The 72,089-nt window shown below is 32.3% G+C and overlaps 3 protein-coding genes across 5 annotated transcripts; 1 reads left to right on the top strand and 2 right to left on the bottom strand.

The window, feature by feature from the left end:
* Positions 1-5,454: 5,454 nt before the first annotated feature.
* LOC139480915 (cell adhesion molecule 1-like) lies at positions 5,455-10,506 on the bottom strand. The gene is made up of 4 exons (XM_071263861.1): positions 10,194-10,506; positions 8,632-8,907; positions 6,696-6,809; positions 5,455-5,788 (listed from the first exon to the last, which is right to left on the bottom strand). Exons 1-4 carry the CDS (start codon positions 10,504-10,506, stop codon positions 5,757-5,759), a joined length of 735 nt encoding a protein of 244 aa, XP_071119962.1. The 3' UTR covers positions 5,455-5,756.
* A 14,878-nt stretch (positions 10,507-25,384) lies between these two features.
* LOC139482996 (uncharacterized) lies at positions 25,385-25,900 on the bottom strand. Its single transcript, XM_071267026.1, has one exon. It carries the CDS (start codon positions 25,898-25,900, stop codon positions 25,385-25,387), a length of 516 nt encoding a protein of 171 aa, XP_071123127.1.
* Positions 25,901-27,671: 1,771 nt separating this feature from the next.
* Positions 27,672-58,001, top strand: LOC139480913 (uncharacterized). 3 transcript variants are annotated; one of them, XM_071263859.1, is made up of 8 exons: positions 27,672-27,742; positions 40,167-40,271; positions 42,504-42,584; positions 43,141-43,431; positions 44,118-44,438; positions 50,042-50,170; positions 55,505-55,567; positions 57,198-58,001. In XM_071263859.1, the coding sequence occupies exons 2-8, from the start codon at positions 40,235-40,237 to the stop codon at positions 57,227-57,229; spliced, it is 954 nt and encodes a 317-aa protein (XP_071119960.1). In that variant the 5' UTR covers positions 27,672-27,742; positions 40,167-40,234; the 3' UTR covers positions 57,230-58,001. The 3 variants fall into 3 exon arrangements, with proteins under 3 accessions (XP_071119960.1, XP_071119961.1, XP_071119959.1); XM_071263860.1 differs by having other exon boundaries at positions 43,141-43,275; positions 57,461-57,656; XM_071263858.1 differs by having other exon boundaries at positions 57,461-57,656.
* Positions 58,002-72,089: the final 14,088 nt, after the last annotated feature.

Here is a 72,089-nt window from a genome sequence, read left to right as displayed (position 1 = left end):
GAGAACATTCTCACTTTGAAATATAAAGCCCAGATTTAGTTGTTTTTCTAAAAAAAAATCTAATGAAAGAGGGACGAAAGATACCAAAGGGACAGTCAAACTCATAAATCTAAAACAAACTGACAACGCCATGGCTAAAGATGAAAAAGACAAACAGAAAAACAATAGTACACATGACACAACATAGAAAACTAAAGAATAAACAACACGAACCCCACCAAAAACTAGGGGTGATCTCAGGTGCTCCGGAAGGGTAAGCAGATCCTGCTGCACATGTGGCACCCGTCGTGTTGCTTATGTGATTACGAATCCGGTAAATAGTCTAATTCGGAAAAGGTCACTTGAAATAAGAGGGAGCTTAACGAACCTACAATGTTAACCAAATCATTCTTGGGACAGCTGTACATTTGATGAGTTTATTTGACGATACAAATACGAGTACTGATACAACTTTGGATAAAACCATACCATAGCTAAATGAAGTGAATAATGGTTGAACCAGTCATGAAAACCTTTAACGCAAAATAAACCGCAAAGATGTTGAATCATGTTTGATAAAAAGTCATCATCGGACAGAAGATCAAGAAATATACAATGCTATAAGCAATTCGTAAGGGGATATAACTTTTAAAAAAAAATTTATTTTCACGATATCATGGTTAATTCGATTGATGATGAATAAACATGTTGCTTTGTACGTTCAAAATGCTTTGTACTCATAAATTTAATGATTCAACACAGTCACGATATATATTACCACGGAAAATAACTTCGCCGACCACTTTCACAAACTATACATGTCTATGAACATCATTTGCATATGCTCAATGTTTTTTTACAGATGATATTAATAATTAATACTTTAAGTAAAGTTAAAAATTCTACTTTAATATATTTTCAGTAGTTTACCACACACAGTTGTTGTTGGTTGTCCGTTACGCTATAACAACTCACAAGAGACTAAATGATTGATTGCTTGTTGGTGTTTAAACGCCACTTTTGGATTATTTCGTTGCGGTCAGTTTTTATTGGTGGAGGAAGTCGGAGTGCCCGGAGCAAAGCACCGATCTTAACTAGGCTACATGACAATCTTAGTCAATTAAGATTAGAGTCGAGTGAACCAGTACGAGCTTGTTTCGAACTCACAACTCGAAATTTAAAAAAGTTGATAGAGATGCCACTTGATTTTCAATCGAGATAATTCTATTCTGTTGTTATGATCTAGTATTTGCATTTTATTTTACTGAGGTGATTGATCTGGCAGTTACATGCAGTCGTGTTTGATGAGGTTTCGAAATGCAATTTTCCTTAAGTTGAGTCGGTTGAGTAGATAGCTGTTTACATCAACTGTTTTTGTATCAATCAATCGATTTTCGAATACTGTACCAGTTTTTGGTGGGGTTCGTGTTGCTTAGTCTTTAGTTTTCTATGTTGTGTCTTGTGTACTATGATTTGTCTGTTTGTCTTTTTTCATTTTTAGCCATAGCGATCTCAGTTTATTTTCGATCTATGAGTGTGACTGTCCCTCTGGTACCTTTCGTCACTCTTTTAAAGGGTACTTTAAGAATATGAAATCAAACTAATCAGAAGCTGTTTAAACTCATAGACAAGAGGCTATCAGAGCGACAGCAAACCGGAATTATTAATATTTATTCGTGTCCTGGCATTTTTCAATATCACAAGAACCATAACTGATTCACGGTTAAAGTGGAAATCATCAATATCAAACTTGACCTTCATTTTGTAATCAGTATTAAAATTTGAAAAGCTTTGGTTGAAGGTTCATGAGTAAATGCAACAACATGACTGGTAACACATTTTTTCAATCTTTCAAGAACTTTAACTCCTCAATAGAAAAAGTGAAAATCCCCATTATTGAACTTGACCTCAATTTTGTCATCAGTAACAACATATTTGAAATTTTAAAAGCTTTTGCTGAACAGTTCATGAGTAAATACAAGGACAGGACTGGAAACACCATTTTTCAATCTTTCAAGAACCATAACTCGAGAACCGTTAAAGTCAAAATCGTCAGTATCTAACTTGACCTCAGTTTTGTTGTCAGTAACAACATATTAAAATTTTAAAAGCTTTGGTTGAACGGTTCACGAGTTAATGCACGGGCAGGACTGGAAACGCCATTTTTCTATCTTTCAAGAACCATAACTCCAGAACCGTTTAAGTCAAAATCGTCATTATTTAACTTGACCTCCGTTTTGTTGTCAGTAACAACATATTAAAATTTTAAAAGCTTTGGTTGAACGGTTCACGAGTTAATGCACGGGCAGGACTGGAAACGCCATTTTTCTATCTTTCAAGAACCATAACTCCAGAACCGTTTAAGTCAAAATCGTCATTATTTAACTTGACCTCCGTTTTGTTGTCAGTAACAACATATTAAAATTTTAAAAGCTTTAGTTGAACGGTTCGCGAGTTAATGCACGGGCAGGACTGGAAACGCCATTTTTCTATCTTTCAAGAATCTTAACTCCAGAATCGTATAAGTCAAAATTGTCATTATTGAACTTTTTTTAAAATTCTTTATTTTGTATTTCTTCATCACAATATTTATATGCATTTTTACTATCAAAGAAAAATATAATACATGTTTATTCATTTTGACCTGTCAGTGTCAGTGCTTATACTAGCACCCCTTCCCTATACAAAAAAAAACAAAAAAAACAAAAAAAACCAAACATAAACATAAACAAAACTAAAAAAAAGCAAAAAACATAAAACAAAAACAAAACAAAAAATACAAAAGACAAACAAAAAAGATATTAAAATAAAAAATAATAAAAAAAATAAAAAATCATTGACTTATATTCATATACGATTAAATTGATATTAAAAGATTATAATTAATATGAGGCAGGTATTACCTGTAAATGGGGACGAAGTCTGTATGAATTATTTTTTTGTAACTTAAGTATTTGTTAAAAAAAAAGAAACGGAAATACCGTAACGTTTCCGATTTTGGTTCTGTTGTTAGGAATTTTAGTTGTGACGTTATTTAAATTATGACGTCATATGCAATGTAAACAAAGAAACGCTATCATCAGGTAACGTTTTTTCATATCAAGGAATTATTAAAAATGAAATTGGTATTGCGCGTTCCTTCCTATTTTATACTAGACTGATAAATATATATTTTACTCAAAGTTTCATACAAACGAGACCGGAAAAAGGAAGTACATTGTACATTTCTGCGCCGGTCCGGGATTTCAAAACACGACAAAAAAAAATTGAACGATTTTGAGTTCATTAGTATACAATGAAAAATTCGGGAAATTTTCCCGAATTTTTTTTTATTGAATTTTCTACTGTTATTGGGGACTTCGTCCCCATATTATTTATACAACATGGTTATTCTATTCGTACATGTACTCATAAAGAAAATTATATACATAGTGAAATACATTTTCTGTATTTTGTTATACAACAGTATTTTAACTCAAATTATCATAACATAGTAACACACGTTTAATTCTTAAATACATATATATATATATATATATATATATATATATATATATATATATATATATATATATATATATATATATATATATATATATATATATTATCTATAGGATGCACACTACCCCTGTCCTATTGTGATGCGCATCCAGTTGTGTTACACATTCACATTAAGTATGAGTTATCTTTTTTGTATCATATAATTAATTGTTGAAATGGTTCCATTTTTTTTCACCTTTTGCAGGAGAACTGTGAAAGGTGGAAGATAGTTTTTTCAATAATATAACAATTTTTCAATTTCTTTAGTGCAATCTTAACACAAGGTAAAAGTGAGTTCAATCTACACGAATAAATATAGTACTTCATGAAAACTCATTATTGAACTTGACAGCCGTTTTGTTGTCAGTAAAAACATATTAAAATTTTAAAAGCTTTGGTTGAACGGTTTATGAGTTAATGCACGGACAACATTTATGTGACCCGCCCGACCGCCGTGCATCCCCTTATCAATAACCGATATTTTTGTCACAAAAATCCGGTTAAAAATGAGCAAATCCTTATAATACACTTGAACAAACAAATGATGTTATTTGATGACAGATGAATTACTTCAACGCTGGACTTGATTTGTCATAGAACTACGAATGTCATATATGTTGAAGGCCATTGCTTTTAGCTGTAATGGTTGACTTTTCATAAACATTATGACTATTTAACCAAGAGTTTCAAATGGTGAGGTTGAAATCATCCCTTCGTAAATTTTACGGACGCCATCACGAGTCGGTTGACAGTTATGGAATACCGTTTCACAGATGATATCGCATTTGTTTCTTATGTTGCAACCAGGGGTCGAATTTAAGCGTTTGTGTGTACTGGCCAGCCGGACCAGTGGACTGAAAACTCTACTGGCCCGGCTCCAAATCTACTGGTCCTGCAAAAATGACATTAATTTGACAAACACTTATATAAATGACAGATGTTTAATTTTATTTTGATGCTTTCGTTTACATAAGTTAATTAGACAAAGGAATAGTCTTTATTCTGATTTTGATAAAGGCTTTGGTAATCTCAATGATTTTCTTTATCAAAATCAGGATCAAGGACAGAAAAATATCAACATTGTCTTCCACGTCATCGCAATCCTCACGACGACCATAGGGTGCCTGACTAGGTCGTCTGGAGCGCTGTCCAGAAATATTCGATCTACTATATAATGCAACCATTCACGATCTTTTTCCCATGATTTTTGGTATAATTTGCGTTTCCTTTAGTCACTTTCGTATACTTTATTTCGATCTTCCTTTTGATTTTCAGTTATCTTAATTTTTTTGTCCGGCGGTTTAACTCCTTCCAAAAATTTCCACATTTTATATTGTTGTGAAGGACGCTCACCCGAGATATGAATTAACTTGATCATTTGTAATACCCCCCAGTACCGTGTAATTGATTTCACAGGTAAATTGTTCTGTAAACAAACGGAGATTGCGATGCAATCAGTGATTTTTATCGACAAATTTCTACTGGTCCGCCGGACCACCAGCTGACAAAATCTACTGGTCCGACGCAAATTTTACTAGTCCCGGACTACCGGACTAGCGCTAATTTCGACCCCTGGTTGCAACTACAATCCACTTCCTTTTTCACCACGATTAGACTATTTACCGGGTTTGTAATAATTTGTGCAACGCGACGGGTGCCACATACGGAGCAGGATCTGCTTACCCTTTCGGAACACTTGAGATCACCCCCATTTTTTTTTGGGATTCGTGTTGCTCAGTCTTTAGTTTTCTACGTTGTTTCTTGTGTACTATTATTTGTCTGTTTGTCTTTTTTCATTTTAAGCCATGGCGTTGTCAGTTTATTCATTTTATGAGTTTGACTGTTCCTCTGGTATCTTTCCCCCTCTTTGTGGATAGATAGTTATCTCATTCTCACTCATACCATATCTTTTTTTATAATGTATTTTATAATGCATGCACATCTAATAAAAAAGGAAGTCGACCTTCCTATCTATGTTGTTGCTAGAAAGGAAAAGATTAAAGTGTCACTCAAATATGAGGAAACTAGGAAACAGCTTTCCGGAAGACACTTCTTTGTATAATTCACACGTACTGCGTCAGTAATAACAGGTAGGCTACTTTTCTCTCTCACTTTGTAACTTGTTATCTCCAACTCAAGTTCGCTAGACGCAAATTTAATGATGACACTATTATATTTTTTTTTCACTTTTGAGCAGGCTGTTCAATGTTTGCCTTTTTGATTTAGCCATTTTTAGTTCATTTATCAAGCACAGTTGGTTTCTTCCTAACTGAAACAACAACATATTACAAATTACTTTCTTTTGTGAAGACAACCAACTTATTATATTATCAATAAATACAAGTCAGTTACTTTATATATTTGCCTCGGTGACGCAGTCCCTTGATAACTGACCGGGGTGTAAAGCTTGACCTAGGTAAAAGAAGATGTTATTTTCATATTTACTTATTTGATTTGTTCACACGTCGTTGTCAATATAATGGAGTTTTATGCTACAGTCATACAAGTTTAGCTAGCTATAAACAGGTTTAATACCCCTTTTTATACATAAGAAAATTCCTGTACTGTCAGGAATTTGACAGCTTTTATAAATTCGTTTGAAATTCTGGTGAGGACATTGTCAATGTCAGACATCTGTCCCTTTTAGAGGCACAATCAGTTTCTAGTAATAAATGATATCAGCATCAAATTTAATGCACATACTACGAGGCATTTAAAATCCAACCTTTATCGCCACACAACCGTTAGTGATTGGCAATCCTATTGAAGGCATTGAACATTTCTGACACAGACAAATTAACAGAAAGTAATATCTTTTTGATTCCCTGAACGTCTTTTGGGGGATAGCAACACTGATATGCGGACTTGTATGATTTTTCCTGATTTTCTATATAGCAATAAAATGTAAGCTTTAAGGATATAACAGCTTATTTCTAATGAATAATGATCAAATAAGATGTTGCAATGTTTAAATGAGACTATGTGATCTTCAATGATCTGATGCCAAGTCATAAAATAAGCGCAAACTATATGTGACTGAAAACAATATTTTGCATAGTTTGATAAAGATGACGGAAATGAATGTAAAATACGAATCGTCCACTTGTGCACTGTTTAGAACACCGAAAATATAGGACTAATTTTAAATTTTAAATCCAAAGATATTTGTACTGTACCTCTCCTACGTTTGGGAAGAACAAATGCTGCTAAACAAAATGAAAGCGTTCCACAGAAGCATACACACACATATATCATGACTACCTCTAATGGTCCGATTCCAGTTGACGAATCTGGCAAAGAATGAAATACGATAATTGCTGTGATCAATCAATGCGAAAATATTAATAACAATTGGATAAAACAGTGAACAGTTTTATATATTAATATGACAAAAGAAATCACTTCAAATTCATTTTTTTTCAGTTTGAGAGTTTGAGATATAAATTTAGATAAAAAATAAAAGGTATAAGGTTTAATGTTGTCTACGTTTACATGTCTTAAGGATTTATAAGAAGGTGTGTTTCCACAAATCTAGGTCTTACATAACATGGTCTAGACAAGTAAAATGTTGGAACTACAAACAGACGCTGACAGGATGATCATAGAAAAAGAAAAAAAGGCCAAAATCAATTGGCTATTTTCTCCCTCCCACACCTTTCATTTGTTTTACTTTCATGTGAAAATCCGCTTGCCATCTTTGTACAAATTATTGTACATTTGCTTTTTATCTTTAGTAACGGTATTCCAACCTTTGACAAATTGACCCTAAACCCGAAAGTCTTCTTCCTTTCTTTTTCTTTATAAGTATTGCTCTCATTAAGCAAGGGAATCTCTGGTAGCTACCTCGGAACCATTGTTCATCTGTTTTTCTTCTATCTTTGGTTAGGTTACACCTAACTTTCAACCCTTAAATCAATAGTCTTCTCTCCATCCCCTATACATTCAATCCGTATACGTATAAGTTTCATTTCAATTAATTTACAGAAATGTAAGACAAGCGGAAGGATGGAAATACGCACAAACAGACACAACTATTACTGTATCCAAATAAAGTTTATAATTATTTCATCATTACTATATTCAAAGTCATTGTGGTACTAGTTAACAAATTTGCCACACAGATTTGTAAACTAATAGTACTAGTTTTGTTTTTAAGAAATTATAGTCGACTCTAGAATACTAGTATTTTGTAATCTATTTAAAATTTACTAATGAACCTAAAATCTCGAATGTGCCTGTAAATCTTATGTACTGACTATTGCAGTCAGTTTTTTTACAACCCTGCTCCTTTGTCAAAGTACATCCTCGTTAATGAAGAATATATTTTGCCTTGTTAACATGAATCAAATAAGATTTTTAAATGCCTAACGATGTGGCATATGAAGGTATGTTACTGCTGATAAATGGGAACCCTGAAATAGTCGTGTTTATCAAAGATCATTGTTTGAATCATCTACATGTGTTCATTTCATGAAAACATGCAGAGATGGAGAAAAAAATAAAAATCAGGTTGTTTTTGTATCACAGACCATCATTAAAAAATAAGGAAGTGAATTTTTTGAAAAGGGTGTTTTCTTTTTCCTGTAGAAGGTTTTACAAGACCTCAGTAAGTGGGAGCTTAAACATGGAATTTATTTTAGTAAACAATGAATGTAGCCTTTTTCTAATACACCCTTCATGTATATTTCTTGTGTTGATGTTGTTTGTATTTGTAAAAAATATAGAATAGCAGCTCCCCATCAGATGAAAAGGTGATTTATGTAAAATCCACCCTATTCATGGAACTATAACTTTTTACATGGAAATTTAATTCTTCTACCATCAGAAAACAATATGAGTAAAAATATATAATTACACCAAATATCAATAAAAATGGTTAAGTTAAACCTTCAAATTTTTATTCAATTACTGTTTTTGTATGACAGCGTCAACAAAACACCCGCATTTACAAAAGAGCACACATAGATAAGAAAAGTTTAACTTGTATAGTATTACAACAAATTTTACATCAGTTAAAACATAAATAAAGCAACATGGACGGGTTGTTGTCTATTTGACACATTCCCCATTTCCATTCTCAATTTTATTAGTATACCGCTGTTCAAAACTTACCGCTATTGTTTGTGTCATTACGTGTGTTGACCAATATAGATATATTCTCTTGCTCATGTCCTAAACTGTTAAAAACGATACAAGTATAAATACCACTGTCGTTTGTATCTATGTTATTTTTCTCGTAAATTGGATTCGACGACAATATTATATCATTTTGTTCCCATGTTATATTTGTCTTTGAGGGATTGCTTGTATATAGACATTCCAATTTAATTCGTTGGCCTTCTGTTAATTCATTAACTGTATGTCTTTTAATTGATATCTTCGGTCTGTCTGCAAAGTAAAATGTTAATCATTATGTCGTTGATAAATAAACATTACATTCGGCAGCGTTATACGTATGCGAAAATAAAAGAAAACCATTATTGTCAATAACATTGAAATGATCCAACTATCGAAACGACAATCCCATCCATTTTTGTCGATATTGACACCACTGTATTCGACTTACCATCAGATTACTACTTGCATGAGAAACACAAGTGCAACAAATAAATCAAGAAGAGCCTATTTCATGTTTTTCAATAAAGATAGGAAGGGATTTGATTTATCAAAATTATGGTGACATAATATTAGCTAAAGGACACAATTCAACTCTGAATGCACTTGTAAGATTTTCATTTGTTCATTTCTATACCTGGTTTATTTTTTTAATGTTTTTAAATAAGTTTTGCATTTGGATTTTGGCTTCCAAAAATCTGGTCGTAAACATACTAAGTGGAATTATTTTCGACAAATGTGTACGTCCAGCACTGGCGGTATTTTATATGTTTATATTAACATGTGCTTTGTTCACGTTTAACACAAATAATTAATCATTGTTGTATTATTTTATTGGGTAAACTTACTTTCCCTTTTGAATACTTTGAGCATTTTTCAAGATCATTTCTTCTTACATGTTACCCTGTTCGAAAAATTTATGTGTGAAATCTTTTCCGAAATGACATCGCCGATATATTAACAATGTGTTAGCAACTGCAGGACTTTTCTTACCTTGTACGATTTAAAATTATTTTCTTCAGATACATATGTTAATACCATAGAGTAAACTGTGTTTTACCGGTAACGATTGTAAATACTCGTTATTACACATACTTGAATGTTACTTATGTTATCCCACTGATCGTTAGTTAAAACTGGGGTTGAATGAGGAAATTACAATGTGCAAAGTCGACTATTGGTTGTCTTCAGTAACATTTTTATCTTTTAATCCTTGGATTATTGCATTACTTTGATTTTCTGTCTCAGTTAAATGAATAGGCAATTAAAAATCCGAAAGACCTGATAAGTTAATATATTCAAATAAAGTACAAAATGATGTATAAATTATATTGAACACTAATTGCATAACACATGCCTGAAAACTGCTACTAAGTGTAAAAATTGATAACATACATACCTGCCTGCCTACAAATGTTATAATTCGAATTTGGATTTTGTTAATAATTGAAAATTGATTTAAAATGGTAAATTTCACCAATACCTGAAAGGATTTGATATTTCTTGAACTTTCTTGAAATCCTAACAGTATAGGACATGTATGACTAGCTGTTACTTACATAGTAAATTTAATATTACTGATTCTTCCATGTGCCCACTAAGCAAAGCATGTGCCACACCACATGTTAATTTCTTTCGATGATGCTTATAATCTGTTGTAAAACTTAAGTATACAAACGGCCATTTAATAAGTTCGATAAAGTTTGATGAAATATCTGAAACATTAATCCAGGAAATGTTTCCCTTTGTGTTTCCTCCTATTGCTTGACATGTTATGTTTAACATTTGACCCTCCGTTTGACTTATGATTCCATCTGTATGTTGGTTTAAAATGATAAGCTCCTTCGGTGCATCTAAAAGTAAATAAAACATATGTAATATATGACCATTTTTTTTTTACCTTTAAAAAGTCATCTGGTCCCATGATTATTATTGAAGTTCAAACTTTATCACTTATACTCAAGTAATTAATCATTTTAATAAGTAAATTATGTAAGGTTTAATAACAGACGCAAGCTCTTTAAAACCAATCCAAAATATACTTAAAAACCCCAACCTGAAAGATTGAACCTTGACTTGAACCCATATTTTATGCACCACATTCCCTTTCAAATATGTTTGTCTACTATCAATAATTCTTATTGTGTGACGTATTTATAGTAATCTGCTAATTCTTACAGAAAAACATATTTTATAGTTTGATACAGACAGAAACATACCTTCTATTTCGAAGTTTATTTCGACTATAGAAATACCGTTTCCTTGTTGATAGCATCGGTACGTTCCTTCGTCTAGACTTGAAACATTGATGATTTTAAGACAATATTCACCTAGAGATTTGTTTCCAGTCAACTGAAATCTAGTTATATATAATGGGTTGACCTCTCCATCATCAGTGACGGTAATTTCGGCATCTTTGTTATTCTTTTGATATATCCATAGCATGTTAACATTTTTATCGGTAAAACATTCCAGTGTAATTGTAGACCCTGGTTTAGCGATTTTGGATGGATTCTTTAATGAAACTTAAATATATAGAATGTTAGGTTAAACAGGTGGATGCAATTACCTCTGCAAGGTGACACAGACAAATTTAACTACCCCACATTAAAACTGATAGTGCTCACAGTAAATATCTTTATTAAACTTTCTGTTCTATAATATAAAAAAAATATAGAATATTTGTCAAAATAGATTGCTTTAAATAAACTGTTATCTTGATTGTTTTGTTCCAATTATTTAATTTATGAATAATTATTCTTTAATCACTGAAACCGCTGAAAAATTCGTTACCTGAAGACTTCTTTGACAGCAATAAAGGCAACAGCAGTGCTAATATGTTCATTGTAATGTTATTTCTGAAAAGGATTGAGGATAATATTAATTGTCCACCAGTTCAAAAACATAGCAGATGCAGAGATTAATACGTATGGCCCAGAGGATATTATCAGTTACAAAAAGTAAAATAACAAAAATATCAAACGAAGAGAAATTGAAAACGGAAAGTCCTTTATAAAATGGCAAATTGTAAACCTGAAACACATCTTCTGAGTCTTAAGTAGACGAAACGCGCGTCTGGCGTATAAAATTATAATCCTGGTACTTTTGATAACTAATTACGAACAGAAAATAGCTGTCATATTCCTGACTTTCTACAGGTATTTCCTTTTGTAGAAAATAGTGGATTAAACCTGGATGTATAGATAATTAAACCTATTACTTGTATGACAGTCGCCTTGAATTGCGTTATATATTGACTCCAACGTGTGAGAAAAACAAACATACATAATTCTTTAAAACATAAACCACTGGAATACAGCAGTCAACATTGTCATATAGTTTTAATCACTATAAAAACAAATTACTCTTTCAATAAAGAAAAGCAAAATGGTATATAACAAATTATAGAAGCAAAAATAAAAGACAAGAATTCAAAATTGACCATAGCACAATGGATGAATGAACAAATACCAAGCCACATCATAAGTATATAATTAAAAATGATATAAATAGTAAAGTTTAAAAGAATATACAATAGAAACTTTCACACGTGATTAAGATGATAATCAATGTCAGTACCTAGAATCTATACTCAAAGACCATCATGAATAAAATTGAGAATGGAAATGGGGAATGTGTCAAAGAGACAACAACCTGACCATAGAATAGACAACAACAGAAGGTCACAAATAAGTCTTCAATGCAGCGAGAAACTCCTGCACCCGGAGGCGTCCTTCAGCTGGCCCCTAAACAAATATATATACTAGTTCAGTGATAATGAACGCCATACTAAACTCCAAATTGTACACAAGAAACTAAAAGTTAAAATAATACCAGACTAGCAAAGGCCTGAGGCTCCTGACTTGGGACAGGCGCAAAAATGCGGCGGGGTTGAACATGTTAGTGAGATCTTAACCCCCCCTATACCTCTAGCCAATGCAGAAAAGTAAACGCATAACAATATATACATTAAAATTCAGTTCAAGAGAAGTCCGAGTCTGATGTCAGAAGATGTAACCAAAAAAAATAAACAAAATGACATCAGACTTCTAGCAGTTAACTGACATGCCCGCTCCAGACTTCAATTAAACTGATTGAAAAATTACGTCTTCATCATATGAATATCAGGCACAATCCTCCCCGTTAGGGGTTTAGTATCATACCATCATAACATATATGAAAAGAACATAACCCGTGTCATGCCAACAACTGGTTTTTAAATAAAGGAGTTTAGTTCCGATGCAAAGACCCTATAAGTGAATCAATATTAACACCAAAATATGCAATCTTTAATGACCTGACAACAGTATCGTAACTATATCCCTTCTGAATAAGTCTATTTAAAGGTTTTGTTAGTTTCTGAGGTGAATACTGACATTTTTGTGCTTTATAAAGAATATTTCCATAAAATATTGGATGCGAAATACCTGAACGTATAAGAAGTCTGCATGTTGGGCTATATTTACGAATGATGTCCTTATACCGATGATAAAATTTGTAAATGTTTTGACTAGTTTGTGATATCGAAAACCCTGGTGTAATAATTTTTCAGTAATACATAAATTTCTCTCGTTAAAATCTAAAACATTGTTACATACACGAGCGAATCGTACAAGTTGAGATATATAAACACCGTAAGATGGTGACAAGGGAACGTCACCATCTTACGGTGTTTATATACAATATAACTTCACAAATGCCTTATTTGTTAAGTTGATCCGGAATATGTATGTTCAAGGTCTTTGTATCTTCCAATGATATTCTAGAAACAAGACGACACGTTCTTTGAGCCTTTTTTACTCAGACACCGATGGTGTTTAATAAAGTCTGAGTAGCAGTTGCAATCTCTTGAATACCGAATGATTTAGAAAATGTATATCACATATGCAGGTGAAGATGGTATATTCTGCAAAGGTATTTTATAATTTCAAAAAATAAGTGATCTCTTTTGTCATGGATTCTTGTATTGAGATGACGCTTACTTCAAATTCGTTGGATAAAGGTAAAAAAATGAGTCATGGACAGCCGTATCTGTTGTTTCTTTAACTTTAATTCTGGAGCATATATTAATGGAACCCAATCAGAAAAGTTTGGATTGTTAATTGAAAGAACATTGTCAATGAATGTGAAATTAAATAATCGGGCTTCTTTGATTGTTTTTGTTTTTGACAAGTGTCTAATGGAAATACGACTCATCTTAAAAGGAGAAGTAGTCGACAAGGAGAGGCGCACAGTTTGTTCTCATATGACTGCCGATTACTTGCTGAAAAGTCTACCTATAAATTCAACCAATATATTTTCAATGAGAAACTCCGGCATACTGATCACGTGTAGGATTTTAACCTTTTTGATCACTTTTAACAAAATATGCCTTGTGTTATCCCAAATCAATACGTTAATGCGTATGCTGTCATTTTATATTCAAATGCAATGGGAATTATTTCGTTTAAGAGTATTTTTCAATTGTATATGAGGACTGGTAGGATACAGGGTTGAAAAATTAAATTTTGAAAAAAAAAGTTCAGTTCAAAAGAAATCGAGATTAAAGATTATCAAGAAGATCTTTCCATTTTTTTTTTAAACATATGCTTAATATAAGTTTGCGATCAATAGGTTGAATTTTTCGAAAAACTAAGGATTTTATTATCCCAGTCATAGATTACCTTAGCCGTATTTGGCACAACCTTTTTGGAACATTGGGTCCTCAATGCTCTTTAACTTTGTACTTGTTTGGCTTTATAACTATTTTGATCTGAGCGTCACAGATGAGTGACGAAACGCGCGTCTGATGTATGAAATTGTAATCAAGTTACCTTTGATAACTAAATTCACAGTTTTTTTAAATTTTATATGAAGCTTAGTCATCTAAAACAAACAAGATAAGTCCTCTTGCTGTTCAATGTAAATTGTTCATGAAAACCATGAAGGACCTATGATTCGCCAAAATGTCAATTTTGTCAAATGATATGTTAATTATAATCCTGGTACCTTTGATAACTATTTGTATGTGGGATTACCTGAGTTCTCATTAATTCCCAATTCATTTACTAGACACTCATAGTAATACGATATACATACGAAAACAATATTTTTTGAAGCTTTGTCCAATGGAACAACAACATATGTATCGTATAGAGATGATAGATACTTCAAAGCTTCTTTTTTTTTATTTAAACTACTTTTCAATCATTCACACAGATTTCAACTGATGAACTTGCCGTTTTATCAGAGTCCTGATTGTTGAGCCCCATTCTGACAATGCTTCTAGATCAGCTTCTTCTCGTTTAGATCATGTTCTGGCGTAGTACTCAATGAGAAAGTCATTTTGAAGTTATTTTTCAAATTAATGTATTGGAGTTTTCTGAACTAAGGACCACGAACATGTTTATATGATTTTATCAAAAAATGTTGTAAAAGGAATAAACACAAAATTGTATATAGATCACCGAGCTCGTTTGCGATATACACGAATTTAAAAATGGCAATTTGAAGCTTATTTTATAAATACAATGTAACAATTTTCATTCAATTTTGTACTGCAATGAAAACCTTAATATCACTGTGAGAACCAATAAAGAAAGGACAATTTGAAAATTTGCAAAGCAAAAACAAATTCGCGTTAAAAAGACCGGTTTGGTAAACGTTAGCATTACTTTGCTGTTTTTTTTAATTATTCTACGCTGATAATAAGTGATAACTACCAATGCTTTTTGTTGGCGTCTTTGCTAGATTTATTTGTGTGTTTACTTGAATATTTCAATCTTTAGTTCCGTTGGTAGATAAAGTCCAACGTTTGATTATGTCAGTCTTTAGCGATATCATAATTTGTCAGTTTACCTTGTAGTTCAATATTTTTGTAAATACCTTTTTAGTTTTAGTGACAATTGTTTTTTCAAAATGCTTAAAAAAAATGTAATAACACTAAATACGCTTTGAATTTAGAAAATAATATATATTGCAATAAAAAGTAACGAATGCACATTCAGAAGAATAATGAATCGTTAAACTAAATCACTGAACATCGAAAAGAGGTAAACGCAGCATTCAAACTTTGAAAGTTACAATCAATTCAAATGTTGAATAATCTATTACTATATAGAATGTAGTATAAAGGAGACGTAAAGACATTTATTTCCACTTCATATTATGATGATCTCTCTCAAATATCTGAACAAAGAAATTAGTTCAAAGTGATACATTATTTTTAACTTTCGGGGATCACCATTTTCCATCTTTCCACTAGAAATATGTAAGTCTTGATATAGTTTACGAATTCAGAAGGGATATCCTTTATTATATCATAGACGTGTTCATTTATTTCATTCAGTTAGGTTTAAGCAACAATAGTATACCGCTGTATAAAAGTCATAAATCGATTCAGAGAAACAAATCCGGGTTACAAACTAAACCAAGGAAACAGGAAAACAACAGAACAACAGAAACACTGAACTGCATCAAAATCAAACGCTAACATACATAGAAACGTACTATTTGTTTACAACTGCCATATACCTGACTTGGTATAGGACACTTTAAAACAATTGTGGGTTGAACCTTGTTTTATGGCATTATTACAGTATATCGCTAAAGATCAATTCGTCCACGGCAATATACATCTATGTGTTGTCTTCAATAATATTCAAATTACTCGCACATTGCACCTGACAACATGTTGTTGTCATTGTTTATTACATTCTGAAGCGTACACAGTCTTAAAATGTCTGATGTTAAAGTTTGACACTGAATAAGGAATATAACGTCATACTTGAATGAGCAAAAATCAACAATTGGCGGAATTTTTAATTGAACACTTTCACAGTGTTGTCCATAAGAGAAATAGGTTGAACAACTTGTGAAAATTGGATATCGCTTGATATCACTTCTCGTTATCTAATTCAAATGATAATGATAAACTCGCCAAAGGATGCAGGGAACAGATAGCTAGCTATAAAACCATGTTTAATCGACCATTTACTACATAAGATATCACCTGTACCAAGTCAGGAATATAAAATTCGTTATCCATTCGTTTAATGTGTTTGAGCTTTTGATTTTGCCATTCAATTGCAGACTTTCCGTTTTAAATTTTCTTCGCAGAATTTTTTCTATATTATTTTTCCCTAGTGAGGAGATTTTTTTTTAATAATCTGCTGGAAAATGTGAAACAGCAAAAATTAGAGAAATATATATATATATATCAGATTTTTACAAGTCCTTACATTTTCCCAACAAAAGCGGGGAAGACTGATGACCCTTAAAATTTCGTTTTGAATAACATTAACGGTACCATCTTTTCTGCACCAGATGCGCATTTCGACAATAAATGTCTCTTCAGTGTTGCTCGTGGCCAAAGTGCTTTCATGTGTTTTGATACTGTATATCTTATTCTCAGTTTTCAAAATGTGAATGGATGAATCGGCGGAAACAAGTGTTCCGTGTATTCATGTATCTCGATGTGCTTAGGTAGCAATACACAGTTAGTGAAAAAAATAATAATTTAACACTCATAAATTTTAGACACCCTCTTTCCCTTCATTTTTAACAAATATGAATACTAGTGTTATGCATGTGTATATTTATAGAAAGAGAATCTTCAGTAGATTTGATTTCCAATAGTTACAATGGTGAAATATAATCTCTTTTTGGTGTAACCATGACAAAAATCTGCATTCATTTGATACAAAATATTGCAAAAAGGGGGTGAAAATGTCAGAACAGTCTCTAAAATTTGGTCCAAAGGAAAATTACAATCAATTAGAGTGATACCTTTCCTGAAACTATAGACATTTACCTATCAAGAGGCTAAAAAAAATCATATGCATTTGTGCTCTTTTTTCCATAAAATTGAATTGAAAAGTTCGAGCGTCAAACCTTTGTTGAAAAACACTACAATAATTTCTGGGTGGTACAGATAGAAAAATCAAACAGAAAAATGGCCTATAAAACATGCTTAAAACAATCTAAATCTTCATATTAACCCACTTGCCATGCTATATTATTTTTCAATAATTTTATAAAAAGCAATATTATTGTACAAAAACTTTCATATTCTAAAAATCCACTATGGCCATGAGAAACTAAACTTCTAATTGTGTATTGCTACCTTACGTAGCATTTGCCTGTTATTCCGACATTTATTTCCTTTTAATAACATGATCTATTGGTTGCCCTGTTTTCCATTCTTATTTTTTTTTTTATTTAGAACTACAAATGTATTATTGAAATAATAAAAATCTGCTTATGAATTCTTTCCTTTTATGAAGCAAATTTTATTTTAAATTTGAAAATTATTTGATTATTTTGCTGATAGTAGGAAAAGAAAACAATTAAAACATATACTTACAATAACTGTGCTTATTATAAGTTAACGGTTATTCCAGATTAAATATCTATACATAGTGAAAAAGGATATTAATGTTACAAGGAAACACTTAAATAATACAAATCTGAATGAATCAAGTGAATCAGCTGTTTAAAGAGTTTCCGTTATTCTCAAAACCAACTTGTTTAAATCGGTTAAAACATTTATTTGTTCCTGTTTTTAAGTTATTTCGTAGGTGATGACAACTACCATTGTTTTTAAAATTACAATATGAAAGAAAAACCCGGAAAAATTCCTGTTTTCAGTTTCGGTCAACTAATAGCTTGTGAAACATGTAGAAACATCGTTGAAAATGAGAAGTGTCCATTTTACAGTTGTACAATGACCTGCGATCTGAACTGAATAATGTTGTGAAACCATCCGACCATATACGTTTTTTCTATATTTGTATCCCGTTTCTCTTAATTCTTTTATAATGACATTACTATTTTATATCATTCTATGGATTCATGTGACTGTGTGGTTATGTTATGTTTTATAATAATAATTGTGACACGTCAATACACTGTTTGTATTTCATAATTCTTATATGGAAAATCCCACAGAAGATAAAAAATATCATTTTTTTTCCTTTTTTTTCTACATAAAAAAACCCGCATACAGATAATTTTTAACTGTTGGCAAAGAATTTAACGACATCACCAGATGTGTATTATATACTATTCCTAGCTGACTTATGACACAATATAAGTAAAGGATAATATGTTGACTTGAACCAAGAGATGTTTAAGCAGGCATAAGGTGTTTCATCATATAATGGTAATTGTTTCGTGTGTTCATTGCTTTTGTATTACAGTGTAAAAAAATCGGCACATGTTTATATGATTTCAAATTTACGCCTTCCTTTCGTAATTTCGATTTCGGGACCAGTATTAATCAAAGTAACAGATAGATATATATATATATACGAGTTTTAATAACCATAGCTATGTCATGAAATAGATTTCCTTTATAAATACATTTTATATTATTTCCCTTTGAAATAGATATTATAATATGTGTTCCTTGTAACACGGAAAAGAGATTATTGTACATTCCACAGAAACAGAAAGTGAAGCAGGTATTTTTTTTTATTGTGTACAGTAAATTCTGTTACCAGCATCTTTTTGTTTTAGTGATCGCGTTTGTCCTAATATATTATTTCTAAAGATAGAAAGTCATGGACACATATGTAGATGTTGAGAATGTTAATCTATTTTGAACATTTTGATTACTGTTACAAAATTCTGTGTGATAAAATGACTTTTGTATCTTCAGTTAAGAGCTGAGTAAACATTTACAAAATACATTAATGTTATTCGATGTTAGATTAATGAACTCTTGTGCTTTCATAATTGCCTAAAATAGTTATCATACATTCTAAAGGGGCACTAGCTACGAGATATATGAAAAATCTAATATATTATTTGTTTTGCTCAATCATTAACGAAATGCAAATAGTGAAATAATAATTCGATTTAAGCAGCCAGTATGGTTCAATTTTGTCAAAATAAGCTAAAAAAAAATTATTATGAGTTTTTTACTTGCAAGTGCATAGTTCGACCTCATTGAATCCGTATTCATGTGACCTTCAATTTAACCCCTCAGCTTGAGATTAATAACACGTGAATTATATGTGTACAGTTATTTAAAGGAAAAGAATGTCAACATTGAAAGTGAAACAAAGTTAAATCATTTGATTGACATATTCGATCCACAAAAAACGATGATAAACATTTATATTTCATCTATATTTATGAAATTAAATAGACCTACAAACGTTTAACAGCACGAGTTTGCTTAATCTATTTATATCTATATTTATGTTTACATTGCTTATATGGTCATCGGATGATTTTAGAGGTCAACTCGATAGTTGATTAGATGGCGTCTTGACTGAAATACACACGAAACAAAACTACACATTTTCATGCCTGTGTCCTGTTACTTGTTTATTTTAGACTTTTAAAAGTTTGGATAAATGTTTTACATTGTTATAAATCAGATAATTTTATGAGAATTTAATTCAAATCGTTGAACATGAATTTGACAGCTAGTGCCCTTTTAAGTCAAATCAAAGATGTGTAAACATGTAGATATTTGATAGTACCCATTATTTGGTCTTCGAAATCAAGAGAAATTATAGAAAATGAAAAGGAGAACAAATTCTGATCACTATCTTAAGATTAATGAGATGATGTCATACTAAGACAGCTATTGAGTATCAAAAAGTCATTATTTATCTGATGCTAGATACAATATCGAGGATACAATAGCTTAATGAATTTAGAATAAACCTTAGATGAGAAAAAAAAATATTTTGACTTTTATTTTTTATTGACAAATGAATCCAACGACTCACAAAAATATTAGAACAAGACAATAATTCATCAAATCTTAGACACTGGACATTGTTGACAAAAGGGACATCCAAAATCATTATTAGAAAAAAAAGGGTTAGCAAATCATGCTCGACATGTGGCAACACAACTGGAGTGTTGGCTATATCTGTATAAACCTGGTAATTAACTTTAATTCGGTACAATCTAGGCAAAAGATGACAGGATTCTGGCGTCTTTAATGAAATATTTGGTAACCTTTGACTTACTTTTCAAAATCATTTCTACATTAAGAACGAGAATCCGTGTTTTATAGTTTTCTCTTGTAGAGCAGTAAGTATCTATCAAGTTAATCATAAAAGAAAAACGTCAAGCTATGAAATACCTTATTTACTAGGAGATATCCCATATGCAGGCTCTGCTTGAATGCTGCCTCGTAGGAAGTTTTACAACACAACGAAAGCTGAAACTGTTTCATTTGTCGTACACTTTAGTTTTCAGCCGGCTCTAAATGTAAATCAAGGTATGATACTGTAAATGTGGTATACTTTAGTTCCAAATTGGTTAACTTAAGTTGCTACATGTATTACCATAAATATAAGAAAGATGTAGTTCTATTCCAATTGAGACAACTATCAAACATAAATCAAAGTACATACATTATAGTAATAAAAAAGGTCATCAAAGGTATTCAACCATTAGCAAATCCCAGACATATAGTAAGCTATAAAAAGGACCCCGCAATAACCAATTTTGAAACAATTCAAAGTGAAAACAAAATAGATATAGGAAGATGTGGTGTGAGTGCCAATGAGACAACTCTCCATACAAATAACAATTTAAAAAGTAAACCATTATAGGTTAAAGTACGGCCTTCAACACGGAGCCTTAGCTCACACCGAACAACAAGCTATAAAGGGCCCCAAAATTACTAGTGTAAAACCATTCAAACGGGAAAACCAACGGTCTAATCTATATAAACAAAACGAGAAACGAGAAACACGTATATATTACATAAACAAACGACAACTACTGTACATCAGATTCCTGACTTAGGACAGGTGCAAACATTTGCAGCGGGATTAAACGTTTTAATGGATCCAAACCTTCTCCCTTTTTCTGAAACAAAAGCATAACATCACAACAAAGAAAAACATACGATAAAATATCAATTGGCAGACTTAACTCAATCAAAAAACGTATGATTAAACAATGAACGAATAAATTTGATCTGCGATATCTGAATACAAATGCACAGTTAATTAAATATTAGAGACAAACATTCATGACCAAAAAGCTAACAAACAAATTCAAAAACAGGACATGACTGAGAAATATTTAACCAATCAATGTTCACTTTAGAAAAAAACCGGTTTTTTATAATCTTGAAGTTTATACAAATGTTGTAAGAATAAGTGAAGATATTACAAATAATCAAAGCTGGTGTACAGACAAGATCCGTATAAATAAAAAATGACAAAAAAGCATTATAAACAGTATCAACAGGTCGAATTAACAAGAAAATACGATTTGAGAGTACTCGCAGTTACTGACAGCTAGTTAAAAGCCAAAACCAATTAATAATAAAAAATCATGCATCAGAGACTAAAATCGACTAAAACACATCACAGGGATTTAGTATTTTAACGTCATTAATAGTCAAAGAAGACATGACTTGTGCAATGCCAAAAATAAATGTATCGACAGGTAGTAGTATAGTGAAGAGCGACTTCTATAGAAATAAAATGTCTGAATTATGCTAAAACAATGAATGAAAAACCAATATAACAGACAACAACCTAGATTAGACTATTATATATTATAATAAAAATAATACATTTGGTCCTATCAAAAGCAATTTATGAAATGTCCGTTTAATATATTAAATTGAATTAAATTCATATACAATTAGTGTTAGGCATACATGTGAAATATGTCTACTTGAATCCATCTCACGATTCACGATAAATTGTTATATTTTAATATGTGTAATTAAGAGTTATTACTATTGATTGCCACAAAAAGAGCATACGGAGGAACTGATGTATTATATATCAATATTAGTGCACATATTACATATGTAAATAGTGTTAAAAGTTTGAAAATGATATTGACTCTATGTAACTATTTTCTGAAATGATATTGACTCGATTTTACCTTTTTTAGTAACATGAATAAAATTGTGAATGGAAATGGGGAATGTGTCAAAGAGACAATAACCCGACAAAACAAGCAGACACCAGCCGCATGCCACCAATGGGTCTTCAATGCAGCGAGAAACTCCCGCACCTGGAGGCGTGCTTCAGCTTGCCCACTGGTCTGGAGTGATAATGGACGTCATACTAAACGCCAAAATATACACAAGAAACTAAAAAAAATATCATACAAGACTAAAATAGGCCAAAAGCTCCTGACTTGGGACAGGCGCAAACATGCGGCGGGGTTAAACATGTTTTTTTTTCCAGATCTGAACCCTCCCCCTATTCCTCTAGCCAATGTAGAAAAAACGATACGCAAAGTAAAACTCAGTTCAAATGAAGTCCGAGTCCGATGAATAGGTAACAAAAGAAACTAAACAAAATGACAATGATACATAAATTAACATATGATATGGAATTATTGTACAGCAATATAATATTTGAAAGTAAAAAATGGTTTAAACTAAGATTTTGTCGTTGATGACGTCATGAGCTTGCATATGTTTTAATTTGATATAACAAAATATTAATTTGATATAACAAATTATTAATTTGATAAAACAGATTATTAATTTGATATAACAAATTATTAATCTGATATAACAGATTATTTATTTGATCTAACACATTATTAATTTGATATAACAAATTATTCATTTGTTATATAGAGATTAATACATATCATCCCGAGACCCCCATATCAGCCCGAGACGGAGTCGAGGTGCTGATATGGGTCGAGGGATGATACCCAGGCTGATATGGAAAAGACCATGTATTAATCACTTTATCATATACTTCCGACAATAGTTTTATGTAAGGCAAATAAACAAATACAATAACTAAAACAGTCAAAAACTTTATAAAGAAAATAAATTATGAATCAAATATACTATAATTGTCCAACAACAGCATCACTACCTCCTTATATATATGTATGGTAACATTTCCTATAGAGGCATTTTGAAACATTGAAAATTTGGAAAAGTTTTACGATCATTTAATCCATGTTTGTTGTACTATAAAATGATTCATAATTGTCAATGGCATTTGTTAGCACAGTACTAAACTATCCCCATAAAAGTTCCCGTAAAATTTGACGTCGTCATAAAAAACATCTGACGTCACAATGGAAAAGTAAACAACCGATACCAGAAACACCGAAAGTAACTTGCACGAGAGGCACTATTATGGGTTTTGTGCACGAGATGCACATGATATGGGTTATCAGCCCGGGTGGGAAATTATGACTTGTGTACTTCCGCTCATTACACATATGCAAAAGCTATCATATCAATGCTAAGTATAATTATGATAAAATAGATTATCAATTTGATATAACAGATTATCAATTTGATATAACAGATAATCAATTTGATATAACAGATTTTCAATTAGACATCACAAATTATTAATTTTATTGAAGTGACATTTCCATGCTCCTTTTAACAATATTTTATGGTAAACTAATGTGGAATTTTGCCATGATTGATACACAAAATAGAAATAATTATTTCAACTTTTGAACATCAAATCTACGGAAGATACTGATTATACACATATGCACACACAAACAGTTGACTGAATGAATTAGAAAAAAACAGGAATAGAAGATTAAACATTTTGTGGTTCATCTTTTGGATCAAGTATAGAATACGTGATTGTAGTACCATCGGACTTATATTTAAGTCAAATGAAGTAAATCGGTTCTTATACAAATTACATAATTGTAGTACCATCGGACTTATATTTAAGTCAAATGAAGTAAATCGGTTTTCATACAAGTTAAATTATTTTCCAGGTTTATTATTTGAAGATTGTAGTTATGTTTAATCGCCATATTAAGTTGGGATTGACAGGTCGACAGGACGACAGGCCGATAGGTCGACAGGTCGACAGGTCGACAGGCCGACAGGTCGACAGGTTGACAGATTGACAGGCCGACAGGTCGATAGGTCGACAGCGACATGTCAACAATTAGCTTGATTGACAGTCCGACAAGTCGAAAATGTAGCTATTTCTTTTTTTATAATTTTTAAAAGTTTAGGCAAACGGTTCTACAGATAAAAAAACATAAGCATCAATGGACTGATTTAAATAAGTGGTTATGGATGAAATAACATTAAACATTTTCATTAGATAAATACATGTACAATTATAATTTTGAGGCTTTACAACGAATACAGAGTTCTGTGAATAAAAGTAATAAAATTTATCATGCGAAAGCACATATAATTCAGTGGTTTTAATTTAGTTTAATAGAAAAGTGAAAAGCAATGGTGACTGTTTAAAAAAGAAACTAACACCCAACAAGCAGTAACACAATACGATACAGTTCAATTGCTGACTTGTCGACTTGCTGAAATTTATCATGCGAAAGCACATATAATTCAGTGGTTTTAATTTAGTTTAATAGAAAAGTGAAAAGCAATGGTGACTGTTTAAAAAAGAAACTAACACCCAACAAGCAGTAACACAATACGATACAGTTCAATTGCTGACTTGTCGACTTGCTGACTATTTTTTTTAGTACTCAACTTCCCCCTACACAACATCCTGACTTAATGACAAATAATCTATGGATAACATGAAACATATGCTGACCTGTCAACCTGTCGTCCTGCTGACCTGTCGACCTGCTGACCTATCGACCTGCTGACATGTTGACCTGTCGTCCTGCTGACATGTCGACCTGCCGACCTGTCGTCCTGTCGACCTGTTAACCCGTCGACCTACTGACTTGTCGCCCTGCTGACCTGTCGACCTGTTGACCTGTCGACCTGCTGACCTGTCGACCTGCTGAATATTTAACTGAGTACCAAACCTTCCCTCTACACAACATCCTGACTTAATGACTAATAATCTATGGATAACATGAAACATATGCTGACCTGTCGACCTGTCGTCCTGCTGACCTGTCGACCTGCTGACCTGTTGACCTGCTGACCTATCGACCTGCTGACATGTTGACCTGTCGTCCTGCTGACATGTCGACCTGCCGACCTGTCGTCCTGTCGACCTGCTGACCTGTTAACCCGTCGACCTACTGACCTGTCGCCCTGCTGACCTGTCGACCTGTTGACCTGTCGACCTGCTGACCTATCGACCTGCTGAATATTTAACTGAGTACCAAACCTTCCCTCTACACAACATCCTGACTTAATGACTAATAATCTATGGATAACATGAAACATCCTCTGACCTGTTGTCCTGCTGACCTGTCGACCTGCTGACCTGTCGACCTGCTGACCTGTCGACTTGCTGACCTGTCGACCTGCTGACCTATCGACCTGCTGACCTGTTGACCTGCTGACCTGTCGACCTGCTGACCTGTAAACTTGCCGACTATTTAATTGATTATCCAACCTCATGCTAGTCCCTATCCACATTGACATATTAACAGCTGTTATGTTAACCCCCAAAAACACCGACCCACAAGAACATATTTAATGTTTCAGCGAATGAATATTTCGATTATTGCCGGAACTAGGCCTTCAGATTGTTACGCGCCTAAACATATTTAAAGTATTGGCATATGGATATTTCGAATATTGCCGGAACTACTTAAACGTATTCTATACTTGGGCCCATTTTTTTTGGGGGTCTAACTGTGGAGTGATACCTGAAGCAAACTAAAGTTAGAACGGAAAGCAATTTCGAGACGTACAGACGTACGATACGGCAGGGTTATAAAAGTAATATGGCTGTCACGATGTAATTTTGTATACTTATTGGCTGGGTATGAGTGGAATAGTAAGTTAGTTTATTGTCCATTATTGTTTATTATCACATATTTGTTACGAATACGTCGGGTTTTGCATATGCAATAACCTCAAAATTGCCCGGGGCAAAAAAAAGTATATTGATATTGTGCCCTACTTCTAAATGACGTGGGGTTCGCGGGTCTAAATCATTTATATAGGATTTCTCTATATTTTTCTATACATGAACTTTATCTTATAGTTAATAGAAAAATAAAATAAAAATGTGGGGTCACCGTTCATTTGCGCTCACAATCTGCCTTTGAAAGAAGCATACGTTTTTGTAAAGGTGTTTTTTTTCTGTTGAAGTAATAGGAGAAATAAAGGTAATATCGAAATAAAAAAAGAAATTTATTACAGAAATCGCTCAAATTTTACAATAATTTAGTTTAAGTACAGCTTATATGGAAATTATATTAAAAATTGTAGGTCACCGATGAGGTGAAAAAGATATTTCAATTTTAAAGCCAAAAAATGGCATTTTTCCACCAAAGGGAGATAATTTGGAACTTTTTCAATGATGTATACATTTTAAAAGTCATCTGGGGCCAACACGAATTGATTGTTTTGAATGATTTTTGTACCATATGATAAAGTAACAACTACAAAAGGAAATAAATAAAATTTGTAATGAGAAACAAATGTTTGATTTTTTTCTGAAATTTTTATACCCTCGAGCCTCCTTAACGACACGTTTGTGATAAAATGTTTAAGATTTACCTTTTATTTTTCATTAAATTGTTATAATTGACCTTTTTTTTCTCTTTTTTTGCATAACTTAAATATGTGATAAAAAGATTATAACACGACTTTTCCATATTGGTCCTGGTATCATCCCTCGACCCATATCAGCCCTCGGCTAAAGCCTCGAGGCCGATATGGGAGTCTCGAGATGATACCAGGGCCAATATGGAAAAGGGCATGCTATAATCTATACTTATACGCCTCAGGGCAATAGTTGCATCCGAGGGGACAATAAACTTACTATTCAACGAATATCCAGTCAGTAAGTGTTTAATTAAAAAAAAAAAGACAACTGACAGTAAATGGTGGGGACAAATCAACTATCGTAATATAAAAAGCAGAAATCCAACCAAAGTGTTTAACTTTTACTTCATAAATACTCTTACATGCAAAGACTACGTCTTGTACTGACGAACATCCGTGATTCAATGTAAAACGCGCCATCGTTACTCCCGCGGTATTTTTAAAATCGTCCAATCCCGTAGCTGCATTTGAAATTCCGCGAAATATTATGACATTTGCGGTCAAATAGTTTCATCGAGGTCCAATAGTTGGAAACTATTGACCTATCAAAAATGTTAACGCTTGCGATTACAAAAAATAGTAAAATTATTGTGTACTTATTTTATATAGAAAATGATAAGTAAGGTATAATAAAATCGTATATTTTTCATTGCGAACCGTGTTTGACGACTATTACTTTATTGCGTAAGTTATTTTAAATACATATATAACGCATGAATACATCTTTTTCGATAACCTATCAACTTCATACATTTTAGGAACAATAACAATGATACTTTTAATAATACTACCAATAGACACTTGCGGAAACCGTCATACACCGACGATTCGGATTACAATTACACTTACAGGTAGCATATAAATATTGGGCTTTCTCAAAGTGTAAAAGATAAACCGTCGATCCAAAACAATGTATTAAACAATAGTGATGTTTTTCTGTAGTTGAAAAACGATGTTTTCTAATATACTTGCAGCAACACGTTAAAATTAGTTATTGTATACGGTGTTATCAAGGTTGAAAATGCTGTAATTGTACAAAGTATGAAAGAGTGAACTAACATTATTTTAAAAATAAATTTAACATGAGAGACACAAAAAATGTCGCTGCAGTAGCTAGATTGGGACAATTGCCGAAAAAAAGTCAGCAATACTTTGCGTTTGGAAAGGTGCAATCAACCATGAAGCATGCTAGCATGTTTATGCTAAGACATACTTTCTCTCTTTTGTTTTGTTTTAAAGAGAATGAAGAAATAAAGCGGACGGGTGTTTTGAGCTATTTATTTTTCATGAAATTTCACTTGCCGTTCGGTATAATTTTGAAATTATTTATTTTTCCTGAATAGGACAAACACTTTGTATACGTACTTCTCTATGTCGGAAGTATATTTTAGACTGTTCGCCAGACTCAGTTGAAATGTAACAGGGGCGGATGCAGGAATTTTCGAAAGGGGGGGGGGGGGGGGTGCTAACCCAGGGCAAAGGGGGGTGCAAAACATATGTCCCGATACAAATGCATTGATCGGCAAAAATAAAGGGGGGGTGCGTACCCCGGAACCCCCCCCCCCCTGGATCCGCCACTGATGTAAGAATAGGTGTTACAGTACTCAAAAAGTTAAACCTTTGCTATCTATGTTTTCAACAGCAACAAACTTATCCATCATGAACATGGGTGGGACTGGTATGCTCGAACATGAGCTTTAAACCCTATTCCGAGACTGGTACTTTTTTCATGGAATTGTAATATAGAGTGCACTGACGACGCAGGGGTCGATCCAGCCATTTTCGAAAGGGGATTCCACAGAACTAGTATACATTTTTGATAAGGGGTTAGCTAAAGTCCGCCTCAGGGTGCGGGATTTTCTCGCTGTATTGAAGACCCATTTGTTGCCTTCGACATTGTTTTTGTACTCTTTGGTCGTGTTGTTGTCTCATTGACACATTAATTCACAATACCCAAACTGCTATGTGCCATTGTTGTTTTCGACGTATTTTTTCAAGCCAAAATTTATAAACTTTCTCATGTCTACACCAAAACAGATTAAACTAAACATACAAATATCCTAACATGTTATGTGGTGCTGTAATACAATTGTTTCTGGTCAGTAGTTTGGTTTTGCACACTGGTTAACATTTAAAACCCAGTCATTTACTGTTTTGCTTGTCGTAAGTCAGGAATCAGTAATAAGTTTATTAAAGAAGTTGCATTCAAATTTGTATGGTCTAATTTTCTTGACTGAGTATGTCGTATGCCAAAAAGACTGACACTGAAACTGATGGTGTTAAGGGGGAATTTATTTGTTGGGGGATTTATTTGGAAACAAGACGAAACGTGTCGGCCATGGAGCTAGTTCCGCCTTGGTTGTTTCGATCATGTAGTATTAATATACTAGTAGTAAAAAGTACAAAAAATATAGTATTACTAATCTAGCTTGTCAAAACAAAAAAATGTAAACAAAACTGCAATTTAGGTTTCGACCAACTATATATAAAAAATGTATGGTTTGGTCATAGATCGTGTGTGATAGTTTGCAAAGTATTTTCATAGAAAAATCCGTCATCTTTGTTTGGATTTAGCGGAAGCTAGAATAGAAAAAATATATATATATAATATATATATATATATATATATATATATATATATATATATATATATATATATATATTCATTAAATAAAATAATAAAATAAGTAAAAAGTTAACAGTTCCATTCTATCGATTTCATCCTTCCATTGGGACTCTTCAGGATAACTGATGTAGTGTCGCTATAGGCGACGTCGTTAAGGAGGTTTATGACGTTCCGTCATTGTTCGTTATTAAAAGTTCTCGGGATTTAATTTTGATCGGAACGTTGTTATGAAATAACGTTCCATCTCTTTTCTATATGCTTCATCCCGTCTACATTTAAAAATAGGCATTATTTGAAAATGCTTTTTACCACAAATGTCAAGATGGGCACTAATTGGCGAATTTCTGTATTGTGGGTGTTTTATTTGTTCTTTGTGAACTCGCACCCGTTCACAGAGGCTATTCCCGGTCTGTCCAATATAATTTTCGTGGCAACCAGGACATGTGACGCAGTAAATAAGGTTTGTTGTCTTACATGTCATATTGGCGTTCACATGAAATTTTTTGCCATCTTTAAATGATTTCATTTTACCCGTTTCTAAATATTTCGTATCTTGGCCACAAACACCGCATCTTGAATCTCCGCAAGACTTTATTTCAAAGTCATTAACCTTCGGTTCGAACCGAGCTCTGGTTAAGTGTTTCTTTAAGTTTTTAGGCTGTCTTCGGCTGTAGATTAAGTTTTCTTCCGGTATCAATTTTTTCATAGTTTCACTTTCGTGTAGAATCGGAAGGTTTGATTTAATTGTATTAAAAACGTTTGGTAAATACGGGTCATGTGTACTAACAAACGGTATTTTCTTTAAGGTTTCGTCCGTGTCTTTCACTTTCGGGGTTCGTAATTCTTGAAGTGTCAAGAGTTTAGATTTTCGAATTCCACTTTCGATTAAACCCTCTGGGTATAGCTGTTGTGTCAAATAGCCTTTTAATTCCTTCAAACGTACTTCTCGAATGTTATGGTCAGATACTATAGCACAAATCCGTCTTGCCATACAGTAAGGTATATTTCGTTTTGTATGGGACGGATGACACGAATGAAAATTTAAGTATTGATGGGTGTCTGTGGATTTATAATAAATATCCGTTGTTATATGTCTGCCTGATTTTAAGATGAGGATATCCAAAAATGGTAGTTGTGTGTCACTGGTTTCCATGGTGAATTTAATCGACGGATGTAAGGAGTTGATAAGATCTTTAAATTTATATAAATCCTTTTCTGATCTGCTCCAAAATATTATACAGTCATCTAAATATCTTTTCCAAAATTTAATGACATAATCAAAGAAATTTTGATCGAATTGGACAGATATTTGTCGATACATCTGTTGCTCTAAATATCCCATCACTAAATTTGCGTATGTGGGGGCAACTTTAGTTCCCATGGCTGTACCTTTAATTTGTCTGTATTTGTTTCCGTCGAAATAAAATGTATTTTCTTCCAGAACTATTATGGTAGCTTCTAGTATGAAGTTTGTTTCAAATCTACTGTCAATTTCATCCCGTTTTTCTTCGATCCAGTATTTTACGGCTGTAAGACCTAGATCATGGGGAATATTTGTGTATAGACTTGTAACATCAAAGCTTGTTAATAGTGTTTCTTCCGGAACTATGGCAGGAATGTGATTTAAAAATTCCATATCATCTTTGATATAACTTGGAATTGACGGACATAGATGTTTGATAACAAGGTCGATAAAATGACTTAGTCTTTGAGTTAATGATTCCGGTCCGGCTATAATTGGTCTTAATTTCAAATAGCGTACTTGTGTGACTTTGATCCGAAAGAGAGTAATTTTTATGGACTTCCAAAAGTACATAAAAGTGCACAAATACAAAATACTGTTCGAGATCAAAACAATATTTACGTTGAAACATTCCGTCCCGCCGATTTGAAATTAAGACCAATTATAGCCGGACCGGAATCATTAACTCAAAGACTAAGTCATTTTATCGACCTTGTTATCAAACATCTATGTCCGTCAATTCCAAGTTATATCAAAGATGATATGGAATTTTTAAATCACATTCCTGCCATAGTTCCGGAAGAAACACTATTAACAAGCTTTGATGTTACAAGTCTATACACAAATATTCCCCATGATCTAGGTCTTACAGCCGTAAAATACTGGATCGAAGAAAAACGGGATGAAATTGACAGTAGATTTGAAACAAACTTCATACTAGAAGCTACCAAAATAGTTCTGGAAGAAAATACATTTTATTTCGACGGAAACAAATACAGACAAATTAAAGGTACAGCCATGGGAACTAAAGTTGCCCCCACATACGCAAATTTAGTGATGGGATATTTAGAGCAACAGATGTATCGACAAATATCTGTCCAATTCGATCAAAATTTCTGTGATTATGTCATTAAATTTTGGAAAAGATATTTAGATGACTGTATAATATTTTGGAGCAGATCAGAAAAGGATTTATATAAATTTAAAGATCTTATCAACTCCTTACATCCGTCGATTAAATTCACCATGGAAACCAGTGACACACAACTACCATTTTTGGATATCCTCATCTTAAAATCAGGCAGACATATAACAACGGATATTTATTATAAATCCACAGACACCCATCAATACTTAAATTTTCATTCGTGTCATCCGTCCCATACAAAACGAAATATACCTTACTGTATGGCAAGACGGATTTGTGCTATAGTATCTGACCATAACATTCGAGAAGTACGTTTGAAGGAATTAAAAGGCTATTTGACACAACAGCTATACCCAGAGGGTTTAATCGAAAGTGGAATTCGAAAATCTAAACTCTTGACACTTCAAGAATTACGAACCCCGAAAGTGAAAGACACGGACGAAACCTTAAAGAAAATACCGTTTGTTAGTACACATGACCCGTATTTACCAAACGTTTTTAATACAATTAAATCAAACCTTCCGATTCTACACGAAAGTGAAACTATGAAAAAATTGATACCGGAAGAAAACTTAATCTACAGCCGAAGACAGCCTAAAAACTTAAAGAAACACTTAACCAGAGCTCGGTTCGAACCGAAGGTTAATGACTTTGAAATAAAGTCTTGCGGAGATTCAAGATGCGGTGTTTGTGGCCAAGATACGAAATATTTAGAAACGGGTAAAATGAAATCATTTAAAGATGGCAAAAAATTTCATGTGAACGCCAATATGACATGTAAGACAACAAACCTTATTTACTGCGTCACATGTCCTGGTTGCCACGAAAATTATATTGGACAGACCGGGAATAGCCTCTGTGAACGGGTGCGAGTTCACAAAGAACAAATAAAACACCCACAATACAGAAATTCGCCAATTAGTGCCCATCTTGACATTTGTGGTAAAAAGCATTTTCAAATAATGCCTATTTTTAAATGTAGACGGGATGAAGCATATAGAAAAGAGATGGAACGTTATTTCATAACAACGTTCCGATCAAAATTAAATCCCGAGAACTTTTAATAACGAACAATGACGGAACGTCATAAACCTCCTTAACGACGTCGCCTATAGCGACACTACATCAGTTATCCTGAAGAGTCCCAATGGAAGGATGAAATCGATAGAATGGAACTGTTAACTTTTTACTTATTTTATTTTTTTATTTAATGAATATATATATCTGCACATGTGAAAATTATTTTTTACGCCTATATATATATATATATAAAAAAAAATACGGTGCGAGATTGCGAAACTTCTGTACTTAAAATATAATTTTTAAAGATGACCATCTGAATTTAGCCTAAACTGAAAATTTTAGCTTTTTTTACCTATTTACTAAATCCATAAAAATAACAGCAATCATGCATCAAAACTACCAAACAACCTGGCATTCTGTAAGATCAATATATAAATGAGATAGCTGTAGAGTTATATGAAAATATAAGTTGAATTGAAAAAGTTATAACAAAATTTAAAGGTGACTATCTGAATTTCGCCTAAACTGAAAATTGTAGTTCTTTTTTACTTATTTTATATCCATATAAACCAAAGTACTAAACAACCTGCTATTCTGTAAGATCATTATAAAAATTAGATAGCTGTAGAGTTCTATAAAAATCCAAGTTCATTTGAAAAAGTTATAAAAAAGTAAAGATGACTATCTGGATTTAGCCTAAACTGAAAATTATTGTTTAGACCATGTCCCTTATGTTTTGAGTGCCTGCAAAAGAAATTTCCTACACACCGATAAAATTGATAGCAAAATTTCCTATAAAATAAGTTCTTGCCCATCCACTATACATATTAAAAAAAGTTTTCGCCCATCCAAATATTTCCACAAAAAAAGTGCTTGCCCCGCCCCATTTTGCACCGGCCCATCCGTCTGATAAATATTGAACAGTCTTATAGGTGCTGTTTTTCTTCATGATACCACAAAGAATCACGTTCTATCATGTTTAAGAAAGCACATAAACTATACTGTTTGTGTTTTCTTCAAGAGGCATGCGCAATATAATATACTGGATTAAAATATATATGCATTCGTGCTCACATGCCACTAAATTGTTGTCGTCACCGTCGTCGTCGTCGTCCGAGGCATATGGTTTCCAGATAATAACTTGCGTATGAGTGTATGGATCTCTATTTCGAGATCTCTATTTGGGCTTATGGCACAAACCGTTTAGGAATCAGGGGTCAGTGTCTGTGAAACTAGGATTTTCGGGTTTCCAGACAATAACTTGAATAAAAGTCTATGGATCTCTATAATATTGTCCCACAAGGTTCCATACCAAAAAAGGAGGATAAAACTTGCTTCTGGGGGTTATTGCCCTAACCGTTTAGGAAAAAAGAGCCACAAACTGATTTTAAACCGGATTTCCGAAGGAAAATATTGGTCATTAATTTGTGTGATCCTCTACAGTAGATAATTCAGCTAATCTGTAATATTCCATCTTCATGGCTTATGTAGCATGTTCTGTGTTACGATGCTAGATAAAAACTGACGAGGAAATGTAATACGCGGCCACTGAAAGCTTGATTTTTTAGTCGAACCTAGGTGGTCGAGTGGTCTAGCACTGGACACTGTGCAGGTCGATTTGGTGCCACGATATCTCAGAGCATGAGTTCGAATCCCGGCCAGGGACGAACAACAATTTGCTTCCGCAAATTTACAGATCTAACATTGTTAGGCTTTATATGTATATGAATTATATATATAAATATATATATATATATATGTTGTGTACAAGATGTAAGTTTGTACGAATTATAAATTGAACAGGATTTTTGTACAAGTCATAAGTTTGTTTGACACTTACAAGTTCTTGCACCAGTTGACTAAATTCTGAAGTGTATCAGTTTCATGTTTTAAATTCCAATTTATATACTTCAACCTAATATTTTATGCTATTCTCCTATTCCTCAAGATGGAATTGAGGATATCTCTAAATGGTTTTAATTCTAATTTAATTTTCTCCTTATACCATATTAATATCCATAAACAGTCTTTTTGGTCTTATAATGTTTTTGTATCAATGCTCAGTTTTATAGTCTGTATCATGTAGTTGTGAAAATATGTCAGAAACAAAAGACTGAATGCTTGCATCAACTATTTGTGTTAAGCAGTTAATAAAACACTGATAACTTGTACAAAAAATCTGTACAAATTATAATTTTACAATTTGTAATTTGTACAAAGTATTACAAATTTGCAGTCCCTATTCTCTTACATGAAGCTCGTCTTGAACATTCATATGCTATTAACAACGTTATGCAAACAAAAATCAATCCACGATGAACCACGAATCGATATATTTTAATTTCCACCTAATATATGCTAGCGTCAAACTTCATCTGTTTACTTACGAGAATCTATAAATACCCTTTTGTCACAATACTATATTACAGATAGGATTTAATTTCATGTCACTAGACAATAACATGAACTAACAATCTGTTTTCTAGCCTTAATATTTAATATTTAATCTTATCATAATCATGTACCACTCTCAATGTTACATATTTGATTTTCTGCCAAGTATATCATACATTTCCCATTACATGGTTTTATTTTTAGATTATACAAACACGTGATATGGTAACGTAGTAGTAGACGGTGAATATCTTATTTGTCTCTGCTGTTATATTCCGTACTTTGTGACAGCCGCTCGGATCTAGCGTGCGTTTATCATGTTTATTTACAAGTATAATAAATTACAAATATAAAACAATTGCTTTAAAAGGTCTTTCCCCTCTAAAACATGATTTATTTGTTTGTTTGTTTGTTTATTTCCTTTGTTCAATGAATGTTTTAACGTCTACAAAAAAAGAGGGGAGGGATCAAAGTGTTCATTTTCAGACAAGGGTCCATATTATTGAGTTGGTTAAGTTTCTATATTTAGTTAAGAAAGTTTTTATTCTAATTCAGGTCCTTCGCGCGTCTCTCACGCCAGATTGAGACATTACGTGAAGCGGGTAGATAATAGCGAAAAGTATATTTATTCCTTTTTATGTGGAGAAGTTGGACAGACAAAATGTATAACGACAGACAATGTATTTCTTTTGTCATTGTAGGTAATTGATGTTTTGATCACAGCTCACGGGCACTGCATGCTTTGAATTAAATTGATCCTGTGTCAATTTAAAACATGTTTATCAATAATTCCATACAATGTACATTTTTCAGCAGCAGCTTGTAATACTGACTTGTATTTTAATCCAGGAGCAGACATTTTATTGTAGGAATTCACTGAGATTTACTGAGCTAGCAAGCGAATTTTACGGCATTAAAATTTCTTTTCTCTACGAAAATTCTTGGGAGGTAACTGCACAAAGTTGTGAAAAGTAGATGAACATCATGTATACCCTGGTGGCTGCAAAGAATTTGGTCAATGTTTTCGAGAAGAATTGTAATAACATTATTAAAAACCAATTGTATAGAGAATAATTTAAGGTCTTTCAATGAAAATATTTAAATTCGGTTTAAAATGTCATTTACAGCGTCAACTGATGGCTTATTGTATGCTTATTCCAAAAATATATGTTTTTGTATACAATGTTGTTTTAAAAAGGGAGATAATTTGCGACTTCCGGTTTGAAAACTGACACTTCCGGTATAATTTGATAGTTAACTTAACACTGATTCCAATAATATATGGTTCTTTTTGTCCATCTGATGAGTTAAGCCTTTTTCAACTGATTTTTATAGTTCGTTCTTATGTTGTACTGTTATACTACTGTCCCAGGTTAGGGGGAGGGTTGGGATCCCGCTAACATGTTTAACCCCGCCACATTATTTATGTATGTGCCTGTCCCAAGTCAGGAGCCTGTAATTCAGTGGTTGTCGTTTGTTTATGTGTTACATATTTGTTTTTCGTTCATTTTTTTTACATAAATGAGGCCGTTAGTTTTCTCGTTTGAATTGGTTTACATTGTCTTATCGGGGCCTATTATAGCTGACTATGCGGTATGGGCTTTGCTCCTTGTTGAAGGCCGTACGGTGGCCTATAGTTGTTAATGTATGTGTCATTTTGGTCTTTTGTGGATAGTTGTCTCATTGGCAATCATACCACATCTTCTTTTTTATATATTCTATATACTCTTACATAACATATGTACAAAAATAGCTTCTGGTTTACAGAAGGTCACTTCCGGTTGGCTTTCCAACTTCAAATGATAATACAAAAAGTCCCATTACTTTATCATGTATACATATGACGTAAAAGCAAAGATCAAAATCTAGAACGTCTAATTTACCAATGACCTTGAGCTCAATTTCAAGGTCATAAATCAAGAACCTCAAATCAAAAGACCCTAGGTCTTAATTATTATATTGTTAATGGGTTATATCACCATACGTGTTATTTTAAATATAAAGGCAGATTACTATTACAAAGTAAAGTTATGTTGTTTCGCGGTATCAGTTACAAAAGAATATTAACTGTACAATATCATCTACCATATTTAGAAACAACAATACAGCGGAGAAATAAAAATAATAATCAGAACAAAATCAATAGGTGTTTACACGGAAAAGTGGAAAGACCTAATTATTTTGATGATTTATTATTTGAAACCACTAACATAATAACTTTTAAAGGTGCGATTTTGTATTAGTGCAATCATAATTGAAAGTGAAATAATGTAATGATAACTCGCTTTTAGCAGCCAATTCGGTCAATTTGTCTAAATGAAGAAAGAAACATCCCTGGTGAATTATATACTTGCAAGTAAAAAATTCGACCTCATAGGGTTTCACCCATATATCAGCATTCAAAAGCATTGATCGTCAAATGGACGAATAAAGAATGACGTCCATTATTTTCTCAAAATGATCATACAATGACCCTCTGATCATAAGTAGAAAAATTTCCCAGAGCAACAAGTATCTGGAAAAAGAAACCGAATACTCCTCGTTCATAAAATGTTTAAATATTTATCAATTTCGATTTTTTGTTTATACACAAAAGATAAGCCTGTAGCTAAAAGTTTTAATAATGAATTTGCAATGAGGTTATGAGATATTGAATACATTTCAAATCTAAAATAACAAATTAGTAAAATTGTCCATTTTTTTAAATTCGAAAACCCAGATTGCTCTCGTAGAATGTGGTTTGCCAATTTTAAGAACCATCAAAAACTTATCTGTTATTCTTAAAATGATATGAATTTGTCATGATTGTCGTCGATTGCGTCTTTGTCGTCCGAAAATGTTTGGTTTCCAGACAATAACTTGAGCATAAGTGAATGGACCTCTTTAAAATCGTAACACATGGTTCCATATCTTTAACAGAAGTTTTATATATATATTTTCTTGGTTATTGTCGTAAGAGTTTAGGAATTATGGGACAACAAGGAGCTACAATCCTGCATTTTTCATGTTTTATGGCAATAACTTGTGCATAAGTATATGGATCTATCAGCAATCAAATCACAAGGTTCCGGGTTAGGAATCGGTTTTAAGAGCTATCCGGCCAAAATTCGTTTACGAATAAGGGACCAAAAAGGTGCCAAAAACAAGCCATTTTCTTGTTTCAAGACAATGACTTGTGTACATGTATAACTGTATTGATTTCTATACAATTGTTCTATAAGGTTCCCTACCGGAAACAGAAGGTTTGGATTGATTTTGGGGTTATGTCACACACTGTTTAGGAAAAAGGGGCAACACAATGAGTTGCTGGACAATAATTTGAGCATACGTTTCTTGATCTTTATGAATGTGTACCGCAAGGTTCATACCAAAAGATGAAGTTTGAATTGATTTTAAGGGTTGTGGCCAATACGGTAGGAACAAATGCCAAACAAAGGGGGATGGGGTGGGCAAAGAACAAGGATTTTCTGGTTTCCGGAAAATAAGGGACAAAAACAATACTTTTCTTATGCTTCGCTTGAACAATTTCATTCAGTCTTGGATTGTTGGGGTTCTCTAATATGCTGAAACTAAACGTGTATTTATATTTTTGATTTTTAGACCCATTTTTAAATTGGTCCACATTGAGGTCCAAAGTGTCCAAATTAATCTTTTTTTTTATTTAATTTCTTTTATTTGTCTATATGATTGTTACTTTTACTTTTTAGTCTGTTTTTTGTGATATCCATTTGACGTGGCTCGATCTGTTCTTATACATCCCGTCATTGTGTTATTGTGTAATGGTTATATTTTTGTATTCTTGTCTTTCGTATTTTCTAATGTGAAGAACTAAGGCTTTCCTACCTCAGGAATAGATTACCTAAGCTGTATTTGGCAAAACTTTTAGGAATTTTGGGTCCTCAATGCTCTTCAACTTTGTACTCTATTTGGCCTTTAAAATATTTTTTGATTCGAGCGTCACTGATGAGTCTTTTTTAGACGAAACGCGCGCCTGGCGTAAATATAAACATTTGATCCTGTTATCTATGATGAGTTTATTTGCAACCACTGGGTCGATGCAACTGCTGGTGGAGATTTATTTCCCCGAGGGTACCACAAGCTCAGTAGTCAGCATTTCTCTATTGACTTGAGTTATCATTGATATGTTCATAATTATAAATTAACTGTTAACAAAACTTTGAATTTTTTGAAAAACTAAGGCGTTTCTACCTCAGGAATAGATTACCTTAGCTGTATTTGGCAAAACTTTGAGGAATTTTGGGTACTCAATGCTCTTCAACTTTGTACTCTATTTGGCCTTTAAAACATTTTTTGATTCGGTCGTCACTGATGAGTCTTTTTTAGACCAAACGCGCGTCTGGCGTAAATATAAAATTTTGATCCTGGTATCTATGATGAGTTTATTTGCAACTACTGTGTCGATGCCACTGCTGGTGGAAATTTATTTCCCCGAGGGTATCACAAACCCAGTAGGCAGCACTTCTGTGTCGACTTGAGTTATCATTGATATGTTCATAATTATAAATTAACTGTTAACAAAACTTTGAATATTTTGAAAAACAAAGGCTTTTCTACCTCAGGAATAGATTTACAAAGTGCAACCTTCAACAGTTAGTTGATGAATAAGCAATAGCAACGATACTTCAATTGACAAAATATATAAATAACTTTTCAGAGAAGATAGAACAATTCTTTTGAAGCCAACCTGCATGCATAGCATTGAAACCCAAACGAAGAAATGTGATGCTACCTGTTCGTATTTCTTCGGGGAACAACAATGGTAAGAACATTTTTGAACTTCCCAAACAAAAATGAGTTTTCCGGAAAAGGGTAAGTGTAACAGATATACTTTATTGCTTATACGCTGATAATAATCAATCCAACCAAAATAGTCTTTAATTATAATCGCAAGAGAAGGTAGACTGTGGTACTTACACTTATTCCTTTGAATAAATTTGTTCTTAATTTATAATTGTAGTAATGTCTTTGTATATTGCCTTTATAGGTACATTTGTAACATGTTTTCCCCAATAAACTAAAGCATATTCAGTAAACATTAACCAGCTGAGGCCAAACCCTGGGTGCGTGATTTTGTAGATATCAGAAGATGAGGTATGAGTGCCAATGAGAAAAGTCTCCATCCAAGTCACAATTAGCAAGAATTGAATACCAATTGATGGCCTTCGGCTGTTGTCTGCTTTATGTTCGGGTTGTTTGTCCTTTTGATATATTTACATTTTCCATTCTCAATTTCATGCACAACTGTTTTTCTGTATGGTATATTTAAACCTTGCGTTCTACATCCTGTCGATTATTTTTATTGTTACCAATGTACAACGTCAATCTTTTCTCAAACTTCATTTCTAACTGTTAACAAAACTTATGAATTTTGAAATTCTAAGGCTTTTCTACCTCATGAATAGATTACTGTAGCTGTATTTTGGCAAAACTTTTAAGAATGTTTGGTCCTCAATGCTCTTCAAATTCGTAATTTATTTGGCCTTTTAAACATTTTTTGATTCGAGCTTCACTGATGAGTCTTATGTAGACGAAACGCGCGTCTGGCATAAGTGTAAAATTAAGAATCCTGGTATCTATGATGAGTTTTATTACAACCACTAGGTCGACGCCACTGCTGGTGGAGATTTATTTCCCCTAGGGTGTCACAAGCCCAGTTGTCAGCACTTCTGTGTTGATTTGAGTTATCATTGATATGTTCATGATAATAAATTAACTGTTAACAAAACTTTGAATTTTGAAATACTAAGGATTTTCTACCTCATGAATAGATTACCTTAGCTGTATTTTGGCAAAACTTTTAGGAACTTTTGGTCCTCAGTGTTCTTCAAATTCATAATTTATTTGGCCTTTTAAATTTTTTTTGATTCGAGCGTTACTGATGAGTCTTTTGTAGACGAAACGCGCGTCTGACGTAAGTGCAAAATTAAGAGTCCTGGTATCTATGATGAGTTTTTAATTACAACCACTGGGTCGATGCCACTGCTGGTGGAGATTTATTTCCTCGAGGGTATCACCAGCCCAGTAGTCAGCACTTTTGTGTTGATTTGAGTTATACATGATATGTTCATAATGATAAATTAACTGTTGACAAAACTTTGAATTTTGAAATACTAAGGCTTTTTTCTACCTCATGACTAGATTACCTTAGCTGTATTTTGGCAAAACTTTTAGGAATTTTTGGTCCTCAATGCTCTTCAAATTCGTAATTTATTTGGCCTTTTAAACATTTTTTGTTTCGAGCGTCACTGATGAGTATTTTGTAGACGAAACGCGCATCTGGCTAAGTGTAAAATTTAGAGTCCTGGTATCTATGATGAGTTTATTTCTATGGTGTAAAACCACCAAATACACATTACAATTTATTAAGTCACATCTTGTTTCATGGTGAAATAGGGCAAACAAGAAACATCCTTTAATTTACAGTTTTAGGAATTTACACTGCATTTCAATGCTGAAATCTATCTAAAAGAACATGTATATCTTGGATTTTTTAAGGCACCATTTTATTTTAACTTGGTAGTAATTTAAAACGGTAACCTATTGACTAATGCTTTTCTACAGGAAAAAGCAAGTTCATAAATTGTCTTCTTTATTCCAAGGAGGTTCACTTTTTTAAACACAATGATCCATTGTTGAATGTTTCGGAATTTTAGGTTTTTAATGCTCTTGAACTTTGTATTTGATTTTGTATTCTAGCTATTCTGATTCTGGTGAGTCTTATGTAGACCGAAACGTGATTCCTTTTGGGGTTATTATGTAGTAATTTTGTTGAATTTTCATCTCTGTTGAATTGTTGAATATTCGTACATTCTTAAATAGAAAAGAAACGAAAAAGGAGGAATAGAAAATGCAGTACAGATCACAGACCAAACTTGATATACCAATAATCAATATATACTAGGATATATTATAATTGTTATTTTTAGGGGTATGTGTAATCGAAATCTAATTTTTAACCTTTTTATATTGACAATACATAACTTTTTTTAAGGTCCAGGTCTCAGTCTGATTATAATAATACACATGATTATTCTTGATCAATGCATTTCAACCGGGGCAGATACTTGTAAAAGTGAGTATCACAGATGAATTTTAATGTTCAGTGTTAAGTAAAGTGTTATGTCCTCAAAATTAGGAGCGAAAAGAAATGTAAGGCATCTGTCTTCAGAAAACAACCAAAAGGAGGCAGACAGAACGTCAAAAGACATCCTGATTTTGTTCAATCTTCGAAATCTATTTTGAAAATTTGAATATTTTTGTATTTCATAAAGAAGACGCATTTTCATATTTTCACATTTGTAGTTGTTTTGATATAGAACTTTTAGTTTTCATTGGATGCCTTCTAGCAACTGTCAATATGAAGCATAAACCATGTAAGCGTTTGATATATTGGGAAGTAATATACATCTACAAAATATCTCTTTTTTTCTCAAATAAAACTTTTTGGAAGAGCAGTCATAATACAAGTATTTACTGGCTTATCAAAAACAACATATGAATCTTTTTGCAAAAAGTACCAACTGCCAAAACGTACAGTAGTTAAGAAACAATGATTTGAAAAGACCGAACTATTGCTTTAACAATTCAATTTATTTTCCTTAAATACAATACTTTTATAAATATTTCAGTTGATTGGAATATTTTGACTAAACCTATTGAGTTAGACAAGGCTGTACAGTTGCAATGTGACATAAAAGATGAAAATCTCTGTCCTGGGACTCCAAGATGGGAAGGTGGACCTGAACATCAGATTATATCAATTGGTAACACTGTATTTGATAACAAAAAGTATGAAATATCCAGTTCACCTGGTAAATACACACTAAAGATTCTAAGTATTACGAAGGAACATCTGAACAGTCAATTTGTGTGTCATGTCAGATTTAGCAAATATGCAGAAATCTTAAAGGATAAAAAGCGTAAGTTCTTAGTGTAGATTTAAAAGGCTACTGTTTATGCAAATCACCCTAATACCAAATTAGATTGAAAAATTAGCAAAAAATTAGCAAAATTTAATTGAAGTGCGTGGCATTAACTATTTTCCCGTAGAATGATATTGTACAATCTTACCTTATGAGCCGAGCTTTTTTTTTTTTATAAAATTGGTACAAACAAATCTTCTCATGTTACGTACAGACAGTTGTCATTAAGTTGCATTTAACTTGCGTCATGGTTTCTTTTTAGGTTAGTAAACTCAACATATATATCATGTAAAGAGTAGTCAGTTTCACCCATCATGTTGCTTTGATAACGTATTGTACGACTGTCACAAAAAAAGGATATGGACTACTACTTTTTTTTAGCCTATTGTATAGACGTATACATACACATGCTATTTTTGTCAACAACTTTATGATGGAAGTACAAATTCTGGTCAAATAGGGATATTGTTGTACAAATTACTACCCAGAAATATTCTAAAACAATAGCTTGTCAAATTCTTTCGCATGTTAGAATTCTTTTACTACATTATAAATAAACATACCTTTTAGTTAAACATTTGGTAAATATTTTGACTTCAAGGCATGAATTAGTATGTTAACTAATATAAAACGCATTCTTCGTGTTACAAAGAAAACAAATTGTACAGAAGTGTCTCTTTCAGCGGTTTATAGTTTAAAAGTGGAGAAGCCAAAACTAATGAGAGACGCAAGAATTTTCGCAAATATATCTGCAGTTCCTGTTAACAATACATATGGTCAATATTTCTGGTCTAGACATTTGGTTGATAAAAGTACCGAAGACGAAATCCTGTCAAATAAAGACAAGTTCGTAGAAAAAGAAGAAGACGATGGGTTAAGTTTAACGATAAAAAATGTTTCTACAGGGGACGTCAATATGATATACAAACTCAATTATAGTGATACTGTGTTCATAGCAAATGTGAGATTAGAAAACTTATCAATGGAAACAGATGAGAAGAAAGGTAAGTCCGTTTTATAAATTAACTGAACTTTAAACAAAATCTTTATGTATGCGATATAAATGTAACAATGTTAATAGAATCTTTCAAGCCATTTGAGAAAATTAAATTTAAAAGTGAACAATTTTAAAGAAAACCTATAATTTTCTCAACTAAAACAAGAAGTTCATGGGACCATGTGTATCATACTGGATATAATTGTTTAAAAATCATAATTAATATTACTTACTTATATTTAAACTGACATATAATGGTGATGTGGCATTTGAAAGAAAACTAAACATTTTATACTGGTCTTTGGAGACATTCGCCGAGTTGAATAGGAAGCATGAAAATTTAAACGTATTTTGTGAACAATTAAAATAGCAAGGTCCTGAGCGTCACTGATGAGTCTTATGTAGACGAAACGCACGTCTAGCGAATTAAATTATAAGCCTGGTACCTTTGATAACTATTAACATGTCGAAATGTACTATTGTATTGTTTATTTGTGTTTTTCTTTGTCCTGAATATTCTTGCATTTATTTCTTTTGTAGTCGTGTCGTGTAAGGTTGTCATTTTACTGTGATATGTAACATAGCCACAAAACCAGGTTCAACCCACCATTTTTCTTAAAATGTTTTGTAGTAAGTCAAGAAAATGACAGTTGTTATCTTATTGTTCGTTTATGTGTGTGTTGCAATGTTGTTTGGTTTTTTGTTGCACTTCAGTGTTTCTGTTGTTTCGTAGTTTTCCTCGTTTTGTTGATGTGTTTCTCTCATTTTTAGTTTGTAACTTTGTTTTGTTTTCTGTCAATCGATTTATGGCTTTCGAACAGCGATATACTACTGTTGCCTTATTTAATCCATTCCCTGCAATATTTTTAATAATAACTAAAAACAAGAAGGGACATTTACAGTTTTCAATGAAGTTTTCTATGCTCTATGTCAACAAAATTAAAGCATAAACGTAATAGAAGTGAAATGTCCCATACAATTATGGCACAACTCCGTACATACAATACACGAAGAACATATTAAATAAACTGCCGTGTTCCAAAAAAAAAAAGCAAAAGGCCGACCCTCAGTTAAAATGTTGGTCAACTGGACGAAAAAAATTGAGAATGGAAATGGGGAATGTGTCAAAGAGACAACAACCCGCCCAAATAAAAAACAACAGCAGAGGGTCACCAACAGGTCTTCAATGTAGCGAGAAATTCCCGCACCCGGAGGCGTCCTTCAGCTGGCCCCTAAACAAATATATACTAGTCCAGTGATAATGAACGCCATACTAATTTCCAAATTGTACACAAGAAACTAAAATTAAAATAATACAAGACTAACAAAGGCAAGAGGCTCCTGACTTGGGACAGGCGCAAAAATGCGGCGGGGTTAAACATGTTTGTGAGATCTCAACCCTCCCCCTATACCTCTAACCAATGTAGTAAAGTAAACGCATAACAATACGCACATTAAAATTCAGTTCAAGAGAAATCCGAGTCTGATGTCAGAAGATGTAACCAAAGAAAATAAACAAAATGACAATAATACATAAATAACAACAGACTACTAGCAGTTAACTGACATGCCAGCTCCAGACTTCAACTAAACTGACTGAAAGATTATGATTTCATCATATGAACATCAGGCACAATCCTTCCCGTTAGGGGTTTAGTATCATACCATCATAACATATATGAGAAGAACATAACCCGTGTCATGCCAACAACTGTTTTTAGAATAAATGTGTTTAGTTCCGATGCAAAGACCTTATCAATGACTCAATATTAACGCCAAAATATGCAATCTTTAATGACTTGACAACAGTATCGTAATTATATCCCTTCTTAATAAGTCTATTCAAAGGTTTTGTAAGTTTCTGAGGTGAATACTGACACCTTTGTGTTTTATAAAGAATATTACCATAAAAAATTGGATGTGAAATACCTGAACGTATTAAAAGTCTGCATGTTGAGCTATATTTACGAATAATGTCTTTATACCGATGATAAAATTTAGTAAATGTTTTGACTAGTTTGTGATATCGAAAACCCTGGTGTAATAATTTTTCAGTAATACATAAATTTCTCTCGTTAAAATCTAAAACATTGTTACATACACGAGCGAATCGTACAAGTTGAGATATATAAACACCGTAAGATGGTGACAAGGGAACGTCACCATCTAAAAACGGATAATTAACGATAGGAAATGAAAAATCATCCCTTTTATCATAAATTTTAGTATTCAGCTTTCCATTAGTGATATAGATATCAAGATCGAGAAAAGGACAGTGGTCATTGTTAGTATTAGCTTTATTTAAAGTAAGTTCAACAGGATAAATTTCATTAATATACATACTGAAGTCGTCATTATTGAGAGCCAAAATATCATCCAAATATCTAAAAGTATTATTAAATTTGTTTATCAGATGTTGTTTCGATGGGTCTTTTCTTATTTTGGTCATAAATTGTAACTCATAACAATACAAAAACAGGTCCGCAATAAGTGGTGCACAGTTAGTCCTCATTGGAATTCCGATAATCTGACGATATACGGAATCCCCAAAGCGAACAAAAATGTTATCTAGTAAAAATTCAAGGGCATATATAGTATCAAAGCATGTCTAATTAACATAGTTTTTTTGTTTATTGCTACTAAAAAATGACCTAAAAGAGTTTGAACATATATATTCACATTCTGATTTTTTGAATGCCCATTTAATTAGGTGTGTGAATTTTTTCTTAATGAGAATGTGAGGCAATGTGGTATACAGGGTAGAAAAATCAAAACTATGAACAGATTCAAAATCACCAATATAAGCATGCAATTTATCAAGTACTTCCAACGAGTTCTTGACACTCCAAAAGTAATTTATTCCACTATTTTCGAAGGCCTTATTAATTCACATGTAGAATGCAAAAGTACGAAGTAAAATTTTAAATAGATGTCTACAGAAAAAGATAATACATTCTAGAGTTTTTCCACTTGTTCTAAATTAGTACGTTGATACTTTTTTTTATTATCTTACTAGTTGTTTATTTCAGCATTCGATATTCGCTTGTTGAACCGTGACGTTTGAGTTTGACTGTCCCTCTGGTATCTTCCGTACATCTTTTAAACAGTTACAACTACATAATCTTTTTGACATTGTTTTTGTAATTTGATTTTGAGTATAAAATAGATATTTGATAATCGCGATTTGGCATTACGTTTATATTTTGTATGTGCTTTTCATCATATTGACAAAGAAAATATAGTGTTTTTTCGCTTATTATGAGAAAAAGGAGAACTATATTTGGTATATGGTGTCCTTACACGTTCTACATGTATATAGGACAGCGGTCATCTGACCTAGTTCTCATTTCATATATAAGAGATAATGGTTATTTTTCCGTAGTGAAGTATGCATTTAAGATATCAAATGCAATAGGTCAACTTCGAGTATTTTTGGTGTATTGAATGATTTTAAAGTGTACATCTCCGACTGACAGGTTTCATTTGACCTTTTCTGTTTGATCTGTTTCTCAGATACTATTAGCAATATATCAGCTGTATTTGGTGTCTGTAATGATTGCAAGGTAAACATTTCGTCTGTTATGTTTCACCAAACTCTGATACCTCATAGTCAGATATACCTTGTCATACAATTAATAGAATGTATCTATTATCTGATTCTGTCAGCAAACGGACAGCTATGATTAGTGTATAAAATAATTTTACATGTAGAACAGGATCTGCTTACCATGCCGGAGCACCTTATATTACCCCAAGTTTTTGGTGGGGTTCGTGTTGCCTAGTATTAAGTTTTGCTGGGGATAGCTGATTTATCCTCTTCATCGGTGGGCTTTTGCAAGCGATGTCTGACTTGTAAGCAAATACGGATTACCCAGACCACCACTCTACTGGCACAGAGAGCACCATGTTTAGAAATGCTTCTGTGTTTCTTCTACAATTTTAATGTGGTAAACAGTATAAGGAAATCTTACCAAGACGAACCATTATCATGATTATGGAAATACGCAAAGTTCTTGTAAATCTGAATTGATTGACAAGCAGTCAACAGAGTTGACAAACTTGGCAATAATTGTACCCACGCTCGAATAATAAAAATTAAGATGCCGTGACAAGATTGCAAAGCATACAAGTTCCCCACCAGAGTACAAATAAGGTTATGACAAGGATTATAAAAAAAGACAGACTGAAACCAAGTATCGTTAAAAGTTGATGAAACGAAATAAAACTACTACAAAATGCAACTAAAGACAGAAAAAGTATTTATGTTCTAGTGAACACGATAACGCAAAATCTCGCTGACATGAGGTCTAAAGCAATTTTCTAACAGCTGTGATGTTAAACAGTTGTTTGAGCCTGGAAATGTCTAGAACCTAGAAAGATTTAATGTTACGAAAGAAATCGAGGACAGTATTCACTCCATCTTATTTCATATTCTTTAAACAAAGGGAAATCAACGTCAACTAGCCCTTTACCTGTTTTATTGAAATTAAAATATGGAAGAACCAACTGTACATTTAAATCATCTAAGAAGGAAAATCAAATATAAAAAAAGGAAATTTATAAAAATGACCACATTATTGATATTCATGTCAACACCGAAATGTTGACTACTGGGCGGGTGATACCCTCGGGGACGAAACGTCCGCCAGCAGTGGCATCGACCCAGAGGTGTAAATAGTTATCAAAGGTACAAGGATTATAATTTAGTACTCCAGACGCGTATAATAGTTATCAAAGTTACCAGGATTATAATTTAATACACCAGACGCGCGTTTTGTTTAGATAAGACTCATCAGTGACACTCAGATCAAAATAATTAAAAAGCCAAACCTGTACAAACTTGAAGAGCATTGAGGACCCAAAATTCCAAAAAAGTTGTGCCAAATACGGCTAAGGTAGTCTATTCCTGGGAGATGAAAACTCTTAGTTTTTCGAAAAATTCAAATTTTTGTAAACAGGAAATTTATAAAAAATACCATATAATTGTATTCATGTCAATACCGAATTCGAAGTGCAAACTACTGGGCTGGTCATACCCTCTGGAAGAGACGACCACTAGCAGTGTCATCGACCCAGTGGTGTAAATAGTTATCAAAGGTACCAGGATTATAATTTAATACGACATGCATGTGAAAAATACGATTGTGCATACTGAATCATAGCTGTAGAAGAACAGTGTCAAAGCGCAAAACCGTACTAGATATCTGTATGAGTGTGAAATATTAATGATAAGTGCAGAAAAATCAAATGAATTACTGAATGAAGGATGTTAAATCGAAACTCTTAGTGAACATTGAATGCATACCAAAAAGGTTTTTTTTTACATACAAAAGGAGAATATCGAATATAAAAAAACACATATATTAATGTTTAAAACTCAATAGTGGAACAAAACAATCTATCTTTTTTTCTTTTACTTAAAATAATTAAATATAGAATATTATATTGAAAAACATATCAAATCAGATAAGTCTTTTGCATCATAGCTAAAAAAATCAAATTATAAAGTTTGCACTCTTAATGTGATAACTACGATATTTATCTCCGAAAAATAAGTAGAGAAAGTTCTTTTTTTGGCCAACCATTCTAATAAAATAATTCTTGTTGCAGACACAAAGACCCTTGACGGAATAGGCAGCTTTCATGGAGGAATTACAGTTGTAGCAATAATTAGCATGGTTATGGTAATAGTTTTATTAGTTATCGGAGCTATTTGGATTATGTTTTACATATATAAAAGTAAGTTGGAACTATTAACGATACCTATTCACAAGTCTAAAAATGTTAACAAAACTAACGGTAAGAAATATAAATATTTTGAAGAAAAGATGCAATTATTTATCGTATTCAAATACAATTATTTCGTCAAAGCAAGTGAAACAAGAAAACTCTTTTGTTAACGACAACAGATGAAATTGCGTACATTTAATGGAATTTCGAAAATAATTAATTAATCTAGATTCTCGTCATTCAAAAAGTTGCTACGAGTTACATGCTATGTATAAAAATTTGTGAATAAATGTAAATGTAAGCGAACGTTTAATCTGAGAAGACATGCTAGACTCGAAAAACATACTTCGAAAGATAATCAGTCCAGCTCCTGAATGCAACATCTGCAGGTGTGCGTTCAATAAGATTAAGTCCGTAAATTCATTTTTCTGTGGTAACAACACTGGAAATTTTGCAGATTCGTTTAACTGTGAATTGTTTTTTTCGCTTGGCGCATCGAATGACGCCTTCTGTGTTTATGAATAAGCGCAATTGTCTAACTATTGGTAGATTCTTGTTCTGTGAAGAATTCTGCGAGTTGCTCCTTTTCCTTTTCACTACTGATTTTTTTATTCTGAATTTCTATAATCCAGGTACAAGTTGCGCGGTTTATTTCATCTTTCGTAATATGTTTTTCGCTTCTAGTATTTTTCATCAGATCATACGGTCGCTTACTTTTACATTTATTCACAAATTATTACACGTAGCATGTAACTCGTAGAAACTTCATGAATGACGAGAATCTGGATAAATCAATTATTTTCGAAATTCCATTAAATATACGCGATTTTAATTTTTTCGCTGTCATCTGTTGTCTTTAACAAAAGTGTTTCTTTTTTTCACTTGCGTGGTCCATGTAGGCCAAATGTTCTCATTCGATATCCATAACGGTCCTTGCATCCACAAAATCGATTCTTTGAATTGCGTTGACGATATTCCCCGAGTTTGAAGGTCGGCTGGATTTGATTCAGTTGGTACGTATTTCCAGTCGTAATTTTGTGTCGTTTCTTTAATTGCTAGCACGCGATTCTGAACAAATCTTCCAAATGATTTTAAAAACGAAATCCAGCGCAGAACGATCTGACTGTCATTCCATTATACTGTGCGTTGTAGTTCAAGGGTTTTCGTGAGGTGTTTAGCCAACCGAGCTCCTATTACAGTAGCCATCATTTCTAGTTTTGGTAATGCCATTTTTGCGAGCGGAGCGGTCCAGTTGTTTGCAATTACGAGAGAAGAAGTGTTTCCCTTACATAAGTAGGCAATGGCTTCATAAGCACGTTGGATGGCATCAACAAAAACATGCAGTGTGATTTTCTCGTTGCTTTTCGGTCTCATTTTGATCGTTAAAATAATGGTGTGCGATTTTCGATCTCGGATGTCATCTAGAATTTCATACCATGATTTGACCCAATCGTATCCGTCTCTCTATTATGTTTGTATCAGTAGTTCATCTCTTACAGTCACTGGTCCAAGAATTCCGAGTGGGTCGTCATTTGACGATGATTTCCGTTAAACTTCTCTCTTTGTCGCTTTTGAGTTGTCAAGTAGTATATGATCTTTTTGTTTAGCAGATGTCAATCTGTCTGATTTTGCATCCCAACGCATTTCAAGAATTTTGTCTCGCTATCCTTACCAATAACGTTTGTTCTTGTAGCTTCATCGCTAAGTTGATTGCTATTAGACTTCCATGTTCTCAAATTGAATCCTACATTCTCTAGAAGAAATTTAAGCGGCTTCGATAATTCTTCCGTAAGTACGTCGTCTACATACAAATCACGCTTGAGTAATGAGCGGTAGCACTTTTAACCGTTGATAATTGTTTCAATAATGTAACGTTAAGAATAAATGGCGAGCATGTTGCTCCGAATAGAATTACTTTGAATCTGTAAGTCTCAAGTCTACTCTTGGGGTTGCTTGGATCTCTAAGCCAGAAAAATCGAGTGGAATCGCGGTCTTCTTCGTCTAGTCAAACCTGGAGAAATGCTTTCTCTATATCTCTTTTCAGGGCGTATTTTCCGTAGCGGAATCTTTTTAAAATTATGTCGGTTACTTTATTAAGCTGTTAGGGACTAGAAGAAAGACAATCTTTAAGCTGGGTGATTCTGAATCTTGGCGACAACTGCAATCATATACTATACGTATCGGTGTAGTCGATGAATCTTTTTTTCACTGGGTGATGCGGAATATAATGCACTCGATTATAATTCACATCCGGGGTCTCAACCTTCTCGATAAAACCTCCATTTTCATGGTCGTTGATAATGTCACCGTATATCTTAAGCATCGCTGGTTCTCTAGAAAGTCTGTTTATCACGTTCTATGTTCTCTTTCTGGCGATCATCTCGTTGCAAGGCAACTCCGGATGTTCCGGTTTTCTTGAAAACTTGGCGATGTACCTATTGTCTTTCAAATGAATGTTATATTCTTGGTAAGTCTTCGCTGTCTGTTCTGTTCCTATGGATTCGATTTCCCAAAATTTATGTAGTTCACATTCTTCTAATCTGTGCGAGGTCATAATATTCATGATCTATGACTTTCATTGACTAGTACTGTACGAATTTAATTGTATAGGTCCTGATAGCAAGTATCCTACTTAGGACTAACAGCGGTTGGTACTGGTCCTCTAACAACTATGTCTCCAACTATATTCCAATAATAATCCGCGCCAACGAAGACTGATACCTTGAAATCTTCGTCCTGTAAAGCTTGGTGGGCTTTTCCAATCCATTCAAATGCGGAAAACTCGATTGGTTCCTTGCGTATGTATGTATTGGTTAAACATTCTGTGGTATCATAAGAACTTCAATAGGAATAAGCGTGATCGTCAGACCTTTTAGATAGATAGCAGCAATTTGTAGATTTCCAACCTTCTTGTTGGATTCAACGAAACCGAATATCGTAATCGTAAGACGTGTTCAATGTTTCTTATGCTTTACTTGGAGTCAATGATATACATAGAGCCTTCGGCAAATGAAGACGTTGCGGGTCTATTGTTACGTAAAATCGCGGTAAAACGTTAACCAACTAAAAGAGTATAAAATAGATTAAACTGAAACACAACTAATTCACAACAATTATGTATCACAATTATATTTATCAGTTAAAACAATTATACTGGGTAGTTAAATATATGCAAGTAAAACTATGGGAGTTTAAAGTCATTTGAATTTCCCCCTGGTGAGGCTGTTAAAAATAAGGGGGTCCCTAAGTATTCGACCGTAGTCATTAGGTCAAATGTATTATGGAATGATTGAATACAAATATTTGTTATCGTTTAAAAAAAGGAATAAAAGATCGTATTAAGATCGTACATAAGACCAATCTATATATTAAATATGTTGGAAGGGTGTACGCTTATGTTGCACTAAATACACAAAAAAAAAAAGAAAAAAAAAAGAAAAGAAGATAAGAACAAAACTTATTATTTTCAAACGGAAACAGTTGGAAACGAGTACAGCAAAAATATCAATCAAAGAATCATTTGGCATGGTGTTTATAACTACTTATATTTCTGAAAAGGATAACTTAATATGTTCCTACTAAAATATGGTTTGTGAAATAGCAACTAAGCATCAGATATTTTAAAAGAGCTGATTTCTAAAACTTTTGTAGAGTGGACATTCTAAGAAATGATGAATCGAATGGACACCCACATTCACAACTTGGGTGATTTATTAAATTAACAGCCTGTATTATTCACCTATTAAAAGTTAAAAGACTGCATCTGTGTCGTAATTTTGTATGCCATATATTTTCCATCCTATTTCCAATAGGTAATATTTAGATACCACAAATTTTTTCGCTGGTTTGCATTTTATAAAATTTTAGATGATATAATATTTGACAGCAAAAAATTTCATGCATGATTTGAGGAAGAGAAAAATGATTTAGAAAATGTGTTCAATCGACATCTCGGTACTCTATTGAGAGAACAGTTTATAGTATTATGACAATTATTATTTTCATCAACTGAAATACAATCCATAAGATATTTTGGAACATTATTATTATGTAATTTATTAAATACACAAACTTTACGTATATTTCTTGGAACTCAAAGTTTCCAATCCAGTTTAAATAGTAGAGATTCTTTGCCAGTAAATTGTGGAAGTACAGTAACAATTCTTTCTGCCTCAAGTTGCAAGCGCTCTATTATTTACGAATCTCTATCAAAGAACCTATCCCATAGCTTGCATGCATGTTCTAAAAGTAGAAGTATGTATTCGAAGTATATTTATTCGGAAGTTTGTTTCTATTAAGAATATATTTTAATTTCATGAGACCAAAAATATGTTCAGTGGAAATACACAGCCTGTAGTGTCTACCTGTACTGACTACTTGCAGTTTTTAGAAAACATGTAACCCAAATATTTATGGTCATCACGTTTTTTAATAAATTGTTCTTTTTATCTCAAATTACTAATCTGGAAATTACTAGTGATTAAGAGTCTAGGCTCAGTCCCTGAAATATTTCTCCTCTTCAAAATTCAGCTTGGTGCCTGCCTTTTGTGTTCTTACAATACAGTAAGACCTTGGACATAACAAGTTTAGATTACTAAACGAAAATGTTACTGACTTGGGACAAGCAAATACAGTAACTGACTGGGTTTAAAATGTTAACGAGTGCTCATACCTGGACCATTGCCAATTATGTTACCAAACATTTAAAAAAAAACCAGTTGTTGAAGAAATTTTAAACGCTTTCAAATATGATTACAACTATTACAGTTCATGATTGATTGTTTGGTTAGTGTTGCCCAAGTTTAAGTTTGTGGAAGACTAAGTATCAATACCTACAAACGTTCATAATTTACATTTGGTATATATAGAATTTAGAAAAGAATTAACTATACCAATTCCAAGATTTATTGATTGATGGTTGTGTTAAACCTCACTTATAGTATTAAAATCATAGTTGCCAGTTGTTTTTGATAACCAACTGTGACCGACGAATTTATAAGTGAATCCTTTTCAATTTCTGGTATAATTACGTTTATACTGAAGTTGACCATGATGAGATGCAATGTATTGAATTATAGAAAACACATAATTTGTATCAATAATATTAGGAGAGTTTACATTTAAAATTGGTGGAGATATATTTAAGAATATATTTTTTTTTGTTAAAATAAAAGAATGGCACATAACAGGCTGGGTTGTTGTGGTCTGCTTTTATTGTAACTCAAGTTCTCCAGTCATGTAGATTCTTCCACCCAGGACTATCAGCTCTATGTAAACGACAGTGTGTAATGGTCAATGGATAAATAAGGAATATGAAGAACATATTTTACTTTTCTGTTTTAGGTATTGGAAAAGAGGCAAAACACGTTTTGCGAGAACAAGTTAAATACTCAAGAACTTGGCAGAGTAAGTTCGTTATTTGATGCATTGCTAGTAGTAGTATCAATCTTTCAATCCGTTCATTGTCTTTTCGCCATTTTCTTGTTGGCAACTGTGTAGCCTGTTTTACTGAATTAATGCTTTTATTGGTCCCTTCTTTCTCCTTGTAAATGTTAAAGGGCTTTAGGGATAGGCCAGATCAAGTGTATTGTCGACCTCTTGTCTTGCAATACATAATAGTTATCAAAAGTACCAGGATTATAATTTTATACGCCAGACGCGCGTTTCGTCTACATAAGACTCATCAGTGACGCTCAGATCAAATAGTTAAAAAGCCAAACAAATACAAAGTTGAAGAGCATTGAGGACCCAAAATTCCAAAAAGTTGTGCCAAATACGGCTAAGGTAATCTACTCCTGGGGTAAGAAAATCCTTATTTTTACGATAAATAACGACTTTTTTCATTACGTTTTCATTATGTCATTACAACTATATATATATTTAAAATGGAAATACGAGATTCAAGTATATTCATCATAGGCAAAGTACTAAGTCAGGGATTTCTCTAAGTACTTAAAGGATTATTAATAACAGGCTAGTATAAAATCTTGTTATATTGATATTATTGCTTAAGATTTTGTTAATAATATAATAAGCATAACTAAGAATTTATTCCCATACAGTAATGGACACTTTCGCTCCAACATCCCGTCCATCCCTATATTTTGCGATTGTACAAAGCCATGTTGTTCCCATACTGCTTATGAAATCTTTATGCACTGAGTAATATTTTCAACTTACTTGTGAGTCTTTGTTTACTCCTTGGTTTTGATTGTCGGCCTAAATACACCAAAAAAATTATTTAAAACTACATGCTCTTGTAATGTCAAAAGCCCTAATCTTGTTACTATATAAGACTTACCTCCATAACTATGTTCCACAGTACAAATCTTAAAATAAAATACCACCGTATTATGCAAGACATACTTGTAATAAATATATTGCTTCCCCATTGCATATCAAAAGTAATACCTATAATTATGGCAGGTTTAGTCAATTAAACCCTGAGAAAGATTACTTGTAAATTGTGCATTACACTGTCAAGTAGTAATTTGCTTCATAGTAAATAATGAAATCGGAAATATGTCAAAGAGACAACAACCCAACAAAAGAGTAGAACACAGACTAAGACCAAAAATGGTTCTTTTATGCAGCGAGAAAATCTCCAATCCGGAGGCGGGCTTCAGCTGGCATTTTATCATTAATGTATACTACTTCAGCGAAATGAACGCTCTGCTAAGTGCATACATTATTGCAATTGATGTATTTCAATTCAAACAGGAAACGGGTTTTAATTTTTAATGTTGTTAATTTTCAAACTTTAAGCATATAATTTCTTTAATGGTAAAAAAAGAGGGACTAAAGATACCAGATGAACAGTCAAACTCATAAATCGAAAATAAGCTGACAAAGCCATGGCTAAAAATGAAAAAGACAAACAGACAAACAATAGAACACATGACACAACATATAAAACTAAAGAATAAGCAACACGAACCCCATCATTAGTAGTGAGGTATTTTATAACGATAAAATATATGTTTTATTTAGAACAAGGAAAGCAGTTCTCTTCTAATTGTTATATTTGATTTAGTAGATGAAAAAAGTCTTCAAATAACTACAAATTGAAAAGTGAATGTCAATCTAGCAACAGAAAAATCCGAGCCGGAATATTTGACATACAATACATTGCCGAGACCCGAAGCTCGAAGATGATGCGATTTAAAGTAACCTTAATTAAGATTTATGAATGTTATCTTGTTGAAATTTTGTTTTATAATGTTTAATGGTTCTAGTCTTCTCATATATACTGAATATTTGTTAATATTTTGACTCGTTTTTTTTTTACACATTTACTAGAGCAGTGCCAGTATTGTTGCAAAAAATATGTTTGCGGGATTGTTTATTTGTGCTGTACTGTCTTAAAACTTTAAAAGGTATACAATTATTTTGATTTGTCCTTTTTTGAAGACGTACATTTTAAGAATGTACGTTGGTAGCAACAAAAATGACAAAATTGTACATACCTCATTATATACCTCATTTATATCGTGCAATTTTCAAAAATATAATAAAAGGTCAATATACACATAATATGTTAAAGCTTTAATTTCTGCAAAATTGACATATATTGTAAACATATTTTGGGGTAAAAGTAAAACATAAATGTCATCATTTTACAGAAGAAACATTCTCACACATAAACAACATTTCTTAGGTCCGCTAATTTAATCTAAAGTCTTGTGATAGAAAATGGTGATTTAATACACGACTGCTTTAAAGAATATCACATTGCATGAAATGTAGAGATAATACAATTTTGTTAAATTTCCATGTTTAATTTACAATAAGAAGAAATATATTTTAAATTTTGCAAAAACACTAAAATTTGTCATCTCAATGGATTTGTTTTTGAATTATTCATTCTGTAAAATAACAACAGAACCTATATATTTAAATATTCAAGAGTTACCGAATTATTTACTTAGTATTCCATTATGTTCTAACAATGAAATTTCTGAGTGTTCAAGCAGAACATTCCAAATCCGACCATTATATTTTATCTGCCTCTACTGTACAAAAATCACTTCTGCTGTAATAACCCTGTAGCTAAACTTTTATTATCCTCTGGTATCTTCCAGCTCGGTTAGTTTTCTGCAATGTGTGCGCATTCTAATGTTTAAACTCCTTCTATTTGTTATTCCTTTGTTTTGTCTTTTTTTTTAAACGTCTGTTAGTTCTCTACGGTTAGTCAATTTATTATTTATTTATTTTTGTTTTGTCTCTATTTTTGTTTTGTTTTGCTTTGTACCTATCTGGTTGGTTTAGACTAATTTTATTTTATTTCTACAGTTCCATTTTCCGTACTGTAAGACTACTGTTCCAGTTAAGGGGAGGGGTTTATGCGCTGATACACATGTTTAACCCCGGTGTCTTTTATAGGTTGCTGTTTTGAGTTTTACTCATTATTGAATGCTGCTCGGAGACCTATATCTACATCCTTGTATGTTGGTCTTTGGTGATACAGGCAGTTGTCAATAATTTCTCCACAATTAGTCTATTTATACCGTTTGTATTCATACATGATACTTAAAATCTGTACGCTATCTGGAAGTCGCGATTTTCGAAGCGAGAACTTTTTGGATCACATTTTAAATTTGATGGGTATACTGAATTAAACGGTAAGTTGATCATCTGTACATTGCTTAATGATTAATTCAGGCGACATCGATATTCTCAAATGGTTTAGAATTAAATTCCGCACATTCAATATCCGTGTCTTTGCCTTAATCAAGAGATTTTCAAGTGCATCACTAAGAAAAATTAGTCGGCGAACCTAAAAACAATCTTTTTACCCTCTTAGTGTACAAATTAACGTAAAAACCAGACTTAATTAACTCAATGAAGTATATTTCAAGTGGTGGTAAAAGTTTCAACCAGATCTTTGAAGCCAGAAATAAGAAAATTACACTTGTTTGAATTTCTCACTGTACGATCAGTCTCGCTTGTTTATTTTAAAACTGTATGATCAGTCTTTATGTCACTGTATTCTAGTGGTGATTTCAAAGTTATTTACGATACCTTAGAAGGTGGCATTTTTCTAAATACCAAAAATATATTTCAATACATTCACATCCTGAAAACTTATGAAACATGTTTTAGCTTGATAGGGTGTACTCGACTCACTACATTAAGTATAAGGATGTTTAAATGTTGCAAAAATAAGAGGAAGGTTTGATGCATACTAGTATATAAGTTTCAGAAATGTCCTCCGTTACACTTAAAATTGTACGAACACACAGATTTAGTTGTTATATAAAAATGCATGTATTTACACACATTCGAGGCCTTACTGAAGCCTATAATTGATCACATTTCCTTCACTTTGTTTAAGATGTAGAGCTATATAAAAAAGAAGATGTGTTATGATTGCCAATGAGACAACTATCAACAAAAGACCAAAATGACACAGACATAAACAACTATAGGTCACCGTACGGCCTTCAACAATGAGCAAAGCCCATACCGCATAGTGAGCTATAAAAGGCCCCGATAAGACAATGTTAAACAATTCAAACGAGAAAACTGTCTCTTTGACACTCAATTGTACACCACTTTGTCAAGCGGGGGGGGGGGGGGGGGGGGGGGGGGGGGGGGGGGGTTATAGTGATAAAGAAGTCCGTCTTTCCGTTTGTCCGTTGGACCGGTACAATATGTTTCGCCGGTTTTGTAAGCGCATCTCCTCATTTACCACTTAATATACATTGGGGGTTCAAACCATTTTTAAATGGAGAGGGGTCCATTCCAGGAGAAAAGGGGATTCCAAATATATGTTCCCATACAAATAAATTGATAGTTAAAAAAGGGTTTCAAACTGCCGGATCCCCTTTTTTTGAATCCGTCACTGATATAAATATTAATTAGTCTTATTCGGATTCCTTATCATAAATGATAATGACTGTATTGTGTACCGTCTATTTCGAATTTTAGTAAAAATCTTTTATGGGGTTACTTTATATAAGATACGGACTTGAACATTACATTATATGGTGGCACCCATCAGGTATTTCCAACACCTCCTAAACCAATCATTAAAGTTTTCTGAAATTGCTCCATTTTCACTCGATTAATGCATTATTGACCTTCTATTTCTGTAAACTTACCAAAATTATATCGCATGCATTATATTATCCCCCTACGCAAAGCTGTCTTTATCCATTTTGTGTTATTTTAAAAGACAAGTTTGATTATATATATTTTTTTTATTTAGAAAACTACCCCTTTACATCGGGGGCACCCGTCATCAGGGTAGAAGTGATGGTGCATCTATACTATATTATTTACAATTATATACATTTTAGTTAATGGTTTCATTATAGAATGTCTTTGAAACAATAACATACATGGCACATTAATAAGACAAAGATAGAGATTTCTAAAATACATAATCATAATAAAAAAAAGAAAATTTTTAGAATGTTAAAATATACATGTAATTAAAACACTCATAGACAAATATGACCATGCAGCATGTATAAAGCATAAAAACTAAGATCAATCAATATATAATAGTACATACGAGTAAGTCAACTCAAAGGTTATTTTGGTTCAACCATAGTTTGACGTAATCTAAATAATTCTAAGAGATATATTCTTCCATAAAGATCATAAATTGAACCAAATGTTATCATCAATTGTTCAACGGCGGACGGTGTAAATAGTCTTTAAAAATGTAATAGCTAAACAGATAACTGTTACGATACACTGTTACAAAGTCCACAAGCGAATCATGTATTACCTTTTAGGCATTTGATTTTAAATAAGACTGATGGAACAAAAATACAATTATTTTGCCGTCTAAAAAAATCATCAGAAATATATTTGTATTGTCTGATGAAAGTAATTACACGTTATAGTTCCTTTGATAGTTCATAATATCACATATACACGTATATACCTTCAAATTGCTGTTGTTTTTTCTTCAAAATCACGACTGGTCATACAGTCAAAAAATCTGAAATCGCTTCTAGAATACAGTTAGTTCTAGACTGATCGTACAGTAATTTATTTCGGGATCCTCAAGGAAAACATATTTCTTTATGGGAAATACGAATATTCTACTTAAATACGAAAAGAATATTGAAACAGTATATATTTAACTGTAAACTGATGCAAATATTTGCAATAAAAGATTATTTGCTTTGTACTACGAGAGCAAAATTGTCCATCGATTTCACTTTTTTCTACCAAGTTGATGTGATGCACACGTATATTTTATATTCTAATGCATGTTTTTGTTACAGTTACTCATATTTATGATGCTATATATACCTTGAAGATGTTCAAAGCACTTTGTAGATATAGAAGTAAACAAATGATGAGAAAAGTTACCGTAGGCAAAACCGTCCTGATAGCCAGTTGGAAATCATCGCTTCGAAAATCGCGACTTCCGGATAGCGTACAGAATAGTATCTACACTGTGATTAACAGTATATGATTAGATTTCACGAAACGTACTATGATTTTTTTTATACTTATGTTATTAGGCAATAGCATTAAACTAGCAGTTGTCCAAATTATATGCTGTCTTTTATTTCTATAGTTTAACCCTTTCGTAGCTTATAAAGTACATTTCTCTTTATAGTTTGATTTGCCTTTATGGCATATAATCAAATCAATTTTGTGCCTGTACTTTGTTATTTATGTGTCGTGTATTGTTATATTACATTGTTTGTTCGTCAGGGTTTGCTACAGAAGTAAAATGTAGAAAATTACAAAGACTTGAACACAAAATTGTATATTAAATTGAAGTCCCTCTTTTAAAATTATTGTAAAATATTAATCATTTTTATTTGTTCTTATTTGATATTTTTTTCTATTCACATGAAAGAGCTTGTTTTCACATTCCATCTTTACACAAAAGTAAGTAGCTTGAACCTTAATATGATGCCCTATACATGTTATACACTTTTATTATGTATTTGTTTGAATAACACGACATAAACTATATTTTAACAATGTATAAAACTATGATGCTGGTTTGAATTCCATTTTCATTCTGTATAAAATCCTAAGCTTTTTATTTAGACATTTTTTTTATTACGATGAGATAATAATACTTTGAGTATTATACAGTTTAAATTGAAAATCACTCAAATCCAAAATCTTCCAAATCTAAAGTGAAATTCTAATATCTACATGTACGTATACTGGGAGAAATTTGAATTCTGTTTATACTTTTTCCAAATCAGAATGATTTTGCTGAAAACTATAGTAATGGTATTCTTGATTGAACTTAACTTCTATATTTTTATCTTTATTTAGCTATGTTATATGCAACATTGTACTATCTAAGTACATTTTTTTGGAAACAAAATAAGTGGAAATGAAATCTTATAATCTATACTTTATCACAAGAAAAACTATCTAATACATTTTTTATTTCAATATATATTATTTGCATTTCTTTAAAAAGGATTTTGCATTACATACTTGAATATTCCTATATGATATTTGCTAATTAGGACACAAGTTTGATATAGCTATAGCAAAGGGGTTAACATTTCATACACATTTCCATACGGAAACTGATAATCATTTAATGAAAAAGGGAAACTACCGTCGTATTGTTTCGAAAATGTATTCGTAATTTGACAAACCTTTCTAGAATTGTCCGTTTATAAATTTTGAAATTATTAAGAACATTTGGTTTCACTCCCTCGGGCAAAGTTGCCTTTTTCGGTACTTATACATTCTCGGATTTCAAATGTTTGGCTTTGAGCGTTCCTAATAAAGGTAAATCCACATAAGCGCTTCGGACCTATGAAATTATTAAACGTATTGTTTTCATTTTTTTGACAGTTTTTTTTGGAAAAAATATATCTACTTGTTCCCTTCCTTTTTTTATATTGTCATATTGCTTTACAATTATGTTAACTGCGTGTAAAGTTAAAATGATTTGTTAACGGAATAGATGATTATTTTATAAACCAGGATATGAAATAGGATTTTTTATTTGTATGTCATATTTTGTGATCAAGTCCTACAGTTGAGGAATTTACAGAGTTTTATCAAACTTTGCTATAATAATATTATAAATCATTTAAACATTAAGAAACGAATCTCCCTCATACGAGGCTTGGGTTCCTTGTACGGGTTGTATTATTTTGTTAATCAGTTAAAATCAACGAAGGAATGTATATCCCTCATTCGTTATTCGGGTTCTGCTTTTATTTTGTTCCTGTAGTTTTATCAGCTCTTGAATGATTGTATACTGTTTTAGCTTTTTAATTATTTCGGATATGAGCAGCACCGAAAATAAAGTTATTGTCGAAATTTACATCTGGTGTAGTAAACTTGGAAGGTAAATAAAGAAGAGCTCTACGGATGCATACATTTTATATACTGTTAAAGGACTTCCTTAATTTGAAATATTGTGTTTTTATGGCGTTTTTATTAAGATACATTAAGTTTGTTATTGATATTAAAACAGTATCAAATGCTTTATGTTGGTTAAATGTCAATATTTTCATGTTGAATGTTTATGGAATATACCGGTTATTTAGAATATTGTAACTATTGGTTATATTTTATGTAGATCTTGTTTTTAATATTTTTTCATTGTTCACTCAATATCTTAAATATCTGTGATTTTTCATTAAAAAAAGTGTGATATCAAACATTGAATCGTTAGTCAGATTCAATATTTTCAATTAATTTTATTATGTTTAAATATTGCAATCAATTCATCGTTTTATTTTTTTTTACAGAAATTGTATGTGATAGTAAAGAAAGATATCTTCGAATATTGATATACCGGTATTACCGATGATACTTGTACACTTCCAAAAATTGATTGAACTTTTTAAAATATGTAGAAACTTAAAGCAATTACCTTTTTTCCAAGAAAAGGACAAATGTGGTGAAGCCTGTTCATTTTGTAGTTTAGTTTAGATCTGCATTTATCAAATTGGGTGAGTTTTAAAGCGTTTGAATCAGAGCCAATAGTTTCGAATAAATCTCAATTAATTTATTAGATTTATATTTTTTTGAAGCACTCTATCACTGATAAAAACTGATTTCATATACATATACACCATTCGTTTGGATGTTTAAGCTTATACTTTTGCCATTTGCTAAAGGACTTTCAGATTTGACGTTTCCTTTGAGTTCGGTAATTTTTATACGACCCCAAAAAATTTTGGGATATTATATTGGTATGATGTCGTCGTCTGCGTCGTCGTCGTCCGAAGACACATTGGTTTCCGGATAATAACTTTAGTTTAAGTCAATAGATCTTCATCAAATTTTTTCAGAAGGTTCAATACCACGAAAGGAAGTTTGGGATTGATTTTGGGGATGATGGTACCAACCGATTAGGAATTAGGGGCCCAAAAACAAGCATTTTTCTAGTTTCAGGATAATAACTTGTGTAGAAGTATTTCAATTGCTTAAAAATCATACCGCAATGTTTAAAACCACAAGTAGAAGGTTTGGGTTATGGAGCCAAAGTTAAGGAATTTAGGGCAAAAAAGGGGTCAAAACAAGCTTTTTTCTAGTTTCAAGACAATAACTTATGTGTAATTGTATGGATCTCTCTGAAATTGTACCACACTGTACCATATAACAAAGGGGAGGCTGGGATAAAGTTTTAGGTTAATTGCTCAAAATATGTAGGAATTAGGGGCCAAAAAGGGCCAAAAAGAAGCATGATTCTAGTTTCCAAACAATCATGACAATAACTTGTGTTTAAGTGTATGGATCTCTCTGAAATTGTACTACAAGGTTCAATACTGCAATGGAAAGCATGGGATTGAGTTTAAGGGTTATTGCTCCAAGGGGGATTCAAAAAGTTGGGGTAATTTTTTGTTAACAATTTTTTGAAGGGCTTTCTTTTTTTCAAAGAAGTTTCAAGAAGAAATCTTCAATTGCACAGTATTGTGCAATAGATTTGTTAGATCTTTGACCACATTCATTTTGTGACAAAAACCTATATTATGTCAAAAATTTGATCACAATCCAAATTCAGACAGAATCAAGCTTGAATATTGTGACCAAATTTGCCCCAACTGTCGTATAAAGCTGCGCCCTGCGGAGCAACTGGTTCAATGTTGCTTTTTACAAATTTAAATTTATTTGAAAAGGGATTCTCAATTTTTTTTTTAAACTTACTCACTCCCTTCTACATATTCGTTAAGTAGTTTGACTATGTTTTGGTAAACCTTTTTAAAACTACATATTTTGTTTTTCTTTGTTCTCTTTTGATTGATTTTCTATATAGTTTTTCTGTACTAGTGTAAGTATTTTCTTGCTCTGCCATTATTAGCCGTTCCTAGACTTCTAAATCAAGTTCAATTTTTGAAAGAAAAAAAAAAAAATCCGGTGAGTATCTATTAGCTTGTATTTATATTTATATTTTTCACAATAAATAAATATAGAACTTGTTTATTTGAATAGGCCTACAAAAATATGAAGCAGCATCATGCATTTTTGTACCACGAAATAATATCATGAAATCAAAACAATGCGAACCAGATGTGTCAATTAGGACATCTCATAATATGCATGCATCACTCGCCATTAACTGCATATTAAATGTGTTTCATGCTTTTTCCTTTAAACCATGGCTAAAAGACAAAAAGACAAATAATAGTACGCAACAAATAACACGGAAAACTAAAGACTTAGCAACACGAACCCCACCGAAACTGGGGGTGATCGCAGATGCTCTGAAAGGGTAAGCAGACCCTGCTCCACATGTTTCACCCACCCTTCGTGTTGCTCATGTTATCACAAACCCGTTCAATAGTCTAATTCGGTAGGTCACAATCATTAAATGGAAGGGGATTGCAGTTACGACATTATGAACATATCCGATATCATAATTTAAATGGTTATTCCATAACGGTCAACCAACTCTTTATGGTGTCTGTAAAATTTTATGAATGGATGATCTCAATTTCACCATTTGGAACTCTTCGTTTAATATCTTTCTTGTGAGCAGAAAAAAGATGGTAGGATAATCGTCGGAGAGAGGACAAATTGAAATATCTAATAAACCGAAATACAGAAACTTATATACTTCGTAAAATAATGTGTTACTACTCGTCAATGAAAAGAGCAAACTATTAATTTTGTATTGATATTTAATAACATGCACATACACACAAACATAAATCATACCAAACCAATATGTTTACCTATTTTAGCTTTCAAGAAAGTAGTTAGAAACACTAAAATGTTTAAAATTCTTCATGTAAAGATTATAACTCCTATAAGGATTCAAATTTCTATGTTTGTCCATCTTGAATTGTACTTTTGAATGTTTTTGGTGGTTACGGTTTCCTTCTACTATCTTTATAGTTTTCAAAATGATTGTCGACTTTTTCACATTGTGACTTGGATGGGAAGTTTACGCATGTGCACTCATATCATATCTTCTTATTTATATTTTAACCCTAAAGTTAAATTCACGAAGAACAAGGCCTCATAGATAAAGTGGATACATGGTTTCAGTCATTTCAATATTTTTGAAGATTGCTTTAAAAATGATATTGCTAATCATTTTTTTTGTATAAAATGTTTTATCTATCGAATATATTTTCATTTTCAAGAAACGCAAATCTTCATGCAGAAAAGGAGAATCAACAATAGTACAATTCTTCACAATCCGATCGCAATACTTGACTCACATAACTTATTCTATAAAAAAATGTCAATAATTGTTAATTGATATAATGAATGACAGCCGTGTACCGATTCTTTTGAAGAATTCACAAAATTGATAAAGATAAGCATAATATTCAAACATAATTGTGATCATTATTAACATTTAACGCAAGTGAGGTAAGAAAGAATACCACCAAACTACAAACTATATAATCGGACGGGATTGATCGGTTTGATAAAGATGGGACTGTTTTTCTCTTCCCTCTTTTATGATGGGAGTGTCATGCGTCATACAAAAGAACTTTTACAGATGTCTTTTATCATACTAATAGTAACTACAACTGCATGTATAAAACAATTAATGGCAATCGTTGGCAGCTACGTTGGAAAGGAGACTTGTTAAAATCACTTCTCTGTAGGTTGCACTTTGTAAATACGGCTGTTGTAAGCCACGTCTCTTTTGGGGAGATCTATAATATTCATAGATATGTTATTTTTTTTTAACGTACTGGTTCCCATATATGATCTCTGTGTATCATCTCATAGAGACATCACTTGGGAATGTAACCAGTATAGAAAATCATAGTAGCGCCTAAAATTTACTTCTTAGGAGGTCAAAAAGTTGAGGTAGGGGTAGTTTATAATTTTAGTATAAGTTTAAACTCTTAGAAGTTAAGGGCATATAAATGTTGAAAATATGCCACACAGCCCTATATTTTGACCATTGAATAAAGTAGAAGTGCATATCATCTTTCTAATCTGGTAACATAATTTTTCATAACATTTCATAGTAAAAGTGGCACAGCTTTAGCAGCAAATGGAGTTCTTATGGAAAATTGCATTATCAAATACGAATACGAATACGAATATTTTATTCTTATAAACATACATAGTTACAGAGAGATTAGTATACAATTATAATACAATAATAGTGCATGCGTAAATATATATGGAAAAAGACAGTTCATTTAATTGTGTATGTTAAACACAATTTAACTAACCAGGAGGGACGACAATTGAAAATACATGTTTTATGAATCTTGCTAGTTTTTCTAATACAATAATATCAGTTGATGAGAATAACTGATTAAATTTTGCAGTATTTACATTTTGTTTTACAATATTTCGGTAACAATTTTTTCCTTTCTGAACTAAAAAAGTTACAAACTAAAATATAATGGTAATCATCACCTATTTCATTTGAGTAACATACAATGCAGGTTCTTTCGTCTCTTTGAATTTTATGCCATCTGCCCGATTCAATGGGCAAACGATGACAGCCACATCTGTATTTACATAAATAATACATAAGATATTAGGGTAATAACGACAAATAACGTTCAAAACAGAATTCATTCTTAAATATTCTATAACAAATTGTTTTACTTGAATTAAAAATGTCAGAAGACCAGAATAGAGAATAATGGAGTATTATATATTTAAGGTAGATTCATGGTATACCGCCATCTTGGATTGTACAATCACAGTAAAAAATCGGTCTAGTTATTTGCCCAAATCAGCAAATTTGGAAACAGATTTGAAATTTAATGGTTAGACTGTTTATTAATATAAAGAAAACTTGTAATTTATTGTATTATGTAAACATTTTAACAAATATCAACCTTTTTGGTTTTTAAAATCATTTTTTTCAAATAAGCCATTTAAGGGGAGATAACTCTTTTAGTACAAAATTTATACTGGGCCAATAGGGAATTTTTTTATTTTTACTTGTGGCAAGAAAACAAGTTCGGTGACCCCATGTTTTCTTTTTCTTTTCTTAAAACATATTATGAAACCTATCTTTTCACAATTAATTTCAAAGTTCTATCTCATGGAATTTTTTTTAAACTCTCTTATGTGTTTTTTCATGAACAAACTAACCAAATTTAGGCAATTTTCAACGACTCATAGCTTGAAAAATAGCACGGTGACCCTCACTTTTTATAATATTTTTGAAAAAAGCATAGTGAAATCTTCAGTTTGGCAAATTATAAGAAAATTCTGTCTCAAAAAACATTTACTTATGATTTACCTTAATTTACTACCGAATAACGTATCAAATACAAATAAAAACAGAATAGAGAAATGTACGCAAAACAATTTATAATAGAGAAAAATGGGGTGCTTAAAGATAAAGAACAGAGAATATTAGGTGAGATATACAAAGAATAGAGACAACGACATAATAATTTAATCATTACAAAATTGACAGACCCATATCCGGACCCATCTTTATCAACTCAAATACTTTCTATAATTAGAGTCATACAATCGATATCAGTCTTGGTTGTAAAAGTTTTATCAAATTCCTAACCTTTATCGTTTCAATTCGTTTGTGTGTGTAAAACACATATAATTAAAAGAGAATTTAACACTTGAAGACCTTCTTTTGCACATTTCAAAATTTCAAATTTTCATACGATCTGTGTAATTTCATGTTCACATTAATAGCAGTAGTATCACTTTCATTATTTGCTCCCCCCAAAGTTTTATAATTGTCAACCTCAACTGTATTGTGAATCATTGTACAGTAAGGATTTACATAATCATCCGATTCCCTCAGCCCAATTTCATCCGCATCTGATTCATCAGATTGATCACCAGAGTCATCTGACAACGAGTCATTAGTATTTCGTATTTCAGCATGGGTTTGAACTCCATTGTCCGCTTGTCTGGTGGCTTCTTCATTGATAGTATGATATCCGTTGAACATGTCTGTCATCTCTATATTTACTATTGAGTCATCGTTGTTGACTGTTTGTAGTGATACTTTTGATAGTGTCTTGCAGTGTAGATGAATGCATATATTGCATATTACAGATGTAACTAGCACCAAAAAAGATAACGTCAATATTCCAAAACATAGAAAAATTGTCAAGTCTTGAAAATCTGAAATGATTTAAGAAAGATTTGATTAAAAATATCTAATGATTGTAATCCACAAGATGTTGTGATTTTACTTTTTTTCATACGTGAATATTGCATTTTGTTTTGCATCAGCTTATTGCCTTTGTTCGTCGTTCTCTACCAATATAACATATCGATGTTGACGATGAGTACGATATAAACACAAAACTAAATTGGTATAGGATTTAAGCCCGATCTTCACTCCCTATTGTCAACATCGTAATGTCTTTGATGTGAACGATGCAAACACAAAGTTTTGGACTTGTTATACAATAGAAACAAGATGCTGACTCGGTATAGTGTACATCGCAATATATATATATATATATAAGATGTAAACAATGTAGATTTTACGATTACATTGTCCTACAAATTATTAGAAGAATACTACACGTACAACTAGATAAAAATATATATATGTTGTGTGCATTTTATCATTTTGTACAGGTTATTACTTGTCAAAAACTTTATACAAGTAATAACTTGTAAGATGCCATCATACAGGTTATAACTTGTATAAATATAATTGTACAAGTAATTAGTAATACCTGTGCAAATTTTGTGGAGAAAAAGAATCTTAGATAATAACTTGTACAACTCACTATCTTTTGTATTTTTGAAATTTATAATGTGTTTGTTTTTCTTTTCTTATTTTCAAGTGTTTATTAGTATTGATTTGAAATGTTAAAAGTGTATAGACGAACACGACGGACGCAAAGTAATTATGTCATTATGACAAAATGTTGCATACATAATATCATGTATTGGAAACAAAAGTTAAGGCTTTTATATTAAAATAAAAACTAGTTGTTTGCACCAGAAAAGGAGGCATGGCATCTTGAATTACACTATAAGTTAATTTTTTTGCATTTACATTTGCCTTTCTTACAGCCACCCCGACAGCTGCAGTGAACATGACCTAAGCCACCACTTAAAGAAAACAATTGTACTGCTTTTCTGACGTTAACCTCAGTGTTCTCTGGTATGTCTAATATTGTGAATTTCTTTCTCTGATTCTTTTCGATTTAATTTCGACTCATCAAAGCAATCATGATTCCAGCTTTTGTTCCTATTTTGTTTCCATTTTCTGCAATATTCAGCACAACACCTTTTATATTTCTACAGTCCATCGGACCTCGGTTTACTCTTTACACTGGTATTATGACATTGTCTCCAGTAGACTGAATTTGATTAAGTGGTCCTGGTAGTGCATGATCCACTTATATTCTCCATTTGGACATATTGATAGTCAACAAGGTCTACTTGACAACGAAAATTAAAATCTGTAGATGTGACAGGACGAACAACTAATTTAGTGGTTTCAGATAGACTTGTTTCGAAAATACACTGTTCCCACATCTGAATGAAAAGTCTGATAATTTCTCTGCTGATATTAGACTTATATGTTTTGTGGATGCTTCCAAGACCAACTCTAAAATGTGCAGATATAGTCAATGGGTACAGTTCATCTACTGTACAATGATGAATTATTTCATCACCTTAGCGAATGAGTTTTTCAATTCCTGCTACACTCAAAACATCATACTGCCTTAAAAATATCTTTGAAGAGCAGTCTTATTGGATATCAATTTTGCTTCCTTTACATTACCAATATTCTCTCTGTATCTCTAACGTGTAAATATTGAATTGTTATAAGATTATTGTCATCACACAATTTAATTATGAAATTTCTTTTCTATACTGTTTTCCATCTTTACACTTTAGATTTCATTTCTTGTATATAATTTTGTACAAGTAATAACCTGTACACGACATATATACTTATATATATAAAGTATCAAAATACAATTGAACTCAATCGGCAATTTTCTATTATAGTAACGGAACATAACTTATTGTTATGGATAACTAATGGAAGGTAAGTGGAAAAGAGACAGCAACCAATCATATAATATATCTGGAGGCTGCATTTATTCTAGTTGTTAATGTGCGTTTACTTGTTGTTTTAGCTATCTTTTACTGGTATTCATTGATAAAAACATGTTCTATGATGATTTATTATTAACTGGACAATGCTATTTGTACAATGTTATGCAATGTATCATGGTTGAACAGATTGAGAAGGCTATATCTAAATCATTACCATGGGCCTATCTTAGGTCAGTAATCTCGTCAGAAAAGAAATTCGAAGTTTTTGTAAAAGTCATACTGTAATTAATAACGTGATATAAAGATTTTGGATGATGTTAAATTAAGACTAGGTGTTTTTCTAGGTAATATAGATTTAAAAAATACTTTTAATTGATCTTTTACATGTAGATGTTCAAACTACATTACATACATTGTTATTAGACATGAGTGAATGACGTTAATGGCATTATTTTAATTGTTATTATGCGTAACTAACTAAGTAATAGTTTTTATTGTGTGTTCAATTATCTTAACAATGTCA

This window comes from Mytilus edulis, chromosome 7, assembly GCF_963676685.1.
Source record: "Mytilus edulis chromosome 7, xbMytEdul2.2, whole genome shotgun sequence".
NCBI classification, from domain to species: Eukaryota; Metazoa; Mollusca; class Bivalvia; order Mytilida; family Mytilidae; genus Mytilus; species Mytilus edulis.
The sequence above is the reverse complement of the archived record's forward strand: the minus strand, read 5'-3'. Positions and strand labels throughout refer to the sequence as shown.

Coding starts and splice junctions, on each gene's coding strand:
- LOC139480915 (XM_071263861.1), bottom strand. CDS start 10,506: ATGTTTTATTTACTTTTAGATGCACCGAAGGAGCTTATCATTTTAAAC. Junction 8,908..10,193: donor AGTAATATTAAATTTACTAT/GTAAGTAACAGC, acceptor TTTACTTTGCAG/ACAGACCGAAGATATCAATT. Junction 6,810..8,631: donor TAATGACACAAACAATAGCG/GTAAGTTTTGAA, acceptor ATTCTTTGCCAG/ATTCGTCAACTGGAATCGGA.
- LOC139482996 (XM_071267026.1), bottom strand. CDS start 25,900: ATGAGGTTGGATAATCAATTAAATAGTCGGCAAGTTTACAGGTCAGCA.
- LOC139480913 (XM_071263858.1), top strand. CDS start 40,235: ATGCTACCTGTTCGTATTTCTTCGGGGAACAACAATG. Junction 40,272..42,503: donor TTCTTCGGGGAACAACAATG/GTAAGAACATTT, acceptor ACTTTTTTTAAG/GTCCAGGTCTCAGTCTGATT. Junction 43,432..44,117: donor AATCTTAAAGGATAAAAAGC/GTAAGTTCTTAG, acceptor TGTCTCTTTCAG/CGGTTTATAGTTTAAAAGTG.